At 37.0% G+C, this 55,625-nt stretch overlaps 4 protein-coding genes and 1 pseudogene across 4 annotated transcripts; 3 read left to right on the top strand and 2 right to left on the bottom strand.

Annotated features, from left to right (window-relative positions):
• Window positions 1-12,349: 12,349 nt before the first annotated feature.
• LOC106966121 (olfactory receptor 52D1-like) lies at window positions 12,350-14,499 on the top strand. Its single transcript, XM_027039657.2, has one exon. It carries the CDS (start codon window positions 12,589-12,591, stop codon window positions 13,531-13,533), a length of 945 nt encoding a protein of 314 aa, XP_026895458.2. The 5' UTR covers window positions 12,350-12,588; the 3' UTR covers window positions 13,534-14,499.
• A 6,313-nt stretch (window positions 14,500-20,812) lies between these two features.
• LOC106966122 (olfactory receptor 52D1-like) lies at window positions 20,813-21,877 on the top strand. The gene has a single exon (XM_015062196.3). The coding sequence runs from the start codon at window positions 20,813-20,815 to the stop codon at window positions 21,755-21,757; it is 945 nt and encodes a 314-aa protein (XP_014917682.1). The 3' UTR covers window positions 21,758-21,877.
• A 10,657-nt stretch (window positions 21,878-32,534) lies between these two features.
• On the bottom strand, window positions 32,535-33,497 carry LOC106966056 (olfactory receptor 52A1-like). Its single transcript, XM_015062135.3, has one exon. It carries the CDS (start codon window positions 33,483-33,485, stop codon window positions 32,535-32,537), a length of 951 nt encoding a protein of 316 aa, XP_014917621.1. The 5' UTR covers window positions 33,486-33,497.
• An 8,734-nt stretch (window positions 33,498-42,231) lies between these two features.
• On the bottom strand, window positions 42,232-43,195 carry LOC106966123 (olfactory receptor 52A1-like; annotated as a pseudogene).
• A 5,995-nt stretch (window positions 43,196-49,190) lies between these two features.
• On the top strand, window positions 49,191-50,330 carry LOC106966125 (olfactory receptor 52E4-like). Its single transcript, XM_015062197.3, has one exon. The coding sequence runs from the start codon at window positions 49,210-49,212 to the stop codon at window positions 50,152-50,154; it is 945 nt and encodes a 314-aa protein (XP_014917683.2). The 5' UTR covers window positions 49,191-49,209; the 3' UTR covers window positions 50,155-50,330.
• The last annotated feature ends 5,295 nt before the right edge of the window (window positions 50,331-55,625 follow it).

Below are 55,625 nucleotides of genomic sequence, written 5' to 3' on the forward strand. Positions count from 1 at the left end.
CCAATGACTTGTTACATTTTTAACAAATTTTAGACTGTTGTATTTGTAATGTATGAATTGATTTTTTGAGTGTAAAAATACAGTGAAATTGGCAGATCTTAAGTGGACAGTTAGATAAGTTTTAACAAATGTATGGCCCATGTAACCCACCCCACAATCATAGTAGAAGACATTTTCATCACCCCCCAAAAGTGCCACTTCTCTTCTATCTTGAAAGTGTACTGTTGGGAAAATGTATTGTTTATATAATAGAAGTACTTGTCCTACCTCTGTCAGTAGGAAATCAATGACTCAAGTTACAATTTTAAAGTTTTAGACTATTGCATTTAGTATGTTTATAGGCTGGAAAATCTTGTAGTGGGGGTTCTGAATATACTTTTTCCAATTATTATTGTCCATGTCCATAATTTCTGTATGTGCTTGTTATACATGTGGATGAAACTATTATTTTCATGAATCTGATGCTGAGAGATTCTCTCCATGTGATTCCCAAGCCCAAATCTTGGTTGTATCAGGTATTTTCCACGGCCAGGACACTAGACTAAGAGGATCAGAGGTCCCTGGAAGGGACCTGTCATTAGAAGTCATGTGCCGGTTGCCATGTATTCCATGAGATATTATCTATTCTACTGCCATCCTGTATCCCTCCCTCCCACAGGATAACAGGTGGGCAGGCAGCTGGCTATTCTTTCAGCTCTCTGACACCTGAGTGTACTCCAGGAAGAAGACACAACCAGGTGCATGGGCAGGAGCACAAGTTCCTGGCACTGTTATTTTATTTGCGTGTAGTAGTCACTCAGTGCTTCCAATAGAAAGACAGGGAAGATGATTTTTGTAGATGAGAGATCCTGTAAGGATGGTAGTCTCAGGAACTGCCCTGGAGGTTGGCCTAAGATATATATCAGCAGTGTACCTTACAGGAGAGCTGTTGTGATCCTTGGTGTGGGCTGCTGCTGCTGCCTTTTTTTTTTTTTTTTAAATATTTATTTTTGAGAAAGAGAGAAGCAGAGTGTGAGCAGGGGAGGGGTGGAGAGAGTGGAGACACAGAATGTGAAGCAGCTGGAGGCTCCCAGCTGTCAGCTATCAGCACAGAGCCCTACATGGGGCTCGAACTCACGAACTGTGAGATCATCACCTGAGCCGAAGTCAGACACTTAACTGACTGAACTACCCAGACGCCCCTGGCCTGGACTTCTTAAGATGGCAGCAAACTGAGCCTGTTATACCAGAAGTTCTGCTTCCACTTCCCTTAAAGTTGATCATAATTTCACAGAATTTTTAAAAATGTTTATTAATTTATTTTGAGAGAGAGAGAGCGTGAACAAGCAGGGGAGAGGGGCAGAGGGAGAGGGAGAGAGAGGGAGAGAGATTGAGATCCCTAAGCAGGCTTCGCGCTCAGCACAAAGACTGACATGGGGCTCGATCTCACAAACTGTGAAATCACGACCTGAGCCAAAATCAAGAGTCCCAGGCTTAACTGACTGAACCACCCAGATACCCTCAATTTCACAGGATTGATTTGACCCATTATACCAAAAGTCCTATGTCTACTTCCCTTAAAGTTGATCATAATTTCACAGATAACATTCCAAGTAAATTTAGGAGATATTTTTAATCTTAGATTCCTAAGTTTTACATTTATAATATATGTGTCAACCAATTGCTTTCCAGATAACACAGTGGTTAAGTTTCCTATTCAGGAAACATTTCTAATAATTAATGTGTTTTTGAATCAAAATTTGCCACTATGGGTATGAGATTTCACCATATCTGATTTCATCATGGAATCAACAGGAGAAAAAGATAACAGAAAAAGAGGCATTTGTGAACATCATGCGGTGAATTCAGAGAAGGGAGGAGAAAGAAATTCCATGGTGACTTTCCATTATAAAGAAATTGGGGACATGTTTGAGGCTTTACTTATTGCACAGTCTTTGGCGTTAATTTTTAAGAGAACTGATTTGTATCATTCATGTACAGGTTTTTTATGTCAGTTTGTGCCACAGAACTTAAGAAATGTTTTGCCTCCAGAATATCCTTTGGATATTCTTAGTTTGGAGACAAATTATAAAATGAAAGAAAAAAAAAGAGAAAGAAAATTATGGTGATGAACTAAAAATCTACAAACAGATTTTCCTTTCAGTTAGAATAGTCTTTTCAAAGTAACTAACAGTAGGGTCTTAATATTAAAGGAAGATGTTACATGTGGCATTATATTGACCTTATATGATATAGATTATTTTATTTTATTTTATTTTATTTTATTTTATTTTATTTATTTATTTTTTAATATATGAAATTTATTGTCAAATTGGTTTCCATACAACACTCAGTGCTCATCTCAAAAGATGCCCTCCTCAATACCCATCACCCACCCTCCCCTCCCTCCCACCCCCCATCAACCCTCAGTTTGTTCTCAGTTTTTAACAGTCTCTTATGCTTTGGCTCTCTCCCACTCTAACCTCTTTTTTTTTTTTTCCTTCCCCTCCCCCATGGGTTTCTGTTAAGTTTCTCAGGATCCACATAAGAGTGAAACCATATGGTATCTGTCTTTCTCTGTATGGCTTATTTCACTTAGCATCACACTCTCCAGTTCCATCCACGATATAGATTATTTTAATATTTTCACAATGATAATGACTATATTTTTGTGATTATATAATTGAAATATTTTTATATTAAAAAATTAAACAACAGAGGTGCCTGGGTGGCTCAGTAAGTTAAGCATCTGACTCTTGACTTAGGCTCAGGTCGTGATCTCACGGTTCTTGAGATTGAGCCCTGTGTTGGGCTCTGCGCTGATAGTGCAGAGCCTGCTTAAGATTCTCTCTCTCCCTCTCTCTCTGCCTCTCTCATTCTCAAATTTAAAAACAAATAAAAAAAAAGCAACCAAAGGAAAAAGGAAGAAAATCAAAATACTGTTCTCTCTCTCTCTCTCTCTCTCTCTCTCACACACACACACACACACACACACACAAAACCCCCCAAAACCCAAAAAACAACTCACAATGGGTATTTTGTGAGTCTTTATTTAAAGACTTTACAGATGTTTCTCTATATTGTAGTGTCATCCTAACCTCTGAGAAAAGACTCTAAATTATCCTTGTCTTATTTGAAGAATCTTTGTCTCCGCTATTGTATGTAAACTAGTCTGAAGCCTTTCCTCTGGAAAATGATTTCATGTGCTCATCAAACAAAATCAAGGAAATTCCAACTTTAGTAATACAAAAACCTAGGAGAAATTATTTTTTTGTGTGTGAATTACTTCTGAAGTCTGCAAATTCAAAATTGGCCATCAGTATGTTTTAATTTCCATGGAGACTAGTAACAAATATTAGAAAACATAATTACTAAATTAATAGAGGATAACCAGAATGATAAAAATAATAAATCTAGAAAATGTAAAAAGGAACAGAAAATTTACCTGACAACTTAAAATACAAAAAAAAAATAGCAAAGCAAAACCAATTATCTAAACAATTAATGTCAATGCAAAAGACTATAGTTAAAAATCAGTTTAAAAATAATCATATACTGTATAAAAGTAGTACAAAGAGCATACAGAGATGTTGAAGTAAAAGAATGGGGGAATCTAATACTATACAGATTTTTTTAAAGAAAGGAAAATATTTTTTTTCAGATCATAATTAACATTTAACTCAGTACAGATCTTCATTGATATTTGCTCAAATTTATTCAAAACAATTTTGGAAGCGTAAGTTCCAAAATGTTTCATTGGTCACAAATCTCAAATAGGCCCCATACATGAAACCTGCCATTTAAAAAATTTCACTTTTAATGTTTAACAATGTATATTTATTACTTAGACCATGTTTTAAATAATGTACCCTTTTTTGTTTTATATACTTAAAATGCACGCAACTTGGTTATTTTGTGTATGTGTATATTGTGAAGTAATTGCTACAAACTTATTAACATATCCATCACTTCACATAGTTTCCTCTCTTTTGTATGTGGTGAGAATACTTGGGATCTATCCTTTTAGCACATTTCAAGTTTACAGTACAGCTATCCATAGTCCTTACACTATACATTAGACTCAGAATGTATCTACTTTCCATAACTGAAATTTTGTACCCCTTGGCTGACATCTCTCCATTTTCCTTTCCCCTCAGCCCCTAGTAACCGCTGTTCTCTGCTTCCATTTTATTTTTTTAACTTTATTGAGGAATTATTGACAAATATAGTTGTATATATTTAAAAGTGTGTAACATGGTGATTTGGTATACACACATCCAACACATCACATAACTAATGTGTGTGTGTGTGTGTGTGTGTGTGTGTGTGTGTGTCTGTGGTCATCCTGAGTGTGTCTTAATATCTACTCTAAATAATTTTCAAGTCTACAATACCATGTTATTAGCTACAGTCACCTGCAGTACATCAGATCCTCCGAACTTATTTTTCCTAGCTGAAAATTTGTACCCTTTGACCTACAGCGCCCCATCCCCCCACTCTACTTCTGGAAGTCACCATCCTGTTCTCTGTTTCTATGAAGTCAGCTTTTTCTTTACTTAGATTCCACTTGTAAGTGAGATCATACAGTATTTGTCTTTCTGAAACCTTCCCTTTTGTTCTCATGAAAAGCATCCTGATACTCACTATAAATGGATTTCCTTATTTTCAGTGCAAATGAGTAAAAATGTTAATGTTGTAACATTCCTGTTCTAAACAGGAACTTACAATTCTTATTTGCATCAATCATTCAGAAGAGAGATGTGGCAACCTTTTTAGATTGCAATCAAATTTCTGAGAGAAGCATTGTTTTTCTAACAGATGACATTCTCATTACTATTTGATACATCAGCTGGTATCAGTCAACATGGCTCACCAATAAGCTGATGAGTACATTTCACAGTTATTCCAGAATCGTACAATACAGTATTTCACAGTATTTAACACATGAAATTGCTGTCTGAATCTCTGAAGACTTTTGTACAAAAAACAATTGCTTGTAAAAATGTCATTAGTAACAGAATTAGTATTTGGGTTGATCACATTACTAGATATGACAGTGGCTATTTGATAATGAAAGAAATTCAAGTAACCAAAATTCAGGAAGTTTTAAAACCTATATGCAACTAATAATTACTACAAAACATTAAAACATTCAAAAAACATTAAAACATTAATACAGTTGTGGAAATAAACAAATGAGAACAAGCAGATACTGTTTTTTGAGTTTGCTGTAGCAATAGTACTGGTCATCACTCTTTGCCTTTTGCAGAGATTCAAAGACTGTCAGAAGAGTGGGAAGTTTGAAGGTAATAACATGCAAGGCCTGAGGTATGTTCTGAGTGACGGTTGTCAATATGTGGAAATTGGTAGTGGGCTCACTAAAGGTGAGCTTCTTGATTGATTTAGTTAACACATTTGTAGTGGGTCCTGTGTTGGAAGTGGAGACAAAAAAAAATAAGCAGTTGGCAGTTGTTGACCAAGTCCTGACCATTTTGGATTAATTGCTGTAGAGGTTGTGGATGAGCTTTCTGGACTTCCCACATGGGTCAGAGTTCATTGTCACAGAAGTCCTAGCCAATTTCCAGTTGTTCACTCTCATAGGAGAAGAATTATAAGAAGATATAAGCAAATTTAATCATAATTTTGAGATTTTTAAATGATCTCTTTCATTAAATTATGAAACAATAAGAAAGATACAGATAAAGATTTAAACAACATGATTAACAACTAGACTTAATGGATATATAGATCATTATATATCATAACAAAGACTATATATATTATCTTTCCAAGTGCACAAGATATTTACAGAAATTAACTATATACTGTGTCATGCATTCAACAAATGTCAACCAATTGAAATCTTGCACGTATGCATGTATGCATGTATGTATGTATATATTGGTGGGAGAGGGAGGAGTATGTGTGACTGCCTTTTTCCCCTTTGTAAACAGAGAAAAGTTTTTCCCACATCCCTTGATCCCTTGCCTATGGGCTGTCCAGTAGTTTTTGTAGGACAATTGACCTGAATCTTACCACATCTTTCTAGATTAAATACTAAACAGAGGACAGAAGGTTGTTGCACTTATTATTTACTATGAGGTTATATGATAAGAAATTTATCTTGTTTAGGTCCCTGCTGCAGAACACCCTGTATGTATATTCAGGGTAAAATTGATGAAGGTGATCATATTCACCAGGATAAGATCACAAGAAAGGAAAGGGAGTTTAGACCCCATGTAAGAGTCCGATCCTGGATTTTACACTGGGTAAATCAGAAAGTGATGGTTTGAAGAAGATGAATATTATCAATGGATTGTTGAACATACAGTACTGGAGGGAACAAGCTGGGAAGTTATAAGGTTACAAGTGATGAACGGATGACTTGAGTTTGAGATTATGAATATGAGATTATGAAAGATTCAGGTTTATTGGTAATAAAACCTAGACTAGGAATGTGGGGTACTATGTGCAACAGGATAGAGAATAAGACCTTTAGAGGAGAAGAGATCAAGAAATTGAAAAACCAGGTTATTAGCAACTACAATCTCCAAGGAAGATGCGAAGTTCAATAATTCAGATATGGGGCACACATTATCAGGCATAAAATGCTGAAAATAATGGCACCTTCTTTATAAGGTTGTGAGTATGTTTGTGTGTGTGAGTGTGTACGTGCCTATAAAGAGAGATTATCACACTTATGAAGAATAGCAAAATTCCTGGTATATCATAAGCACTTGATGAATGTTTTAATTGCGATGATTACAATCACAATGATGATGTTGTAATTGTTTTCCGGAAAGGGTGTTAACCTAGAATTTTCCTAAGGCATTTTAAATTATTCATTTTCTCCTTTCATTCATTCATTCATTCATGGATTGACTCACTCATTCAACAACATTTTAATATATCAATGGCACACAACAAGACATAATTTCCTTTCCCTAAGTCCAGAGGCATCACTGTATGAGGTCAGTGTCCCCAGGGTTATATGACTGGCATCACTGCCTACTAAACCCCTAGACTGTCATAATATTGGTTTAATAAATATTTACTAATGTGATAAATGAGAGAGTAGAAGAATACAGGTGGAATAGAAATGTAACAAACATAACTTGATTTAAAAAAAAGTCCAATGTTACTCTATCTGTAACCTTAAATTAGCAGGAAATAAGAAGACATGATGTGAGAAATGGAGAGAATGTTAGAGGCAGAAGCAAAAACATGAAACAGAATCTTAAAGTAGACATTTTAAAAATGTCTAGGTTGGCTGAGACTTAAGAAAACTCAAAGATGAGCCCTTTAGCAGAAGGTAATGCCAAAGGGCTAGTAGGGACCAGATTATAAAGGCATTTGCTAGTTTATTGGATGTTATCAGTTGTAATCTAGGCCCCTTACTGCTTTGCATAAGAAAGAATATAAACCTTAATTCAAGCATACTTCATTTTCAAACCTTAGTGATAGAGTAGTTAAGTAAATAAAACGTGGAGCCAGAGATATCTGGATTCAGATCCTGATATTACTCCTTATTAGCTATAAATTTTTACAGAAATATTTAATCTGTCAGTCTCTCTGTTTCCTCATATAGTTTGTGATCATATTCTATTTCCAGAAGTTTTGGAAGTTCAGTGGGAGAAGGGATTTTAAGCACTAAGCCTAGGGTCTAGAAAATGATGATCTCTCAGTACATAAACATAATCCTTTCCCTTGATTCTATGGTTTTATAATATTTTTTCCTGATAAATTCTGCAAATATATTCCATGTCAAAGCACTCAGCAGACCTTTGGGAAATAATGATGTTTCTATTTCTTAAGGGATAGTAAATAATGGTTGTTATACCTATAAGGAATTTAGTTCTTGTAGTTGGGGAAAAGGCTCTGTGTCCCAGAGGACCACTGATTTCCCTGCCATCTACACTCTTTAATTCAGTGGAATTTAGAGGTGGATGTAATGATAGCTCATTTTCACTGAGCACACTTCTTAGCATGTACTCCCTGTAGAAACTGACTCTCTGGATGACTCCCAGCTTTTGATTTGGGTGAGTTAAGATAGAGATACAAGACAGAGAAGGAGAGGAGAGGGCTACATTCAAACATCTGCATTTATAGAATTATGAGATCGTCAAAAAGGTAATTTATTCATCTCTTCAAATACACTTAGTAAAGCTCAGAATAAAGATCATAGACATGTAATATACTTAGAAGGTAGAATGGACCTTTTTTCTCCATAACTGATAAAAATATAGGTTAATTAGCTCTGAAGTATAGGGAGTACAAGGTCATATATACCCCACATTAGAATTAATATAGCATTAAAGCTGCTTGACCAGATAGGCTTTGAGGTCTGAGACAGCTGTGAGCAAAGAACAGTTTCTTTCCGCTCAACATTAGATGTGATGAGTCATTGCAAATCTTATGGGAGGAAAAATATTTGGAATAAGGTGAAAAAACTGTGTCTGTTTATTGAGGTGATCAATTGATCAAGATCAAGCCATAGCCAACCTTTTCTCCCTATAGCCTTTATTTTCAAAACACTCCAGACTCCTACATTCTCTTAGTCACATTAACTATCATAATATTTGATGTAGTTCATCTTCAAACTAGTTAATCTGCACAGATAAGAGACAGTACAAAGTATAGAAATACTTCATTGTAAACCTTTGTGGGACATAAACATTTCACCTAAATGGATTTTCTAAAAGAAGGCAGTTGATATTTCTGTGTGCCGCCTCCACACCCACATGTTGATTTCCAGGCTGAAGTGTAGGAAGACTAATAATTCTAAGAAAAAATGCAGGGTATGTTTTAGTAGGTATAACAAAGTGCTTTGCTTGTGCTTTAAAATATAAGATTATTAATATATCCATGCATATTTGAATGTACTTTTGAGCATTAAAGTGGTGTGCTTTTGAAGGAGGCTTTATGTTGTATTCAAAAAGTTGAAGAGTCTTTGCATGCTTGGATCTCTGGATGTAGTGTAACATAATTTATGACAATACAAAAGAAAACTTCAGATGTACAAAATATCTGGTTGTTTGGGTCTCTAGGCATATGTGAGTACAGGTATCTAGATCTTCTCTGAATGAATTTATTAATTAAAAAATTATTTTAATGTTTATTTTTTGAGAGAGGGAGATTGAGAGCATGAGCAGGGAGTGGTAGAGAGAGAGAGAGAGACAGAGGATCTGAAGCAGGCCCAGTGCTGACGCAGAGAGCCCAGTGTGGGGCTCAAACTCATGAACCATGAGACCACAACCTGAGCTGAAGTTGGACGCTCAACCGACTGAGCCACCCAGGTACTCCTCAATTTGTTAATTAAAACGTGTTGGGAGCCAACAGAGAAATGTGAATAGCTTTGTGTTTCTCTGAAAGTGGAGATGTGAGTCATCAGGATCTTGAAGCCCTCAGATAAAGCAGTAATTATATTGAAATCCTCTTTCAATTAGTTGCTTTATCTCTCTGTCCCTGGAGTCCTGTCTCAGAATCATGGAAGAGCAAAGCAGTAATAAAGATCAAAGGCAGAAACTCTTTTATTTCACTATGGGCAGAGGTGGCAGGGATAGTTCTCTTATCTTACCTCTGATATCTAGGTATCTTGTGGAAATCTTGATAAATATCAGACATGGCATTGCATTTGTGAAAGTGTTGGGAAACACGATAGATTGTCAGTGAGAATAGGGATGTGGAGTTACACAGGCTGTGCAGCTACTTGTGTTACTGTGTTAATAGGCATCATCCAATGCCAGTCTCAGGGCTGGGTCATGGTAATATCTAGCTATGCTATCATTTCTATACTGAGGAGAATTTAATTCTATGAAAGTGATAATAATAATATATTTATGAATCTAATATTCCACAACTTGATAAGATCTGTCAAAAAGAAGTGTAAAAGACTTGTAAAGATGCAATAAGAGCAAAGAGAAATAATCTGCCAATTTCTGTCCGAGGTAATTCAGCAAAAAGTCAGAGAGGAGATTACTTTTGAGCTAGACACTGTAAGAAGAGCAGTAGTTTGCAAAGGGAAATGAATAAAAGGGAGGGGGAGGAAAGTTGCAATTAGAAAAGTATGTGAACAAAAGCACAATTTTACAAAGAAGCATGACATACTGGGGAATACTTAGAAAGTTGATGTTACCCCATGGAGGGTATAGAAAGAGTACCTGGTGAAAAGGCTGGAAAGAATGGTTTATTTTGTTATCTAAAATGCAGATCTTATTATGGATACTTAGAAACTTTACTGGAGCTCATTACCTATAGAATGATTACCAAATTCCATTAGAATGATTAGTTTCTTAAATTCTTGCTCTTTGTAAGATAGTGTTCTAATTTGTTAATGTATTAATTAACTTAATCCTCCCAGCAAGTTTTTGTTTCACCCACTTTCCAGAAGATAATACTGGGGAAAAAGATATAGTCAGTATGTATAAGACAACCTAAATCTTATTATGGAGATAAATGCATTTAATAAAAAGACATAAGAAGAGTCTATGATGAGAATGAAAATAATCAGATGGAAGGGAAAAAATGATAACATCACTAGTGATACTTGACCAATTTCAAGGTTTATTGAAATTTATTTCTTCTGAGCCAAATATTGTAATAATTGAAAGTATTATATAAATGATCATTTTATAAGGCCCAGGCCAAACTGAGAAAAATTCCCAATAACACTGAGAATATTTCTAATCAAATATATAATCAGTCTGATGTGTTCTACATTCTTCCCCAAATACTGGGTAATGTAAGTCATATTCCAGTTTAATAAGGCATTTGACCAGTGTTTATGAATTATAATGTAGGGGTGCCAGAGTGGTTTAGTCAGAGCTCATGAGTTTGGAGCCTGTTTCGGATTCTGTGTCTCCCTCTCTCTTGGCCCCTCCCCTGCTTGCACTCTGTCTCTTTCTCTCAAAAATAAACAGTAAAAAATTAAAAAAATTTTAAATTATAATGTAGTAAACAGGATTCAGTGTTTGTAATCTCATTATTATTATATTTAATAGGTCTCTTTCTAACTAATAAACAGTATACACACCATGTTAGAGGGATCAATACATATTCCAGGATCATAAAAAGAATCCTGTTATTGGAATCTACTTACATCAAAATTATATTACACTTGTTTTTATGTAGATGTATGTATGTGGATAAATGCTTAATAATAACAAAAGAAACACATGATAATGATTATTTTAAAATGTTACAGATTATAACGTTTAAATGAAAGAGCTAGTTTTTTAATCATTTGTTTAAAATCTCTTTGAGAGTCTTCCTTGGGGCACCTGGGTGGCTCAGTTGATTAAGCGACTGACTTGATTTTGGCTCAGGTCATGATCTCACAGTTTGTGAATTCAAGCCCTGCATCAGGCTGTGCACTAACAACACGGAACCTGCTTATGATTCTCTCTCTCCCTCTCTCTCTGCCCCTCCCCTGCTCGCTCTTTCTCTCTCACACTAAATAACCTTTAAAAAAAATTAAATGAAATCATCTTGAGAAATCTGACTTGAAGATTGTGAAAAATATCAATAGGTTATAGTTGACTAAGACTGACAACTGTGCCACGAAATATTGAGTATAGCATAATGAAAATATCATGAATTTGGCAGTCATGCAGAGTTTTGTGTTAAGAGTTCTGGTCTCTTGCCAGACTTCCTGTGCTGCCATTGCATTATCTGTAGCACTCTGGGCTTCTGTTTCCTAACTGGTAAAATTGGCAGAAAAATATTTGGTTTGCATTGGTTTTCTAGCTAAAATCAACAAATAGAAGGATTCCAGGACAATGCCTTTTTTCATGTTAGGATCAACTAAGTATTACTTTTCTTCCTTACTTCGTATGAGAAATAATTTGAACTGAAATCACACTAATAGTGTAGAAATCAAAAGAGATAACAAGTGCATGTATCTCTGTAGTGACTAGTATATTCAAATACAAGTAATAAAAGTTCAGAACTGGACACAGAATGTACAGAACAGAAGAGAACTTAGTGGAAGCATGAGTATTAAATGACTTTGTGAAGACTATGCAGAAGACAGGTGAGTCTGTAGTGCTCCATCAGAAAGGCCAGTAATGCCTTGCAGCTCCTGGGGCTTGGTTCTGTGACAGCACTAGAAAAAACAGGACTGTCTGAGAAATGAGTAACTATACTTGAGAAAGTGAGACATCGGCTAGAAAATTACATTTCAGGATGACATTGAGAAGGCTGCTGGACTAGATAAATTCTAAGATCCATTTTTCCTGTAACACCAGATATTTTAGCAAAAGCTAATCTGGCCTTATGACTGAATCGAATTGTGAATTCAAGGAGTGGCATTGAGTTTTATTGTACATGGATGTTACATAGTTGGGTTTTTCTGCTTTGTTTTGAACAAATTTGTGAAATTCATGACTTGATTTAGAATAAGGGCTTTGTGTTGGGTTGCATAGTTTTGCCTAGTGTTACTAAGTTTTTTTTCACTCTAAATTATAACCTGAATGTTTTCTAATGTGATATTTTGGGGTCTTCCAGTTTTGTTTTCCATTTGTTGCCAGATTTGATTGTGATGATCTTGCCAGAAAACTTTTGCCCTAAAAAGGAGGATTGCTTCCACAAAAGACAGAGAGCAGCAGTACTATGGGACCAGCCAATAAATCTCAAACATCTCCAGACACCTTCTTGCTGATGGGCATCCCAGGACTAGAGCACCTGCATATCTGGATTGGGATTCCCTTCTGCTCCATGTACATGGTGGCTGTGGTGGGGAATGTGACCATCCTGGCCGTGGTGAGGGCAGAGCGGAGTCTCCATGAGCCTATGTTCCTCTTTCTGTGCATGCTTTCTGTCACTGACCTGGTCCTCTCCACATCTACACTGCCTCGCATGCTCTGTCTCTTCTGGCTTGGAGCGCGTGACATTGCCTTTGATGCTTGCTTGGCTCAAATGTTCTTCATCCATAGCTTTACTGCTATGGAATCAGGTTTTTTCCTGGCCATGGCCTTTGACCGTTACGTGGCCATTTGTCATCCACTGCACCATACCACAATTCTCACCCATGCTCGCATTGCCAAAATGGGAGCTTCTGTGGTACTCCGGGGAGTGGCCTTCTTTTCCCCACATCCCATCCTGCTCAGGCAGCTGCCCTACTGCAGAACACGAGTTATTACACACACCTACTGTGAGTTCATGGCCGTGGTGAAGCTGGCATGTGTGGACACAGGAGCTACCAAACGTTACAGCCTCAGTGTAGCCTCTGTCATTGGTTCCTGCGATGGCTTCTTCATTGCTGTCTCTTATGCCCTAATCCTCCGTGCAGTCTTTCACCTTCCATCACAGGAAGCAAGTTTTAAAGCTCTAGGAACCTGTGGCTCTCATGTCTGTGTCATCCTTGTTTTCTACTCCACAGCTGTCTTTACCTTCCTCACTCACCGCTTTGGCCGCAATGTGGCCCCCCAAATTCATATCTTTATTGCCAATATGTACCTTCTGGTACCACCTTTCCTTAACCCCATTGTTTATGGTATTAGAACCAAAAAAATTCGAGACCATGTCCTTAGTTCTCTAAAGGTAAAAGTCACTTGATTATCCTGGAATTGTTTGCAGAGATGGTATCATAATCAGAAGGGAAGTAGGGAAATAATTGATCCCATTTTTATAAATGACATGGAATTTTCTCCCACTGAAATCAGACATTTTAACAGAGAAGAGTGACCACACATAATAGAAATTCCACAATTGTAGTGAAACTAGAGGGCATGAGACATTTTGTGCACACATGGATTTTAAGGAGCTTCCTTAAAGCTTTTTTAATTGGAAAGCAGTCCCCTTCTGCTCCTTGCTGCTACTGATCTGTGTTGTAACTGGGGGTGGTAGTTTATTTTCAAGTAGGCATGATTTAAAAAAAGTGAAGAAGCCCATGAGAACCTCAAATATTCCATGTGAAGTATTTACAATTGAAAATTTAATGATCACTATCAATATTCTACAGAAGAGGCAATATAATAGGATTGATGTCTTTTTAATACAGGACATAGTAATTGTGTATTTTAGTCACAAGAATGGACACACACAAGACAAGTTTTCTAGCAGAAATGTGGAAAAGTTCAATAGTGCAATAATCAAGCCCACAGAATTTTTAAACATATTGCTCATAGAATATTCTGTCTCCACAAAGCATAACTTGTGCCTCTTACTGTTTTGTTATCTAAACTAAGACTGGGTCTCTTAAAGCTATTCTCTTTACCTTCATCACAAATTATCCTGAAACCAGAAACAACTTTATGCTTGATGGTATCTACTTGGGAATTTGCCCAGAGCTTAGGCCCAAGCCCACTGAACTAGATACAGATATTACATGTGCTTGCTAAAGGAGGTATCTATTATTATAAATAACTCAATTAATACATTTTTAGTGATTATGCTCCTGGTGATAATTAAAAATAAAATTATTAAAAAAGATATAAGTATTTTACTGGTAAAAGTCTGAATATTTTCTCTTTAAAAAATATGATTCCTTCACTTCTTGGCTTGTACAAAATGGAAATTACTCCAGAGTCACTCAATAAACACATGCTGAATTTCCTTGAATTGATGTTCTCTTTTGTGGTTTTCTATTTGTAAAGTATTATTTGTACCTTCTTTCTTCTGTTTAGTATAGGAGCTTCTTAGAAGTAAATATCTGGGCCGCTTCTCTGTATTCCTTTTCCTTAGACTGTTGCAATGTTGTTCAAGCTTCTATAATTTTCAATTTGGGATATTTCAACAGTTGCCACTGATATGTTCAAAGCATTAGCTTTTAATTACTATGTCTAATACATCCTTTACATTGAGATCATAGTTATCCTCATAAAAATTTAGAAAACAAACAGAATTGATATGTCAGACCCATGTAAGCACCAGAATAGCAAAGCAAAACTTAATGAAATTCTTTTCTGCTCCTTCTCTTCTCATTCTTATATATCATTTGAACTGGTCCTGTTCATAAAGTCCCCCGCCTTCATTCAAACAATACATCTCTCCATATCTTCATGTTTTGCTTAGAATGTTTCTCTCCTACCTATTCTCTTTGTCACCTGGGAAGAACTTAATTATCCTTCAAGATCCAGCTCTTGTTTAAACTCCCCCACCTTATCAGAAAGATTACATTTCTTTCCTCAAATAAAATTAATTAAAAATTCCTCCCACCTCTATTGTAAAAAATGCCATGATAGATTTTAGTTAAATTCTTAATATGCCTTTTGCCAATTAAACTTTTGGTATGGTTTGGGGTTAAGTGCACTGGCTCTAGAAGCAGAGTGCTGAGTTCATTATTCATCTCTGTCACTTTCTATCTGTGTGCTCACAGGCAAGTTGTCCAAACTTTCTGGACCTTGTTGTCAAAATTAATAAAATGAGGATTGTAAGATTTCTTGCCCCGTAGAGTTTTAAGGATTAAATGAATGAAAGCATATAAGACACTTAACATAGTTAACATCGTGGATTATCATAACAAGTATAATTTTGTGTATTTATTATATGTCAGATTTGCAAGACATAGGTGTGCATTTATATGTATATATGTGTGTGGGTAAATGTTTACATTGATACGTATACATGCAATTTAAATTATATAATTATCACCATAATCGCTAGATTATTAGTCTTTATTTTACATATGAGTAATTTAGACTCAGAGAGATTAAATAATTTGCTCATAGTCACATATTGACTAAGTGGTATAGTCTGGATTTAAACAAAAATGACAGTAATTAATCCCACTTTAAAATCCATTTACTTTTATTTTTTTATTTTTTTAAATTTTATTTTAAATTCCAGCACAGTTAACACACAATGTTATATCTGTTTCAGGTGTACAATATAGTGATTCAGTAATTCTGTAGATTACCTAGTGATCATCATGACATGTGTCCTCTTTAATCCCATCACCTATTTAACCCATCCTTCCACCCATCTCCCCTCTGGTAACCATCAGTTTGTTCTCTATAGTTAAGAGTCTTGTTTCTTGGTTTTCCTCTCCTTTTTTTCCCCTTGTTTGTTGTTTCTTAAATTCCACATATGAGTGAAATCATATGGTATTTGCCTTTTTATGACTGACTTATTTCACTTGGCATCATATTCTCTAGCTCCATCTATGTCATTGCAAATGGCAAGATTCATTCCTTTTTATGGCTGAGTAATATTCCATTGTGTATATATACCTCATCTTCTTTATCCATTCATCAGTTGGTGGATATTTGGGCTCCTTCCATCATTTGGCTATTGTAAATAATGCTTCTATAAACATAGGGGTGTGTATATCCTTTTGAATTAGTGTTTTTGTATTTTTTGAAATCCCATTTACTTTTTATCTATAACACCTCCAAGTGTCCTGTGAACCTATGTGTTTAGTGAATGATTCTGAAGGAATGAATAAAGCAATAAGATGTTTGAATTCACATTTCCTGTATTTTAGAACTCCCGATCATGTGATAGTTGTAATTAAGGGACCTGCATTAAAGCCATAAGGATATCTTTCAATGATCTTTTTTTGTAAGATAATGGAGAGTAATGACAATGACAGTAGAGACAGATCTCTCCCAGTCTAAAGAGAAAAGACGTCTTAAGGAAACGTAAACTCTGAGACTATTGCCATTATGTTGGATGTTTCCTGAAGACAAATTATTAAGTCTGGACCTTCTTGCTATATTTTTGTTATTTGGAGTACCATGAACCATGGAATTTAATTATAATATATCCCCTGACAAGTATCAGCATTGCTTACATGTTAGGTTTGGAAATAAAAACTAAGGAGTTAGTACTCACAGATTATATACCAATGGATGGCAAATAAGAAATGTCCAACAATAACAAACACAAAACTAAATCTAAATCTTCAAAGATTCTGAATTGAATTCTAGTTAAAGGAAGGAAGATATACAACTTATTCATATATTCATGCATCAAAAAATGATGGAGTGGCTAAAATGGGCCAGATTGTGCTAGGTCCTGAGAAGAGGTGAGCAAAACACAAGTCCATGTCTCAGGGACTTTACATTCTGGGGAAATGTAATGTGAAGTAATTAAATGATGCTCAAATGCATAATTACACTGGATACTAAGGGCTGTCAAGTAGAAACAAAGATTTCTGTAAGTGCACATAACATGGGGTTTTGCTCTAGTCTAAGGGAGTCAAGGAAAGCTTCCTTAAAAATGATATTTGAGGGGCGCCTAGGTGGCTCCGTTGGTTGGGCTTCCGACTTTGGCTCAGGTCATGATCTCCCAGTCCGTGGGTTCGAGCCCCGCATCAGACTCTGTGCTGACAGCTCAGAGCCTGGAGCCTGCTTTGGATTCTGTGTCTCCCTCTCTCTGCTCTGCCCCTGCTTGCACTCTCTCTCACTCGCTCTCTTTCGCTCTCTCTCTCAAAAATAAACATTAAAAAGGAAATTAAAAAAAAACATATTTGAATGCCAAGTGGGAGTTAAGCAGCTGAGAAAAGAAAGATCATGAAATGGGACTGGTGATGTTACAGGGAAAGAGAACAGGATATGTGAACATGTGTGGGTGGATCTTTAGATAGGAAGTGGCACCATATGTTTGAAAACTTGGAGAGAGTCCATTTTGTGGGCTGAAGGACAGAGAGTGAAGTGAAGAGTGGATGTCTGGGGCTGAGGATTCTCAGTTTTATCCTAAAAATGAGAGGAAGACTGTGAACATTTTATGCATAGGAGTGACATCATGTTTGTGTTTTTAAAAGATCATTGTGGGGCACGTGGATAGCTTAGTCCATTAAGCATCCAACTTCGACTCAGGTAATGATCTCATGGTTTGTGAGTTCCACCCCACATGGGGATATCTGCTATCAGCACAGAGCCCATTTCAGATCCTCTGTCCCCTTCTCTCTCTTGCACATGCACACTCTCTCTCTTTCTCCCCCTCTCAAAAATAAGGAAACATACAGGGAAAATAAAAAGACCATTGTGACTACAGTGAGGAAAATGTTTTGCGACAAAGAATGGAAGAAAGGAATGCAAAAGGCCTCTTAGAACATTATAAAAGTTTTTGAGGACAATATGATAATAATTTGATCCAAGTTGGTAGCAATCATGATAGAAAGAATTAAATTTATTTGAGTACCCTGAGTATACTTTAGGCTAGGAGAAAATGGCTTAATGAAGACTTTGCTCACAGGTTGCAGGACTGTTGGTTACCCTTCAGGTGTTATTATAGGCCTAGAGTCTAGAGTGGAGACCTGTGGGGGCAGGGGAAGAGTGTGTGCATTTATTCATATGTAAACATTGGAAGACCTGCAATTCACCAGGCACTGGGGAAATAACAGTGAACAAACAAGATCCAGTCACTATCATTAGGATCTTTATATTTGACCACCAGCAAAACAGTTAACAGATTTTCCCTCTCTTTACCATTTACTCTCAGACTGAGCTTCTGACTTCTGCCAAAGGTCTTTCTGAACTCAGTCTCTCCTAAACCCAGTATTGTGCTTTTTTAAAAAAATTTTTATAGAGCTCCTCTCTTGTTCCTACTTTAATCTCACTCCTTTATGTTTCTTTTTATGTATCTTACTTACCTAACAAGGGCCTTATTTAGTCACTTAAGATGTATTTCAGTGGATACATTCTTTGAAGCGTAACTAACATATAGTTATATTAGTTTGTGGTGTACAGTATAATGATTCAGAAATTCTGGGAGCACCTGGGTGGCTCAGTCTGTTAAGCGTCCGACTTCAACTCAGGTCATGATCTCATAATTAGTGGGTTTGAGCCCCAAATCAGGCTCTCTGCTATAAGCAAAGAACCCACTTTGGATCCCCTGCCCTCCTCTGTCCCTACCCCTCCCCTGCTTGGGCTCTCTCTCTCTCTCTCTGTCTCTCTCAAAAATTAATAAATAAACTTAAAAAAAATTCTGTACACTTCTCAGGGCTCATCAAGACAAGTGTGCTCTTAATCCACCTTTTTTTTCCAACTTTTTGTGGATTTTAATTGCATCTAGGAAATCAAGACTCCTAATTTTAGTTTAAGTTTTGCTTATAGAGGTCCCAAAGTCACTGGAAATGAAAATGATTTCAACTATTGGTTTGGAAGCAAGCTGTAGCAATTTTAAAATGCTTATAGCTTCACACACATCTGCCTTCTGTTACTCCAGGTGTGCTTTAATTTCCATCCTAAATGATTCTCCAGCCCTTACTCTTTCTCTCTAGGGTTTCTAAACCTTATCAACAGTAGGTTTACAGTGCTCCTTAATATCTGCTCTTATTCGTACGTGGTATCCTTAGTGATTGGCTCTAGGATTTGTTTTCCAGAATATCCAGGCTAAATAAGGCACTTTGCCAACAGAGAGGCCAGTAGGGATCCCCAAGGACCAGAACAAACAGCATAAATCTGCCTTTTATTCTGGTCATCAGCAGATCTTCCCCATACCTTCAGTAAATGAATGCTTTGCTGCTCCCAGTCCCACTGTGACTAGACTCACAACCATCTACAGGTACTACTTACTCTAGGAAAAGAGAGGAAAAGGAGGGAAAAGAGTAGAAAATCCTGGGATGCAAGGTCATGGAGGGAAAAAGAGATTCTCTTTTAATCCACATACTACCATCACCAGCCCTTGTAAGGCCATGGTTGGAATCTACAATCTTTAGGATACCCAGTGACACTCTTTAGAAAATAAGTATATTTCTAATTTTTATGTCTAAATTGGTGGTGTCTTTACTTATGATTAATGTTGATATAGTTGTTCCTGGCAACTGTTCGTGATTGCTCAGACAGAACTTTACCATGTTGTTAAAACTCTGTAATGTCCTAATGTCCCCATCGCATGGAGAAATTTTATCTACATTATTCCTCATGGTTCATAATTCAATTTCTACCTGAAAACTCCAATTGATAGTGAGCTTCTGGTGTCACAGGACTGTCTTTTCTATTTGAATTTGTGATAGGATCATTCCCCCTATTGGACTAAAATGCACCTTTAAAAATTTTTTTAACATCCTTTATTTGGCCAGATATCTATTTCTGGTGACACTATTTTTTTTTTTTTTGCTCTTTAGTATTTTTTTGCTCTTTAGTATTTGAGGATAAAGTTATTTAGGGCCATCAAATATTCCTTTTTATGGTGTCAATTAAAGAGTATTCATTATCCTCGTTACAGTTCTTTCCAAGAAACAACCAAAAGAACATTACTTTTTCCATATCTCACTTAAAATTTGTACTTATAGAAAAAGAAGAAAATTTGCATGTATAGAATATCAATACATTCGGAAAATTATACCAGGATCATTGCATGTTTTATACAATATTGAAATTTAATCATGGATTTAATCCTCACTTCAAGCTTTGAAAGGTAAGCCTCATCCCAACTTTGAGATGAGGAAATGAGGCTTTGTCTTAAACAGCTTGATCAAGTCACTTAAGTGGCAGGACTGAGATTGTATCCCAGACATGTGTTTTCTCAAAGGCTTTGCTATTTTAACTATCCCAAGTTACCTTCGAGGAGGTCTGACTACCCTGTGGCTATCGTGTGCTTTTTGGCAAATGCAGTTGACACATGAAATACTTAGATCTCAATTTATAATGTATAAACATTACAGTGGTATGTTAGCAGATATGCCACTCTTATTGGGGGCTCTTCAAAATTTAAAATTTATACCTGAGACTGCTTCTCCCTTCCTCAGTGAGAGTAGCCTAGGATTATATCCCTCCACACCTTAAGTAACTGAAGCTTTTGATCATTAGTTTATGCAGTATAATTATGATTATCACCATAAGCTACTGGAATACCCAGCATTTTAGGTGCAAATGATGCTGTGATTTCAAAATGTCCCTTGTTTCTTTCTCCCTAGGAATCAGACTGTTAGGAGTTCAGATTAGGGATGTCCTCTTGCAACAACTCCATTCCTCAACCCTTGACATTTGTCCTGGCTGGAATTCCTGGCTTGGAATCTTCCCATGGCTGGTTCTCTGTGCCTTTTTTCTTGGTATTTGTCATTACAATGATTGGGAATGCCGCCATCTTATGCATCATCTGGGTGGAGAAGAGTCTTCATGAGCCCGTGTTTCTCCTCCTGGCCATGCTGTCTGTTGTTGACCTGTCCCTGGTCAGTGTCACTGTGCCCCGCATGCTAGGGATCTTCTGGATGAATGCCAAAGACATCAGCTTTAATGCCTGCCTCGCACAGATGTTTTTCATCCCTTCATTTTATGTCATGGAGTCTGGGATCCTCCTAGCCATGGCTTTTGACAGATTTGTGGCTATCTGGTACCCTCTGAGATATACAACCATCCTTGCTAACAACATACTTGTGAAGATGGCTCTGGCTGTCCTGACAAGGGCAGTGGCAGTGCTGACTCCAGCACCCATCCTGGCAAAAAGACTGGAAAGCTTCCAAACCCACATCATCTCTTACTCCTACTGTGCCTACATGGCTGTGGTACAGATAGCCTGTGGGGACATCTCCAACCACATTGTCTATGGCCTCATGGTTATTGTAACATCTGTGGGATTTGATTTGCTTTTTATCATTCTGTCCTATGGGCTGATCCTTCATGCTGTCTTTCGGATCCCCTCTAGGGAGGCAGGGGGCAAAGCTCTCAGTACATGTGGCTCCCATCTTTGTGTCATAGCTCTCTTTTATTCTCCTGTTGTCTTCTCTGTCCTGGCCCAGATTTTAGGCTACCATATGGCTCCCCATATCCAGATTATCATTGACAACCTCTACTTCCTAGTGCCTCCCATGGCCAATCCCTTGATTTATGGAGCCCGGACTAAGCAAATGCGCGAGCGGGTACTACGGATCTTCCGCTGTCATAGAAACTGAGGATGATATCTGAGGTGGACAGGATACCTGTGATATGGAGCTGGAAATCTTGTTAGGTTTAAGGTAGAGATAATGGTTGCCTGATTTGAGGCTTCCTGGGCAAAGGAATAGCAAAGGCAAGAGAAGGATTCAGTGAGTGTGGGCACATAATGGGGGGCATGTTCTCTCTGTCAGAATGTAGTTTTTATGAAACTCTCATGACCAGAACCTTCCCCAAATGTTTATGTAAGTTATAAAGTAGGAGATATTTTGTTGTTAATTCTATTATTTAATCCCATCAGAGAACATAAATTGTAAGCTCATTTTTTTTCAAATGATGTAAAAAATGAATTTAGTCATACATTCTCATGATCTATGGGCAAAAATAAGTATCCAAATTTTTTGTTGATTCCATGATTTTTCTTCCACACCTATGTTTTCAGATATTATACAAACATAAAATTATATATCATAAAAAACAATCCTAATGGGAATAAACATGTATAAATATCTATGATCATGTCTGAGTAATGAGCTCCTTTTTGGTCTGAATGGTTTTAATGCAGAAGAGTCATCTATAGAGAGTTACTATTGGTGTCTAATATGGAACCAATATACAGTGGGTTGGACTTGGTAGGTAAGTATTTTACAAAGCTGGGGGGGGGGTGCGGAGAAGGCCTTTAACAAAGTTATTTTTTCACTAGCTTCGTTTTCTCCCTTCCACCTACCTGACCTCATATACTTTCACATATTCAAGACACCTGAATCTGTATCTTAAACCATGAATTATGTCTGTGTTCCAGAAAAAAAAAACAAACACATTATAATAGCCTTGTGAACAACTCTTCATATATACCCTCAACTTAAATCTTCCCAAACTAAATTCGTAGTCTCCTTCCTAGCTTGATTGTCCCTCTGCATTCCCCATTTTTTTCTTTTGACTTCAGTTAAATTAAATAAAAAATTTGAAATTACTTAGTTGTCTTTATTTCTTTTCCTTCATCCAACCAGTGACCAAGACATGCCTGCACATTTCCACTCTCTACGTCTCTACCTCATACTTTCTTCAGTGTACTGCAGATTCTCCTAACTTTCCTATACCAAATCTCTCGCCTATCCAAAGTTGTTATTAACACTGCAACACGTCTTTCCCAAGCAAATATCTCATTTTGTCCGCTTAAATCTCCAGCAGCCTATTCCTCAAGACAAAGTCTAAACTCCCCAGCACTCAAGTTATTGCTTGAGTTGATGCCCATCTGCCTTGCCAGGTGCTTTCTTTTCACTAAATCATAATTAGGCATCAATTCAGCTAAAGCTGACTGCTTTATTTGAAAAGAAACAACACATTCCTTGCTACTTTAGCTCATTCTTAATGCTATTTTGGAGGCATTTTCACTTGGTCTTTCTTACTCAAAATTCTTCCCATCTCACACTTCAATTTGTTTGCCTTAATGCCTGCCTTCAGATGATATCACTCAGTCATTTTCTGTATTGCCAGACACTAGGTTTCCTTGACCTGGCCTATAATTCAGATGCTGGTCTGCATGCCTTCCCATTACCCTCACACTGACTTTTCTTTAAGGTCCATGCCCAGAAACTGAATTTTGCACTGCACATAAGCAGATTGTAATCCTCCTTGTCTTAGTTTTTCAGAAATAGTATTGAATATCAACTCATAAACCACGGGATAACCTATACATGTAAATCATACCCATCTTCTTATCTCTAATGTTCACAATTTAGATATCCCTAAGTCTAACTGGAACAAAATTACACAGATGACATTTATGTCGCACAAATGATACAAATATACATGCTTTTTGTTTCATATACATGCTTCCGATCATCTTATTTGTCTATAAACGTCTCTTTCTCTCAGTCTGTCTCTGAAACATGCTATCATATTCATATTTATACACGTTCGTACACCATACCTGAGAAACGCAAGCATTCACAAGCACATATATGTACACGTGTATCTGATGTACATATTAATTACATCCATAAATATGCAAAACCACTATTAAACTCCTTGCAGTTTGCCTGAACAAGTTTTCAGAGACCTAACTTTGCTCAGATAAATTAACGACTCCTCTCCGAATGCCCCTACCACATGCTGTTTATCATTTTCTGGGACTCATTTTATGCAATACTTTCTATGTAAGCCTTCCTTGACCTCCCCTCTCTTCTTTTTCTCTACTCTCTATTGGGTTCATTTTCAGTGGTCTCCAGTGTCACTCAATCCTTCCTTAATTGTAACACATGATTACTTCATATAATAATTGCCTCTTTACATGATCTTTTTCTACACTAAAATTAAATATATAATATTATAGTGAAACCTCTTCGACTCCATTTCTGAATATTATTTAGGGCATGCTCTTTCACCTTCAGTGTACCATTGGTGTTCCCTCAAATATAATTCCCCTTCTCAATTGTTATAATTAATTTAGCTAGGCTATAAACAACTCCCAAATTAAGAGTTTGGGATTGTTTGGGCTCAATACTCTCATTTCATTTTCTCTCATGGTTGCATGGCAAAAAGGGTTGCGTGGGGCTAGAATCTTGTGAAGAGTCGGTGAGAATGGACATCCAATGTGGCTTCTTCATGGACAAGCCTGGTGCCATAGTGCTCCTCCCCGTAGGCTCTCTCTCCATAAAATTAGCCTGGGTTTCTTACCTGGTGTTTCAGGGCTTCATGAGGTAAAGACCAGAAGCTGCTGGACCAGATATGGTCTATACCCAAGACTTAGACAGCATCACTTTTGTAGTATCTTATTGCTCAAAGCAGTCAAAGGATTTGACCAAATCAAGGGGTTGGAAAGTAGACTCACTATGGATGGTTAGATTGCAGAAAAACATTGAGTTTAGAAAATACTGTTATAGCCATCTTTGACAGGTCCGGTCTGGCATAGTTTCTTCTCTGTCTACAACAGTTCACATCCCTTTCATTAGCAGCATATACTTAACATCTCCTCTAAAATTCCAGGCCTCATCCTATTATGATATCTGTCCAGAATCTCATCATCTAAATCATATCCAGATGTAGGTGAGGCTTCAAAGGTTTGGTTCCTTAGATATAGTTCTTTGAGTACAATTTCCTTTTTCTATGAATATCTATTAACTGAAGAGATAAGTCTTCTGCCTCTTACACTGCCAACATAGAATGTTAGTACAGCAATAACAAAACTGTAAAAACATTCCCATTCCAAAAGAGGAAGAAAGATGGAGCATGGGAGTCGCTGGTCCCTAGCATGCTAAAATCTAAGGCACACATTCTCAGCTTCTTGATTAAGTTCTTACCCTGCTCCATGAGGATAATTCTGTTTCTTTGTGGTTCTTGGCTTTACCTTCTGAGACCTAGACCCCGTACTCTGTATCATCACTCATTTTCTAAAAGAAGTGGACCACATTTTCATTTTATCTTCCTAAGCCTATAGTTTGGGGACTCTAGTGGTTCTTTTCATTTTGAGATGCCTGTACTTTTCAATCTAACCAGGCAGTTCTTCTGACTAGTAAAGGATCTTGGAAGTGCATACTTTTATCCAGAAGCTAGCTCATGCTTTAAGAGTATATAATGTCTAGAGAAAAAGTGAATGAGAAACAATTTTGTGTTCAAACTCAGAAATACCTGAGGCTTCTGTGGCTGTTATGAGTAGTGTTTGAAAGTTAAACACTTACTTCTTTAACTCATTTTTCTCTATACATATTTTATTACAAGTGGCATTGTCAACATTATCTGGAAGTTTCCTTCCTTTTTTATTTTCTACCTTAAAAAAAGTTCCACCATCCACAGATACCTTTATTCTCTGGTACACAATGACAATTTTGTCATTCTATTTAATGCCTTCATTAACAGTCTTATTGGTACCCTTCAAGATTCTGTCCGTCCACTCAAAGCCAGTGCTTCGTATTCTAGGGGTTTCTGTTATTGCAGAATCTAGTTGTTAACATCATTTTTCATATGTATGTATGTATATATATGTGTGTGTGTGTGTGTGTGTGTGTTATTGTTTATTTATTTTTGAGGGGAGGAAGGGGCAGAGAGAGGGGAACAGAGAATCTGAAGTGGGCTCCACGCTGACAGCAGCAAGCCTGATGTGGGGCTCGAACTCATGAACCACAAGATCATGACCTGAGCCGAAGTCAGACACTCAACTGACTGAGCCACCCAGGCATCCCTTTATATTTTAACTGGTGATGTGCAATATAACACTGCAAAACTTAGTGGCTTTAAATGGTATTTTATGATTTTTTTTTCTCTCAAGGTACTGTTGATTGTCTGGACTCATCTGTGTAGTTCTCACTTGGGAGTCTCTCAAGCAGTTGCAGATAATGTTTAGGACAGGAATCTAAGACTGGGTACTCAAGCCTTCTTCATTCGTATGTTAGGCATTGCAGTCTACCTCCACACTGACTCCTGTTCCATCGGATTAGAATTAGGTGGGTTCTTACATGGTGGTATGAAAACAGAAAAGGTTGTGGTATTAGTTAAGGTCTCTACCAAGACCTGGCACAGATTGTTTTCTGTTGTATTCATGGCAGATGAAGGGCCTTAAATATATCAGGGTATAGGGAAGAGTCCATTCTTGACTGAGGAGTGGCAAGAGCACATAACAGAAAAGTGTGTGATGTGGAAGATACGGTTATTAGCCATTCTTGGAAGATAGAATTTGCCACACTCAACTTTTCTTTCACTTCCATCATAAATGATTTTTAAGTTTCTACCTCTTCTCAATGGTTCCATATTATGCTCCTAAACATTTCTATCATTGCTCACCAATGATGATTTTCCAGTGCTTCCCATATTAGGTCTCATACATATAATCAGTCTACTCTCGATTTTGTGAATTAGTTTTATTCTCTAGAGATTCCAAGGCAGCCAAGGTGTTTTGGATACAGAGATTTATAGGGATTCATGACAGCCAGGGCACACCAGCCACATCTATTCCTTTCCAAGACAACATGCCTAATTCTGTACAATAGCAATTTTCTTCCCATGACTCAAAAAATTAGCTTCCCTTCTGATTCCTGCTCTATTGAGAAAAGACTCTCAAGCAACTCTAGTTTCTATTCTAGAAAAAAAAAAGTTGGATTGGGTACAGTTATGGAATGTAAAGTCATATGGAAAAAAGAAATGCTCAAATATTCTCACTGATTAAATACACCAACAACCAGTTTTTAGTTCATATGCCTACCCACTGAAAACAATTATCATTCCTTACAGCTCTGACTCAATCCAACCAGTGGTATTTATAGCTGCTGTGATTTTCTTCTAATTCCATCTGCCGCATGAAGAATATTGATCCATAGAAAGGATTGCTCAATTGCTATTTGAAAATCTCTGATAGAGAGCTTCCTCCACGCGCACACCCAATGGCATTATGTGGCATAATTTACCTAATTCACACTATGGCATTGTGTTTCCCTCGAGTTCTTAGCAATAGTGAGCTCAAATTTACCTTCTTTTTATCATCCACTCCTGAAATATATAAGATCTGGTGGCCACAAAAGAAATATATTTTGTCTAGCATATGCTTGCAATTGAAGTGACAGTTACCAGAGACTTCAAATTCTACTTTAATAAAGGTAAAAATTCAAAGTTCCTTAATAACATTAGTCACTTTCAATTCAATTAGTCACAACAAATGTTTAGTTTGTAGATGACTTTCAAGGTTTTCCACCCCATAGGTAAGAAATAATATTTTTACTTTTTTAAAAAATGTATTTTAGAGAGAGACAGGGAGAGTGTGAGCCAGGGAGAGGGGCAAAGGAAAAGAGAGAATCTTTCTCCACTCAGTGTGGAGCCTGATGTGGGGCTTGATCCCATGAGCCTGGGATCATGACCTGAGCCAAAATCAAGAGTGAGACACTCAACCAACTGAGCCACCTGGGTGCCCCTATACTTTTTTAGTACAGATTAAGTGCAAGATTAAATTTTGCCATTTAACTATCTTATCACAATTGCAAACTTTATATTATTTTTTTCATCAAATTGGGACATTAAAGCATAAACTTAAAACAACCATGTCCAAGGTCACCTCCAATAAACTCTGAATGTATCTCAGATATGTAGTACTTCAAAGCCTTTGATCTTTGGGTTATACCAGCTTACCTTCCTGCATGCCATTATCATTTAGCTGTGTTTTCCCTTGTACCAAATACAGCTAGCATTTAAAGCTCCTTGATCTGACTAATGTCATCAATCAAGAACAATACTGTATTAATCTTTAAACATCTGGGGCACATAAAGTTTGACTCAAGCAGTTTGAAATCAACAAGAGAGAAGAAACATTTTTTTTTCCAAAATATGACACCATTTTTGTTATTTTTAAAATGAAAACAGGGACTGTTGGTGGGAATGTAAATTGGTATAGTCACTATGGAAGACAGTATGGAGGTTCCTCAAAAAACTAAAAATAGAACTACCATATAATTCAGTAATCATACTTCAGGGTATATACCCAAGGGAAATGAAAATAGAATATCAAAGAGATATTTCTACTCCCATGTTTATTACAGCAATATTAACAATAGCCATGATACGGAGACAATCTAAGTGTCAATCAGTGGATGAATGGACAAACACACACACACACACACACACACACACACACACACACACACTGGAAGATCATTCAGCTATGAGAAAGAAGGACATCCTATTGTTTGTCACAACATGGCTGGACCTTGAGGGCATTATGTTAAGTGAAATAAATCAGAAAAATGCAAATACTGTATGATATCATTTACATGTGGAATCTATAAAGGCCAAACTCATAGAAACAGAGTAGAATGGTGGTTACCAGGGGCTGAGGATGGAGGAAGGGGAGATGTTGGTCAAAGAGTACAAATTTCCAGTTATAAGATAAGTTCTGGGGGTCTAATGCATATTATAGGGATTATAGCTAGCAATACTGTATTATATACTTGAAAGTTGTTGAGAGATAACATCTTAAATGTTCTTACAACAGAAAAGAAATGGTTATTATGTGACATGATGCTGGTGTTAGCTAACACTGTGGTGGTATCATTTTGCACTATATGTGTTTTGAATCAACACATTGTACATCTTAAACCTGAACAGTGTTATATATCAATTATATCTCCACAATGCTGGAAAAGAAATAAATGCAATGTAGAATTTAACTCTGCTGTGGTTATGAAGTAGGAGCTTGAGTCAAATTACACATAGGAATTTTCTGTCTAACGGATCTCACTTGGGCATTGGTACGTGAACATCTATTAACACATAATATCCTATGATTGTAAAGGCATAGACATTTATTGGAGTTTTTATAGAATTTAACTTCAGGTTTTCCCTAAAATCAACTTCCATTAGAAGTCATAAACTGTCCATGTATCAAATATTTCCTTTAGGATGTTTCAAATTTGCACTACTTTTTAAAATAGGTATTCTTATTTCCATTCAGAGCAAGAAGCTGCATATCAAGAGGACTAGAAAGGAAATAGAAATTTTATTATAGTAAGATTTTCTTCAATATATTAAAATTTTATAGTGGAAGCAACAAAAAATACACCGCCAGTGTTTCCTTACTCCGTCTATTTTTCCTTATCTCAGGTCGCTGTCATAACAATGACTTCCTTGCATTTTATATTAAAGTTTTAATGCCTGTCTTCATTATTATTGTTAACAATTTTAATAATGATAATAACTATCTTTTAAGCACCTTATCATTATGTGCTATGCTTAAAACACATTTTAAACTGTTATGTCCATACAATCGTCCTTTAAGGGAATTATTATTATCCCAATTATAAAGATGAGGGAAACTAGGTTTAGACAATTAAAATATTTTTAAATTTTCTTTTTATAACACACAGCTATTAGATAGTAGAGTCAAAAGTCAGGCTTACATCTGTCTGATCAAAATATCCATGTTTTTAATATTTTTACAGTACTGTTTTCCTGGAGAGAATTTCTTGAGGGCAGGGACTGCATGAACATTATTTAGGCTCTTTCAGAGCCTTTCATACTATGTACACAATATAGATACTGAGTTTAAACAAAATGAATGAATTAATAAATGGATAAATAGATTAATAGCTCTCACACCTGTTCTGGGTTTTGATTCAGATAGTGGCAGGAGGATTGAAAGTTTCCTTCACTAGTATATTCCATATTTTTTTTGAAGACAGCTAGTTTATCTTATTTGGGAATCTCACTCTTTTGGTCTGCCTTTTGTATGTCTTTCTTTTAAAAGACTCTAGACGGGGGTGGGGGAATACCTGGGTGGCTTAGTTGGTTAAGCCTCTGACTTAGGCTCAGGTCATGATCTCATGGTTGGTGAGTTGGAGCCCTGCGTCAGGCTTTGTGCTGACAGCTCAGAGCCTGGAGCCTGCTTCAGATTCCGTGTCTCCCCCTCTCTCTGCCCCTCCCCTGCTCACACTCTGTCTCTCTCTCTCTCTCTCAAAAATAAATAAACATTAAACAAAATTTTTAAAGTAAAAAAACATAAAAGGCTCTAGATGGAATTCTAGTCCCACAAAATATATAAAAGAATCTTTCTTATTACAAAAATCACTTTAGGATAAGAATTTAATTCAATATGTCTCAATATTTCTTGTGAAGACACACAAGATAATACCAAAAAAAAAAAATCATCCAGTGAGCCTTATCTTGTCTGCCTGGGAAACAAAGGATGCCCCCTCCTTCCCAGTAGAAAGGCTATATAACCAAACTCAGTTTTCCATTGGCTCAGGTAACAGGGAAAGTCTCCACATATTGGAAAACTAGTGTTTCCATTTGTTCTTCTAAATAGTTCGTACTTCACAATTTTTTGCCATAAATATCTGACTGCTTGGTACCTGAGACCTATGTATTAATTCTCCTACAAATCTATTTCATGGGGATTCTTTCTCTGGAGTACATGACACATTTAGCATTGTTCCATACCTTGTCTAAGTCTATGAAATCATGAAGGAACTTACTGTCTTCTGTTTACTTGTTTTTTTCATGTTTACCCAGAAAAACATTTTCTTACCTACATTATAAAAGACTGTCTGTCCATTTACCCTCAACCTGCTCCATATATTGCCTGTAGATAGTCTCTTCATTTCAGTGGATTCCCATGACTCCCAAGAGCTTTCTCTGACCTGGGGAGCATGCTCTGTCCATAAATAGTACATGTGAGAAGTGTTGGGAAGGTGATATTTTAGGAGTTACCATCTAACAAGAGGTGGAGATTTCTAGATAAATATGCTGTTTCTAGCCCCTCACTGGTACAGTTTCAAGGTGTGACCCTTACCTTTTCCAAATACCCTCAACAGGAAAGAGCTCTGGTAATCCATAGCAGTAACCTGCTCAGTCATGCACACATGAATGGCTTACTTCCCTTCATTATCTTTCTTGCTCAGTCCCTTGCAATTTTTTTTCTTGAAGCAAGTCCCAAATATACTACATACCCTAAAATTATTGCTTTGATTTGTTTTTGGGGAAACCCTTGATAGACACTCTTATGCCATACTCACCTGTTTATATACTGAGATCATCATAGGGTAAACTTTAATCTTCTATTCCTACTATAAGACATAGTATAAGTCTTTAGCTTGACCATCAAGAGGAGGGAGACAAACCACTATGGTAAATAGAGAAACCAACTGAGTTAAGATTACTGGTGTCCGTATGGTGATAATAATGGTAGTGTATATGCTCTCAAGCCACAGAGATGCTGACATGAAAAGGGAACAAAAGAGATATAGATAAACTTCAAAGTCTTTGGATTTTCTTCACTAGCTCGTAAGCCCTTTGAGAAGTTTCATGCCCCTCATCAGAGAACTGCTCATGTTGATGGATTACATCTCAAAAATGTTGGAAGTATCTCCTAATAACATTTAGGGAAAATAAAATAAGTTCATAGCGAGTTACCAGACTATACAGAGAATGAACTCCTTCCAAGGCCATCACAAGCTAGTCAATGGCAACTCTGAAAAGTTGAGTTGTTCATTTATCCAATAAAAGGACTATATTTGTACAACTAAATAAAACCATGTGTCAGACATTGATATATTAATACATAATGCCCTACTTCAGAATTCTGTGTATTATTGATCACTAACAAAGGCACAGATGAGCCTGCTTTTTCCTGAATCACTGCTCAAGGAAGTTAGATGCACACACACCCGCACATACTTCTCCACATCTATATGAGTTATGATGATAGTGTTTTAAAAATGTGAAATCTTGGTTAATAACATTTTATCATTTTAAGTAAAATGCATTATTCAAATCTCACATTTGTCTTGACTTCCTATATGAGGTCTTCTCCGATTCTTTTTAAAATCTAAATTAGTTGCTTCTCACATGTGAAAGTAGATCTTTTCTTATTCTTTTACCATGCCTAAATAACATTAAATTATATTTGCTCAGTATTTTATATTGTAGCTATACTCTCATCTTTTGAAATCATGGAATCTGTCTTTGTCACTGTTACACATAAAGGATAAACTGCTTCTTGGTTTTGCAGAAAGATACAATAGATGTGCAAATGAGGAAGGAAGAAAAAAACAAGAAAGATTGATAGAAGGAAGGAAGGTAAAAAGAAAAGATAAAGGAAGAAAGGAATAGAGAGATGGGGGAGATTATAGGAATTAATGAGATGCTTATATACTTGTTACTCAAGTTTATCTCACCTTCTGATTCCTTTTGTTTGGGGAATATAGATTATTTAGGGGAGATCCTTATAATGTGAAACTCCCACCAACATAGACATAGTGCAAGGAGTTTCCATCATAAATGGGTAAGTATACATTTTTCCGGTGTCATTCTGTTCTTAGATCACTTCTGGATGTCAGGCTTCAGAATACAAATCTGAGCAACCCGCATGCGGATCTCCTTAGTCTTCACACCATAGACAATGGGGTTAAGGGCAGGGGGCACAAGCAGATAGATGGTAGACAAGAGGATATGAACATAGGGTGATACATGTCCAAAACGGTGGCTGAAGAAGGAAAAAAAGGCAAGGATATAAAACTCCAGGAAGACAACAATATGGGCAGTACAAGTATTGAATGCTTTGCATCGTGCCTCCTTCTGGGGAAGACGAAAAACAGCCTGAAATATCAGAATGTAGGAGATGAAGACAAAGATCATGTCAAAACCTAGAATTGCAAAGGCCACAAAGAGCCCATATGATTTATTAATATGGACATCTTCTGCAGCCAACTTGACCACAGCCATGTGCTCACAGTAGGAATGGACAATGACCACAGATTGGAAAAGTTGCAGGCGTTTAAGCAGAATGGGTAAAATTCCAACAAGCACCGTTGCCCGGACTACTACCACCAGTATGATTTGAACTAGAAAGAGAGGTGTGAGGATGGATGTGTGCCTCAAAGGATCACAGATGGCAACATAGCGGTCAAAGGCCATGGCCAACAGGATACCAGATTCCATGCCCTGCAAGGCATGGATAAAGAAGAGCTGAGTGAGGCAAGCATCAAAAGCCATGGAGCATAAGCCAAACCAGAAGATGGCCAACATCTTGGGAGCTATGGCTACACAAAGACCTAGGTCAGTGGCTGCCAAAACTGCTAGGAAGATGTACATGGGTTGGTGAAGACTGCGTTCTGTAGGGATGATGATTAACAAGAAGATGTTCCCCAGCACAGCCACCAGGCACACTCCAAGGAAGGGAAATCCGATCCAAAACTGCACATGCTCTAGTCCAGGGATCCCAATCAGGGTCACAGTCTTTGGGTTCAGATATGACATGTTGGTAGATCCCATCAGGGTGATAAATCCTTTTCTCTCCACTGACTCTGATACCTATTCAGAGAAAAATTATGGATGAAAAATAAGGGAATTCTCATCATGTCTTCTATAACATAAAAAAACATGGATGGAAATGTGGCCACTACTTTTAATTTTGGGGAATCAACAAGTCACTATTAGAACAGGATTCTTGAATATCTTTTCCCAAAGCCAGTGTGGGTGTCTGCATGAAGAAATTGTAGAAATGGAATTTATGATTCTAAGAGCATTAATCTTGCTAGGTTCTGAAGTGTTCTCAGATGGTGTCATAGAGGACAATATTAGCTCCTTTGTCTATATCTATCTCCAAACTCCAGACACCTTTCAGATTAAGAGAAATCCCTCTGTGGCACTTGAAGGCATAGGATAGATTCTCAATCCCATAGACCTGTCCATTGTTTTCAAAGCTCAGAATCTCCAGAAAATGGCAGCCTTTCCCAGTCTTCCCTTTGTTTTTTTTTTTTTTGTGGTTTAGGGAGTAAAATACTGTCCCCACAGATCTTAGGAATTGACTCTCAGAGTGGGGAATGAGGAGATTTGTTCTTTCTGCAAATACTGGTTGAGCTGACTATGTGCAGACCCATTATCCAGGTTCATGGAAATGATATGGAGGAGTTGTTCTTTTATCAGTAGAGGCAGAGTGTATTTGACTCACTGAGATAATTCTGTTTGGTTAGCTTTCAAAGTGGATATATAAGCAGAATGGGGTAGATGGTGATAGAAGTAGTCACAGATCCTAGAGAAGACAGAAGTTGTGAAGATTGATAGGAAGTCAATTGAATAAACAGGCACCATAAATTAGGATAGGATAGTAACCTACAGAAACGGATCAATTGGAAAACCAGTGTAGCTTAAATATTCTGACGATATTAATGTGTTTCAGATGCAAAACGGCAGGGTTGGCTGTGAGCCACTGTAATGTCCATAATGGAGCTCGACCTAACCTAGGTGCTTTCATTCATTTTACTGGTGTTATCTGGCCAAGAAAATAATTACTCTTTTGATTGTACTGTCCCATTTCACACCCACCTCAAACTTCTGGAATTTTTATAATTTGCTCTCTTTCCTTGTAAATTTATTCAGTAAACCTTATGTACTCTTTTTTACTTTTTCATTAGCCATTCTACAAGCTTAAAATCATCCAAAAGTTTCATTTTGTTTTCCTTATGATTTTGTCATAGCCAAATCATTGAATAGAGAATACCGCTCTGAATGAGATTTTACACATTTTTCTTTGAAGGGAAACTAGAAGGATTACTGCTATAACATCATAGGAAAAAACAGACTGGTTCACAGTCATAGGAATATAGATGTGGTTATAACTAAGAAGTCCCTAATGCAATAAAATCTAAAATACTTTACTGCTTGATTGAAAGTAGGAGATCATTATATGACCTTCTGTAGCTACATATACCAATGGACTACGACCAAGGCAATAAAAAGCTATATATTATAGAAATTTTGTGAAAGGAAATTCCCTGTGATGCCCAAATAACGAGGTTAGGTGAGGAAGTAGTGGATTCTCTAGAAGAGATTACTGATGAACATGAATATATCTTACTAAGGTGACATGAGTAGACAAAGGCAGAACCTAAAGGAACAGTAAAAGGCCACTAGATATATTTATAATGCTTGATGGTATAAGGATAAAATGCTAAATAGTATAGCATATGCTATATATAAATAATATAAATGTATATTATATAAATGCAAATATATATATGCATTATTTGTATATTTATAATACATAAAATAATTATAATAGTTATACAAGTAATATGAATACATATATAAAATAAATTTATATTAGACAAATACATATTTATATAAACATTTGTGTATATAACTTATATTATATAAATATATAAGAAAGTATAAAAATATAAAATGTATAAATGTAAACAAAATATACATAAAAATTAAATTTGTATATGATAAAATATACATTATATGTAAGGTTTTATATTATATATATAAATATATATGTATATGTAATTTTTTGTATATTATGATGTTTTGATATCTTACAAAACCTTTCTGGCTGGGAGAGACCCACCCCTCTCTGGCTGGGTTAGTTAATTCTTAAGGTAACAAAGGGCCCAGCCAGGATCATACCTTCGATATGCAAACTAACCAGTCCATACCTCCTTTATCTGCCAGGAAACAGTATCCCTCTGCCTTAATTATCTTGGGGCCAAGTACCAGGAAACTAGACACTCCACCTCTAACACAAAATCCACCAAACTTATTCCAACTAACCAATTCTAAACTGTTCACACTTCCCTTCCTTCCTTTCCTGTGGAAATACCAACAAAGGCCAGAGCTTAAGCACTTAAATGCTCTGCCTTTGCCACCCTCCCCACCTCCCCCTCCTTTCCTCTGCCTCCTGATCACCCTGGTGATTTTCTATTTGGCCCTGCAAGGCCTCTGTGTCTCCTGTCTCTAGGACCTATTGGTGTGATTACCTCTGTTTTCCTGAGCCTCTCCACCGTTTTTTCTTGAGCCTGCAGCAGACTGATAATCTGATAAAAAGATAACAAATAGTACGGAAAATCATGGGATAAGAATTTAGAAATATAGCATATCATCTATTGCTGGCACTACGATATGTATGTTACATGGAATCTTACCCAGTTCCTTAATTTTTCTCAACTGTAAATGGGAGTAATAATGGCACTTAACTCATTGAATTATTGTGAGAACTATGTTAGTTTATATGTGAAGAACTCAGGACAATGTATGAAAGAAAGTAAACACTCAATGTTTGGTAGTTAGTGCTTGTCAGAACCTGTATAGAACTTCTTAGAATACAGACACATCACTGCGTTCTTGAGAAAGACAAAACAAAAGGTAAAACAAAAATATGGAAATGAGGGAACCCGGGTGGTTCAGTCAGTTGGGGATCTAACTCTTGATTTGGCTCAGGTCAGGTCATGGTCTCACAGTTTATTAGATCGACCCCCACATCGGGCTCATGCTGACACCTCCTCCAATCCTGCACATGAGAAACTTCCTGAAAAAAGAGTTGATTAAAACTTCATGAGATGTTGAATTTTCTGGAGTGGAATACACTCCCTCAGTTTGATCTATGGGATTGGACATTCGTGTAAGCAGATAAAATGATCATTGTTACAACAACAAAAAAACGATTTCCCAATCATGTGCAGACTGTGGTGGAGTCAATATATTTCACTGATTTTAATTAATTTGACCACTTCACCTGATAAATAATCATGTCCTCCTTTAAAGTCTTAGTAGGTAGGGGCACCTGGGTGGCTCAGTCAGTTAAGCATTGGACTCTTGATTTCAGCTCAGGTCATGATCTCATGGTTTGTGAGTTTGAGTCCTGCATTGGGCTCCACACTGACAATGTGGAGTCTGCTTGGGACTCTCTCTCCCTCTCTCTGCACCCCCCAAAAAAAATTAAATTAAAAAAAAACCTTAAAAATAAATAAAGTCAGTAGGTAGATGGAAAACCCATAAATAGGAAAACTAATTTCTAGTAGCTTCTAAGGCCATAAAGGCATGCATCTTATGCAATCTTTCTGTATTAATCAGATCAGAAAAATGTTCATTCCTGGTCCCTGAGTAAAAGAGAAGGAGAGAAGAATAGGAAGATGTCTAGATGTCTTAAATGGAGGCAGGGTAAAGTATAAGAAACAAGAGACCAATATACTAGATTTTGATGCCCCAGATAAAGAGAAAACTATATTTCAGGAGATGAGTTATGATCTATGCTTATGGTGGCAACAAGCCCAGATAGTGAAACTATTAAAGGCAATAAATAGGACGTTCCCATTTTTGACTTTCTCTTCATATCTTACAAGCTTTCGTGCTCAAACTGCAAACACACGCACACACACAAACACACACCATTCAAAAACATGGATTATCTTCTTATTTTTTATAAACCAAGCAATGCTAGAACTACTTTGTAGTAAACACTAGAGAAGGAGCTTGAAAACCTTATTTTATTTTATTTTATTTTATTTTATTTTATTTTATTTTTTTATTTTTGCCCCGCCACTAATTAACTGGGATGGCAGTTCATAGTTTTCTTCACATGGGATTATGAAGATGGTACTGGATTACCTTCGCATCTCTTCCATCTCTAAATGACATGAATCTAGTCCATCTCTAATATTATTGACAAATCTACTTGGGTCAGAGAAAATGTGACATGTCAAAGGAAAGTATGCCACTGAAAGACGCAGGATTAGGATCATCTAATTCTCTATCCTTTTCAGTTCCTCTTAAAATTTGCTACTATTAGAAACACTGAGCCATACTCAGGTCCCAATTAGTGGAGAAGAAATTTACCCAGAGAAAGAGAGAGCTGGCTACAATGTAAGATCAATGGATGAAGCAGCTTTTTTTTTTTTTTTTTTTTTGCTAGGCTTTGATTTGGAAAGGTACTAATAGCTAAGTGTCTTTCATCATCTGTCTTTAGCTGTTGCTTTTCTTGGCCTTTGAATTTGAGGTGATCCCAGGGCAATTTTCAGACCTGGCCTAGAGAGCTCACCACCTGACTGAAACTCAGCCCCATTTTGGAGGAGAAAGGTATCTCTTGCTGGAGGGCACATAGCCAGAAAGCACTGTTACTCCATAAGAAGTTATTTTCAAAGAATGAAAATCAGGGAATCTCAAATTATGGGTCATGTTCAGATCATGGTGAATCTGAGATCATTAGAAATGGGGGGGGGGCATCTAGGAAATGGAAAATTTGTAGATGGAAAAGAGGGAAGACAATTTAGTTCACCCTCTGGCCTATGGCCAGACTTGTGGCTTAAGGGAACAGAAAAGATGCTTATCTTTATAAATACTACTCATAGCATGCAAAATTATGTTGGAAACTTAAAATTGAAACTAAAGGACCTCTATAAAACTATCTCCCCCCTTTTGCTAAAGCAAAGGTTTCATTTCCCAGTTACTCTTGTTTTCATCACAACATTGTATTGTTTACTTTGTCTCTATTAAATATTTGGACTCATTTTGTTGAGGACACTCATGCTTATAATTAGCAACCTGAGCAAGTGCTTCCTTGTCTCCATGAAAGTTATTACCATGTTCATAATTCTTTTACATGACTAACACCAACTTTGAAATTACTTACTATATTTATTTTATGCCAACATTGTCAAATGCCTCACATTTTCATTCTCTCACTATTCATTTCTTGGAGATTAATTTTAAAAATGGATATTCGGTTCCCCTAATGATGAGGGTTAAACTGTAGGAACAAGTCTTTTCGATCTCTCTCTTTCTGAATGTGTGTGTGTGGGTGTCTACAGACGTGTGTATAAGGGTATACACAAGGATTGGAGAGCAGGTGAATTGCAATAGTGTGTTCCAGTATAGGATATGTATGGGCCTCATGGATACTGGGGGAAGGGTGTTGCAGTCAAGGACAACAGAAAATGCAAAGACATTGAAGTTGAATATACAATGCATGCTTGGTAGCTGTAAGGAGGCATTAACTGGAAAGGAATAAGTAAGGGGAATTCACTTATAAAGGATAATTTCGAGGGGTGCCTGGGTGACTCAGTCAGTTAAGCGTTTCACTCTTGATGTTAGCTCAGGTCATGACCTCACGCTTCCTGATCTAGCTGCACATTGGGCTCTGCCCTGACACCATGGAGCCTGCTTGGAATTTCTCTTCTCCATCTCTCTCTGCCCCTCCCCCCCTCATGCTCTTTCTTTCTCTCTCAAAATAAACATTAAAACACTAAAATAAAAGATAATTTTGAGAGACAAGAGTGGTGCAATTGTAAGACCTAAGCTCTAATTCTTAAAAAAAAAAAAGGCGAGAAATTGAGTTTGGTTTTGTAGTAGAGAAGTGTTAATGTTCTCGACTGTATTTAAGTAAGCTGCCTGGCTATTCCTTTGGTAATTGATATAAGTGGAAAATAGTTGAGACAGGGAGCCATTTATAACCTGCATCAATCAACATAGACCAACTAATGTTGTAGTAAAATAAATTCCCTAAATCTCAGGAAATTGTAACAACAAAGATATACTTCTCACCTATGTGTCAGTTTTGCTGCTTTGATCCAGGGCTTAGGCTGAAGGCAGAGCCCTTTTATTAACCACTGCTATTGTTGTGTCACCAGAGAAAGAGACTATGAAAGTAAATGATGAATTTAATGTTTATTTATTTTTGAGAGAGAGAGAGAGAGAGAAAGAGAGAAACAGAGTGCTAGCAGGGTAGGGGCAGAGAAAGAGGGAGACACAGAATTCAAAGCAGGCTCCAGGCTCAGAGCTGTCAGCACAGAGCTTGACCCGGGGCTTGAACCCACAAGCGTTGAGATCATGACCTGAGCTGAAGTCAGACGCTTAACTGACTGAAACATCCAGACACCCCAGTAAATGATGAATTTTAAATTATTAGTTCATAAGTGACATAAGTCTCTCCATTTCTATTACATTGACAAGGAAGTCACATGATGTAATACTGATGCGATTAATATGGAAAAAAAATGTGATTAATATGGCACAGACTGATATGGGTGACATTATTAAGAAAGTTTCATAAATATTAGGGACTAATAATACAATCTACTACATTGTGACTGCAGTGTACAGAAAAAAATTAATGGTTTGTACCAGGTAGTTATTTAGTAAATGAGGTGGCCAGAAGCACTTGTTCTGGATATTTTAATAGGAACCCAACACAATAAGATTTAACCAGAAACAAAAGTTCATATCAATATGTGCAGAAAAAGAATTTTCAAAAGTTCTATATGCAATCTTCATTTAAAAAATAAATATCTACAGGTGCCTGGGTGGCTCAGTTGGTTAAATGTCCAACTTTGACTCAGGTCATGATCTCACAGATTGTGAATTCTAGCCCCACATCAGGCTCTGTTCTGACATTTCAGAACCTGGAGCCTGCTTCAGATTCTGTGTCTCCCTCTCCCTCTCTGCCTCTCCCCACCTCACTCATGCTCTATCTCTTTCTGTCTCTCAAAAATAAATAAAAACATTTTAAAAAGTATAAAAATAAATTAAAAATATAAATAAACAAACAAACAAACATATATCCAGGGGCACCTTGGTGGCTCAGTCAGTTGAGCGTCTGACTTCGGCTCAGGCCATGATCTCAGGGTTTGTGAGTTTGAACCCCACATCAAGCTCACTGCTGTCAGCCTGTCAGCTCAGAGCCCTCTTTGGATCCTCTATCCCCCTCTCATTGCCTCTCCCCCGCTTGCACTTGCCCTAAAATAAATAAATATTTTTTTCAAGCAAAAAATAAAAAATAAATATCTAGTCATGAGCAAAATAGGAATATCACTCACATAGCCAATTAGAAAACACAGCTGGCCAATAGCCCCTTCCAGCCTGGCTCTTAAAAATATCCTCACTTTTGATGTCAGGAGAGCTGAGTGTTTATGCTTAGTCTGTGCTTTCTTACTTTTTTTTTTCTTTAGCAGATGTCAAAGAGAATATTTGATTGTCAGCTGTATAGGTGATGGCTGCTGTGAGCACAACACTCACTAAAGATAAATGGCTGACTGGTCCTGCTTGCATATTGTGTTCCCAGTGCATGTACCAACAACTTTATTATTTGCCATGAAGTGCGTGCTGGTTAATGATTCATTGCCTCTCAGCTCCAGGTTCACTTTTTGCCTTCTCTGTGAAAATGTGCCTTGGCCCTCTGATTACTTTGTCTTCACAGCTGGTGCAATGCTACACTTTGTCCGTGGACGGCATGGGTAAGGAACTGAAGGAGAGGAGAGTTTTGCTTCCTGGTTCCTGCATGGTCACTCCACAGACTCAGTGCAGTTTGTTTGCCATCTGTAGTCGACAGTAGGCTCCTGAAGCTCTTGCAACTCCTCCAGGGCCCAAATTCTGCAATAAATGAAGCAGGCAGCACCCAGTGGCCAGCCGTTTCCTCATGAGCCCTGGCATCCTACAAGGTGGACTTGTGGCAAGTTCCACTGAAGCAGTATCACAGCCACTTTTCTGTCTCTCAGTGATCCAAGGCTCTTCCTTCTCTAATGAGGTCTGGTTAACAGACCGGAGCTTTATAGTTTTTTTTCATCAATGCTTAGGTCTATGATTCACCTTAAGTGAATTTTGCTGTCATATGAGGTAGATGTCAAAGTTCATTTTCTCAGACAATTATTTGCTCCAGCTCTCCATTTCAGGAAGACTATCTAATATCCATTACATCACTTATCTATCTTCTTCAAAACAAATGACCTTACATGTATGAGTATATTGCATATTTCACGGGTAACAGAAGCCACAATAAACATTAATTTTATTTGTAATTGAATAAATGAAAACACAGAATATCAAAATGTGTAGCATGTGAAAAAGCAATGGTTAAAATAAATCCCTACTTGAAAATGCATAAATTCCAAAAGGGAAAGTTTGAAAACCAATAATCAAAGCTTCTTTATGAATAAGTAAAAAGAACTGCAAATTAAACACAAAGAAAGTAAAAGGAAGGACATGATAAAGATTGGATTAGAAGTCAAGTGCATTACAGATAGAAAGTACCATTGTTAATCTGGATACTTTTTATGTCAACCTAGCTGTGGTTTTGGAGCTAAAAGCTTTTAAGATAGAGCCTAATGATGTGAATCCCCAACAGTGAATGCACGGAGTCCAAACTCTCTCCATCTCTAGGAAATAAAAGTATTCTCTACCTGACCACAAACATTTGATAGATCACTGGTGGGATCCATGACTCAGAAGAAAAATCCATGCCACACGCTTAACGAATTACCTTATTTTTTATACCATAGACAATAGGGTTGAGTGGCACAAGGAGATAGATGGTAGACAAGAGAATGTGGGTAGGGTGAGCTACATGTCCAAAACGGTGGCTGAAAAAGGAGAAGAAGGCAAGAATATAAAACTCAAGGAAAACAAAAATATGAGCTGTGCATGTGTTGAATGCTGTGAGCCGTGCCTCCTTTTGGTGTAGACGAAAAACAGCCTGGAAAATAAGGATATAGGAAATGAGGAAAAATCATGTCAAATCCCAGTATTGTAAAACCTACTGGGAGACCACATGTTTTATTGACTTGGATGTCTTCTGCAGCTAGCTTGACCATGGCCATGTGCTCACAGTAACAGTGGGGCAATCAGAATGGAATGAAAAACATGAAATCTTTTGATCAGAATGGGTGACAGACCAACCAGCACTGTAGCTCGGATAGCCACTGTTGCTATCATCCGATCCAGGATGGAAGGCATGAGGATGGATGGGTCTCAGTGGATCACAGATGGCAATGTAGCAGTCAAAAGCCATGGCCAACAGAATGCCAGACTCCATGCACTGCAAGGCATGAATGAAGAACAGCTGGGTCAGGCAGCTGTCAAAGGCCATGGAGCAAGATCTGAACCAGAAGATGGCTAACATCTTGGGAGCAATGGCTGCGCAGAGTCCTATGTCAGTGGCCGCCAGCACTGCCGGGAAGTTATACATGGGCTGATGCAGGCTGCGTTCTGTAGCAATGATGATTAGTAAAATAATATTTCCCAGAAGAGCCACTATGCACACAGCAAAGAAGGGAAACCCAATCCAAAACTGCACATGTTCTAGTCCAGGAATTCTGATCAAGATTACAGTTCTGGGGGTCAAATATGATGTATTGATGGATGCCATAGACATTGGTATTCTGTCTTCTTGCTGCTGATTCTGACACCTGCAGAAGGAAACTTGGATGAGAAATGAAGAGGCTTCATCCCTCACTATCATTCAACCATTATCTTTCAACCATTGAGCATTGAGCAAGTAAGTTCAGATCTATGGATGGCAGTATGGCCAGAATGTTCTGATGAAGTTCTATAATAATAATGTCAGAGTGGTAGAAGCAAACAATCCTGCAGACCTTAACCTGAGCTAAAAAATGGGAACATTTCAGTATTCCTGCCTTCGTTTTTGTGGAAATGGAAACCATGAGATGGAAAACACTGATTTTTGCCATCTGTCATCAGCTCTAGCCTAGTTTGCCTGAAAGCCACCATTAAGTGTTCCTTCTTTATCTACCTAGATGCCAACCCAGTTTCACTGCAGTTGGAAATTCTCCTGGCAGTCTTGATGTCCTAGAAGAAATCTTATTTCTGTCACTGTGTGTGCATTAATATATAATCCTATGAGAGCCTTCAATATTACTTCAATATTACTCCTGGTGCCAGAGAGGGAGTTATTTATCTCAGAGTCATTAACATTGGTTCCCAATGGGATTTGTTAGAAGAGTTTATCTTCCTTATATTAACTCATTCGTTTATCAAAATATTGAACAAACTACTGCTTTTCCAGGCACTCAACGTGGTCCTTAGAAGAAATTTGAAGAGGGTGTTCATCTTTCAGATACAGCCAGATGAAATTAATTCTCTAAAGTAATTAAGGCTCACTTATTTAGGGTAGATTTGTGGAATAGTGAAATAGTCTGTTTTTACTGGGGCTTAGGAAAAGGAAGGAGAAGAAGAAAGAGAAGGTAGGGGCGCCTGGGTGGCACAGTCGGTTAAGCGTCCGACTTCAGCCAGGTCACGATCTCGCGGTCCGTGAGTTCGAGCCCCGCGTCGGGCTCTGGGCTGATGGCTCAGAGCCTGGAGCCTGTTTCCGATTCTGTGTCTCCCTCTCTCTCTCTGCCCCTCCCCCGTTCATGCTCTGTCTCTCTCTGTCCCAAAAATAAAAAATAAAAACGTTGAAAAAAAATTAAAAAAAAAAAGAAAGAGAAGGGAAAAAAAGAAAAGGATGCACAGTTACCAAATTCAAGAAGAATGGACAATTTAAAATAGGATAGTGTATTAAAAAAAAAAAAAAGCAGGGGTGCCTGGGTGGCTCAGTCAGTTAAGCCTCCGACTTTGGCTCAGGTCATAAACTCATGGTTCATGAGTTAGAGCCCCAAGTCAAGCTCTCTACTGGCAGCACAGAGCCCAATGTGAATCCTCTGTCCCCCTCTCTCTCTGCACTTACTCTGCTACTCTCTCTCTCAAAAATAAATAAATAAATAAATAAATAATAAATAAAGAAAAGAAAAGAAAAGCAGAATCTGGCTACTTTAGACATACTCTGAAGCTAGGTTAGTGTAATTATGTTTTCTTCCCTGTTAAAGATCACTGGATCACTAGACTTCTTGAGCTCTGGGTAAGATTGCATATCCTGTTTTGCATGGTAGACTCTCTACTTTTGCTTTTTAATACCTTTACACTGTATTGTGAATGATTAGCTGTGGTTTAAATCCTGAAGCACCTCTGACTGCGATGTCTTACAATATGAGTAGTACCTGATATCAAATGTCACATCGAATGTCACAACTGAGCTAACGGTTCTTGAAGTAAAACTCAAAAAAGTGTAGGGACCCATCAATGACTGCGTTCGCCTGGAGTTTATCTCTCATGTTTTCCCAGACTAAGCCCCCAGCAACTTGTCAATTATACTTTGTATTTTCTTATCCTGGCACTGCTTCTCTTAGAGATGTCTGCTCTGGTAAATTATAATTTTTCTGTCTTCATTTATTGGTTTCTCCAGTTTGGGGGACAGCAGTTTGCCTTGTGACCTTACTTCTCTTATGAGTCTAGGAAGAGTTGCTGACTTCTCAGTTGGTTCAGCTTTTTACTTGTTCTTAGGGTAGAGTGTGAACTTCCAGATTCTCATATGCCAGACTGGAAAACTGAAGTCTGAATCCTGCTGTTTTCATCCATTCTACCACTCTTCATTTTGACTGGGGATTTTAAAACATTTACATTTATTTTTTATTTTTATTTTTTTAATTATTTTTTTAACGTTTATTCATTCTTGAGAGACAGAGTATGAGCAGGGAAGGGGCAGAGAGAGGGAGACACAGAATGCGAAACAGGCTCCAGGCTCCGAGCTGTCAGCACCGAGCCTGACGAGGGGCTCGAACCCACAAACTGCAAGATCCTGACCTGAGCAGAAGTCAGATGCTCAACCGACTGAGCCACCCAGGCTCCCCAAAACATTTACATTTAAAATAATTATTCCTAGGGAAGGATTTACCATTACTGTTTTGTTATTTGTTTTCTTTATGTCTTATAACTTTCTTGTCCCTCGTTTCCTCTTTTATTGCCTGTCTTTGTGTTTGCTTAATTTTTGTAATGACACTTTTTGGATTCCTTGACATTTCCTTTTGTGTATAGTTTACAAATATTTTCTTTGTGATTGCCACAGGAATTACATATAACATCCCAAAATTATAACAATATATTTTAAACTAAACTTCAGTCCCAGACAAAAGCTCTACTCCCTTCTTTAGAACTCTACCACCCACATAATGACATTATGTTATTAATGTTACAAAGTACATCCTTATATATTTCGTATGCATTAACTTGGATTTATAATTGTTTGTGCTTTTGTCTTTCATATCCTGTAGAAGAATAAAAAGTTGAGTTATGAACCAAAATTGGGATAATACTGATTTTTATACCTGTGTATGTATTTATCTTTGCTGAAGAACTTTATATTTTTGTATAGGTTTGAGTTACTCTCTAGCTTCCTTTCATTTCAACAGAAAGGACTCCCTTTAGCATTCCTTGTAAAGCAGGTTTAGAGATAATGAACTCTCTCAGCTTTTGCGTGTCTGGGAATATCCTATTGTCCTCATTTTGAAGGGCAGTTTTGCTAGATAAGGAATTCTTGAATACTTTTTTAATAATTTACATATAGCACCCCCCTCTGTTCTGGCCTGCAAAGTTTATGTCCCAAGTTGCAATGGAATGAAGCTGATGTGTTAAAGGAGTAAAGAATGTGTTCTCTATCTTTTCAGTTCCCTTCAAGTCCTGTTAAGTGGTTGACAGATTATATCAAAATACTAAGAGATGGCTATATCTGCAGCTGTAAACCCAAGGGAGTGTACAGATAAACTATGATTCCTGCAACTAGGAAGATTATCAAATATTTACCAACAATACAAATACCCCCCTCCCCTTTCTTAGTGATTCCATGAGGACCTGTTTGTGTCACTTGTTATTCTTGCTTATCCTCTGAGATTACCCTGTTGAAGCTACTATATATGGAAACTACATGTTTAGGTTGCTTCTTGGTTCTGAGTCCGTTTCCTTGTGAGATAGTTAAGGTTATGAAACTAAAAAAGGATGGAGAGAAAGATAGTCTGAGCAATCTAAGGAAAACTTTCAAAGACATAGGATTTTCTTAACATCTTTTTACTTTCCAAATGTCCTAGTTTCAAGAAAGAAGATATAATTCTTTGAAACAGAGGGAATACACATTTTTCATTCTTTATGGATGAAATGAAGAAAAAAATAGATTGTAGGAAACAAAGATCTTTTTTAAGGATCTCATAGAAGTGAAAGTTTTCTCTCATTTTGACCATATTTCATATTGTGTGAATCTATTGAAGGAACAAGAAGAAGGATACCTCATGATCTCCGTACTCAACCTCAGGTTGGCATTTTCAGGGAGATGATCTCACAGACACTATATCATGTGTTTTTGTACAGAAAAAAAAGTGTTTTAGAAACCAGTGTGTGTATCTTTGAGTGTGTGCACTTTCTACTTCTGTGCTTACAATGCTCTGCATTGTATCTGTAACTCCAGCAGTTACTAGTAAGCACCTGACAACCACTGCATTGGTCTAGATTATAAAATTTCCTGCTGGTTATGTGCTTACACATGAATGTGTAGGGACCTTTGTTTACCCACAGAATTTTATCTCACTTTAATTTCTTTGTAATCATTTTAAAAAAAAATTTTAATGTTTATTTTTGGGAGAGAGACAGAGAGAGAGAGAGAGAGAGAGAGAGAGAGAGAGAGAGGGCTTGAGCAGGGGAGAGGTAGAGAGGTAGGGAAATACAGAATCCAAAACAGGCTTCAGGCTCCAAGCTGTCAGCACAGAACACGACACAGGGCTTGAACCCACAAACCATGAGATCATGGCCTGAATTCAAGTGGGATGCTTAACGACTGAGCCACCCAGGCACCCCATAGCTTTGTAATCTTTGAGTCTCAATTACACTAGATTTAATTCATTACATCATGATTGTCCTTCCCAGTGGAACTTTGTTTATGCCCCTTTCCTTTCCTTTGTTTATGTGTGTGTGCATGTGGGTACAGATAAACGGATACATATTATCTTTATCTATACCTAAATATCTATATTCAGATTCCATGGGACCAAGTCATATAATCTTCACATTCCAACCTAAGTTCCATTTACTCAAGAAGACTTTTTTTTGACTCACGAAGCTTAATTTGATCCTTTGCTATCATTTCTGTATAACTCATCCTTCCCTTAGCTTTGGGATAAGTTTTGGCCATATAAATTATGTGTTGAAAGTTACACTACCATTATTTGTTTAAAGCTAAATCAGGAAAAAGACATTTTTGTTTTTCACTATAATAAAGCTAGGTTATAGTACATATAAAAGTCTGGAAAAAATTGTTTGGTTAATAATATATGGGGGATATAATACGTATTCTGGCATGATTCAGGAAAGCATATGTATCGGTAACTCTGTGTAAGTTCTTATTAGTACATATTATATTTAGAAGGATTTGTTTGGGACAGAAGGAGAGCATATTATCTTTAAAAACTGATGGAAGTTCTACATAAGTACTATGTACTGCCTTGATGGGAGCCAGGAGAAGCAGAAAACTAGTAACCAAGGGTTACTCTACAACTGAAACATTTGTGGTGACTTAGAAGTTAGTTTTTCTCTTTAACCTTCTCAACTCCTGCCTCATGCTCACCCACTTTATCCCAGGACTTCTCTGCTATGGGGATTTGACTATGGCTTGGAATTATAGGACGAAGTATAAAGAAATCTACTATAGCCCATAACTGATATCTCAAGCATCATCAGGTATAAATTTACCAATCCAATAAATAAACCATTGTGCATGTTTGAGAATTTGAGTTTCTAGATCAACAAATGAAGGAGCACAATTAGTATCCGTCTGTACTGTGAAATAATCTAAATCTGGAAAAAAAATGAGAATAAAAGGGTAGTGAGTGGGGTTAATGTTAAGAAATATCTTATCCTTACCAATATATATCTGTTGGTTCAAAAGAACATAATATGTTCCTACTTGAACAGTACATGATAGAAAGAAATAAACAATAGGAAAAAAGCAAGTTGTAATCTTGTCAGATTAGTCCCGTATGCACAGTGGTAGATGAAAGGCTAAAGATAAAGACTGAGTTGATTCTACTTCAAAAGCTGTGTCAAAGACTTCAATATCATGTCCAGAGAGGGACAAAGACCATTTATTTCTATTCCCCATGTGAATGCCAGATTGGACTATAAGGGTCCTTTCAGTAACTACTTGATGTTTTCATAGTGCCTCTGCTTGATCACTTCTAGTTAGGGGAAAGCCCACCGACATACGGGAAATAATGAATGGTAACTCAAGGAAGACATTCAGTAAATATTAGTTGACTTACGTTCAGGTATGACTACAGATGGAATCTTTTACTGGAAATGAAGAGACAAGGTAATTTATAAGTCCCTGGGATAATATGATATAAGTATTATCTTTCTGTACTTCTAAACACAGTCATTTGGTTAGTTATTACTAATTTTGGTATTATGGTCCTAGTGAATTTAAATACACCTGACTATGAATTTGAATTGTTTTTAGCAATAGATCATTAAGGGTCTTCCTGAACAGAATCTCCATGTTTTTAGCATCTGGTTGTGATCATCTGTCATAGCAACTTTATCTTTAGAAGTACTGATAAGCACCGGAAAAAGCATCATGCCTCCTTTCAACACCTCTCATCCTTCTCCTGTCACCTTCTTGCTGATGGGCATCCCAGGACTAGAGCACCTGCATGTCTGGATTGGGATTCCCTTCTGCTCCATGTACGTGGTGGCTGTGGTGGGGAATGTGAGCATCCTGGCTGTGGTGAAGGCAGAGTGGAGTCTCCATGAGCCTATGTTCTTCTTTTTGTGCATGCTGTCCGTCACTGACCTGGTCCTCTCCACATCTACACTGCCTCGGATGCTGTGTCTCTTCTGGCTTGGAGTCCATGACATTGCCTTTGATGTCTGTCTAGCCCAAATGTTCTTCATTCATAGTTTTACTGCTATGGAATCTGGCTTTTTTCTGGCCATGGCCTTTGACCGTTATGTGGCCATTTGTCATCCACTGCACCATACTACCATTCTCACCCATGCACGCATCACCATAATGAGTATTATTGTGGTGATTAGGGGTGTAGCGTTCTTTTCTCCACATCCCATCCTGCTCAAACAACTTCCCTACTGCAGATCACGAATTATTGCCCACACCTATTGTGAGTTCATGGCCGTGGTGAAGCTAGCATGTATGGACATAGGGGCCACCAAGAGTTATAGCCTCAGTATGGCTTCTATCATTGGCTCATGTGATGCAATTCTCATTGCTGTTTCCTATGCCTTCATCCTCTGGTCTGTATTCCGCCTGCCATCCCGAGAAGCTAGCTTTAAGGCTCTGGGCACATGTGGGTCACATGTCTGTGTTATTCTTGTCTTCTATTCCACAGCTGGTTTTTCCATTTTCACTCACCGTTTTGGGAAAAATGTGCCTGCACATGTCCATATTTTTATTGCAAATATGTACCTTTTGGTGCCCCCTTTTCTCAACCCTATTGTATATGGAGTAAGGACCAAGAAAATACGGGAACATGTTATTAGGACATTAATGGTCAAAGTTGCTTGATTGTAGCTGAATTGATAAAATAAATGGAAATAAAAGAAGTGATATAATTAAAATAACTAGCTGCTCTTACTCTCACAAGCAGAATTGCATTTACCATGTGAAAGTTCTTTTATTTACTATATGTCTGTGAATTCCAAAAATTCTAATCAAACAAGTTATTTCAGCTTTTTCATTTATTAAATATTCGAGGACAAATTGTCAATCTCCTTCTAACTGTATGTCTTATGGAGGATAATTACAAACAGAGAGTGAACAGTGGAAGGAGAAAAAGGATAAGTAAACAATATAGAAAAAAAAGATTTCTATAGAGAACTAAATGATGGACAGTTTCCCACTTGTATTTATGGAACAGCTCAGTGTACAACTGCAATAAGCTTCTCTTGATGTTTCTCTTTGTTAATATATATTTGTATGTTGGTAATAAAGAAAAGACCATGAAGATCAGTCTATCATCGATCTATATATCCATGTATCTATCCAATATCACCACTTATGCTTTTTGCATTAAGATAAGAATGTAACTAAAGGACATTTACTGGTGGCTTTTTTAGTATTGTGGTAAAATATACATAACATAATAGTTGTTATTTTAACCATTTTTAATTGTCCAGTTCAGTGTAATTCATGCATTCACATTGCTGTGCAGTCATCACCACCATTCTTCTTCAGAGATTTTTATCTTTCCCATCTGAAATCTATCCATTAACATTAACTTCCCATTCCCCACATTCCCTGGCAACTACCATTATACTGTCTTTGTGAATTTGGCTACTCTAGGTACTTCATATAAGTGGAATCATACAGTATTGGTCTTTTTGTGACTGGCTTATTTCACTCAACATAATTTCTTCAAGGTCCATTCATGTTGTAGAATGCGTCAGAATTTCCTTACCTTTTAATGTGGAATAATATTTCCAATAAATATTATAGTGGACTATAGATACATAGATAAAACAGACATATATCTAGATACAGATTCCTATCTATCTATCTATATTTCATTTATCCATTTATCTGTGGATGGACACTTGGGTTGCTTCCAACTTTTGCCTCCTATGAGTAATGCTATTGTGGATGTAATTATATAAATATCTGTTCTAGTCTCTGTTTTAATTTCTTTTGGATAAATACCCAGAAGTGGAATTGCTGTATTATATGGTAATTCTGTGTTTTCATTTTTGAGCAATAGCCATGTCTCTTTTTGCACAGCAGCTGCATCATATTACATTCTCACTAGCAATGCAAAAGGGTTCCAATTTTTCATATCCACGCCAACGATTTTTTTTTAATTTTTTAAAATGTTTATTTATTTTCAAGAGACAGAGAAACAGGAAGTGAGGAGGGGGTAGTGCAGAGAGAGGGAGACACAGAATTCAAGCAGGCTCCAGGCTCTGAGCTGTCAGCACAGAGCCTGATGTGGGGCTTGAATCCATGAACTGTGAGATCATGACCTGAGCTGAAGTCGTACGTTTAACCGACTGAGCCACCCAGGCACTCCTAATTTTTTTAATTTTTTAAAAATAGTAGCCATCCTAATATATGTGAAGTGGTGTCTCATTTTGGTTTTGATTTGCATTTCCCTAAAAATTAGTGATGTTGAACATCTTTTCATGTATATATTTGCCATTTGTACACATTCTTTGGAAAAAATTTTATTCAAGTTATTTGCTCATTTTCTAATCTATTGTGTTGTTGTTGTCATTGCTGTTGAGCTTTAAAAGTTCTTTATATATTCTGGCTATTAATTTATTATCAGATATATGGTTTACAAATATTTTCTCCCATTCTGTGGGTTGCCTTTCCCTCTCTTGATAGTGCCCTTTGATGCACAACAGTATTGTTTTCCTGCTCATTTTCCTGCTCATGTTTTTCCTGCTCATGTTAAATATAATTAACATATAATGCTATATTAGTTTCAGGTGTAGAATATAATGATTCAGCATTCTATACATTACTCAGTGCTCATCACAGTAAGTTGACTCTTAATCCCCTTCACTTATTTAACCCATTTCCTCACCCACCTCCCCTCTGGCAACAACCAGTTTGTTGTCTGTATTTAAGTACAAAAGTTTTAATTTTGGTGAAGTCCAGCTTATTTATTTTTATTTTTGTTGCCTATGTTTTTGTGTCTTATCCAAGAAATTGTCAAATACAATGTCATAAGGTTTTCTCTCTATTTTTTTTTTTCTAAGTATTTGATAGTTTTACCTCTCCTATTTAGGTCTTTGATCCATTTTCAGTAATTTTTTTTCTGTATGATATGAGTTCAATTTCATTCCATTGAATGTGGATATCTAGTTTTTTCACTGCCATTTGTTGAAAAAAAACCTGTTCTTTCCCCATTGAATGATCTGGGCTCTCTTGTAGAAATTACCTGACCATATATGTTAGAGTTTATTTGGGAGCTTTCTTTTCTCTTGTATAGGTCTATATGTCTGTCTTTAGGCCAGTACCATACTTATTTGATTACTATAGCTTTGTAGTAAGTTGTGAAATCAGGAAGTATGAGACCTCAACTTTGTTCTTATTTTCAAGATTTTTTTTGTGTGTGGCTATTTTGTGTGAGATTTTGTATGAATTTTAGATTGGATTTTTCTGTTTCTACAAAAATGTCATTGCAACTTTGGTAAGGATTGCACTGAATCTGTAGATGACTTTGGGTAGCATTGGCATATTAACATTATGTTTTCCAATCCATGAGCATGGAATATCTTTCTATTTATTTGTGTCTTCATTAATATCTTCCAACAGTGTTTTGTAGTTTTTAGTGTACAAGTATTTGTCTTTTTGCTTAAATTTTTTTTTAATTTTTTTTTTTTATTTTTGAGACAGAGAGAGACAGCATGAACGGGGGAGGGCCAGAGAGAGAGGGAGACACAGCATCTGAAACAGGCTCCAGGCTCTGAGCTGTCAGCACAGAGCCTTACCACGGACCTCGAGATCATGACCTGAGCCGAAGTCGGACGCTTAACCGACTGAGCCACCCAGGCGCCCCATGCTTAAATTTATTCCTATTTTATTCTTTTGGAATCTATTATAAATATAATTATTTATGTAATTTCCTTTTCAGATTGCTCATTGTTAGTGTATAGAAATGTAATTTTGGGGTTTTGCATGTTGATTTTGAATATTGCAATTTTGCTAATTTATTTATTGGTTATATTAGGTATGTTTGTGTGTGTGTGTGTGTGTGTGCATACAAGTGTGATATCTTTATGGTTTTCTTCTTACAAGATCAAATCATCTGCAAACATAGTTTTGTATCTTCCTTCCCAACTTGTATGCCTTTTATTTATTTTTCTTGTCTAATTGCTATAGCTAATACTTCCAGAACTATGTTGCATACAAGCAATAGAAATGGGCATATCTCTCTTGTTCCTGATCATAAAGAAAAAACTTTCAGTATTTCACCATTGAGTACAATGTTAGTACAAGGGCTTATCATATATGGCCTTTATTATGTTGATGTTGAGGTTGCTGGTCATTTTTTATTGTCCCCTTTCTAATATTTAATAAGAGTTAACTAGGAAATACTGTCATTCTTTCAAATCAACCAATTAGCAAAGCCCTATAGAATTATTAAAGGTATCTATATTAGTAAGAATCTAACCAGGACACACAAAAAAAATTTGAATATTTAGGACAGGACATCTTTAATACTGATAATTATTTATATAATTATATAGCTTCTGAGAAGTGAAATATTAAAAATAAAGACTCCCAGAAATTAAGAACTATAGGAAGCCATACCAGCTCTAGGTCAGTGAAACAGAGGGGGGAGCCAGCAGTTCCAGACTCAAAGATATGAGTCTCCCAGTGGAAGCTGAAACCATGGAAGTCCTCTCTGGCAGGATCTGGAGCCCTGGAGTAGATGCAGTTGAAGAGAGTGAGAAATAGGGAGAAATAACCTGACTTTCCTTTCCTCTTCCCTAATATTTTCCTGCCAGTACCTACACTGAACAAACCCAGCATAAATACAGATGATCTGTGATCCTGGGAAACATAGCCTGCAATGGTCAATGCTCCTGAAATACAGAAAAAGGAGAAGAAGTTGAGGAAGGACAAGTTTATAAGGAAGACATATTTAATATTTGCATAACATTGCAATGAAAATGCACATAATGATTCTTTTGTATATAGGGATAATGAATATCCTTTACTTGATTAAACAAGTAAAATTCAAAAGGATTCAGTAATAGAAACATGACTAGAAAGTATCCTGGTGCTTTAGTTGTTTTTCAGAACTAGATAAGATTCAAGTAAGTTACTTAATATCTGGAGACATATGGGGATATTAACATGGATACCCTAATTAATTAATAACCATGTGCTTCTCTGATATTCTCCATTCTGTCTAGCTCTCATCACATATGTTGTGAGAAGGCATTAATTCGCAGTGCCTACATGTGCTTAAGCCCTAGAAATGTAATAAATCAAGTATCTCAAAAGACTCGGAGTCCAGAGACCATCTCCTCTTGGTTTCTAAGTTCAGAGCTAGCTTGGGTGGCAATGACACTACAAGATTGATTCCCTTCAAGAGACCAAACTGTTCCTGAAGAGACTAGGAGAAATTATTGAAATTGCTTATAATCAGACAACATTCTTGAAGGAGGTGATAGGTAGGATATTCCTTGCAGGCATCTGGTCCCCCAGGATAAGAGATATAATGAAACTTGCTGTAGTATAGCATATATTAAGCTGACCTTCACGGTGAACAATGGGACCATCTCATTATAGAGGTAAGATAACCTGGTTACAGGCTGCAGAGTTGTAGTTGAGTTGGGATTGGAAAACTCAATGCTTCCATAAGAAGGGAATGATGGAACCTAGGATGGGGTTCTAGGTCCAGTCTTAAGTAGTGAAGACAGCACTTGTGGCTCTCTGAAAGATGGTTGAACTTCTTGACAAAAAATAAGGTAGAAGAAGATGAACTCAATATTTAAGCTGAAATGAACAGTTTGTTCATTCATAATTTTTGTTAGTCTACTTCTAGGATTTAGTCTTAAACTGAACTGGTCAAAACATTTTTTTAAAAATCATTCTTACTTTTATTCAGAGTGAAAGGATACTTCATGTTACAAAAGCTCACCATATACCAATATTTGAACCGAAATAATTATTTATCAATTCAAAATTTAGTATTGTTAGGATATCCTTCCAAAATAATTGCTCACAAACTCTAAGGAGTGATTTCTGGTAAGCCGATTTCTGGAAATCAAGAGTTGCATTTAAACGTTTGCTTAAGGAATCAGACCTCTAAACCCAGACAGCAAACTGATGGTTGCTAGAGGGAAAGGGGTGGGAGATGGAAGATAGAGCCTTCCAGTTATGGAATGAATAAGTTATAGGAATAAAAGGCACAGCATTGGGCATATAGGGAAAAAAATTTAGCTTTGGAAACAGAAGTCAGTGTGAAGTGTACTGTGTGATTGAAGAATGTATTATTCACCTTCTGGAAGAATTTGATTGAT

This window comes from Acinonyx jubatus, chromosome D1 (assembly GCF_027475565.1).
Source record: "Acinonyx jubatus isolate Ajub_Pintada_27869175 chromosome D1, VMU_Ajub_asm_v1.0, whole genome shotgun sequence".
NCBI lineage: Eukaryota > Metazoa > Chordata > Mammalia > Carnivora > Felidae > Acinonyx > Acinonyx jubatus.

Excerpts from the sequence above, each read along its gene's own strand:
- LOC106966121 (XM_027039657.2), top strand. The coding sequence starts at position 12,589 with ATGGGACCAGCCAATAAATCTCAAACATCTCCAGACACCTTCTTGCTG.
- LOC106966122 (XM_015062196.3), top strand. The coding sequence starts at position 20,813 with ATGTCCTCTTGCAACAACTCCATTCCTCAACCCTTGACATTTGTCCTG.
- LOC106966056 (XM_015062135.3), bottom strand. The coding sequence starts at position 33,485 with ATGGGATCTACCAACATGTCATATCTGAACCCAAAGACTGTGACCCTG.
- LOC106966125 (XM_015062197.3), top strand. The coding sequence starts at position 49,210 with ATGCCTCCTTTCAACACCTCTCATCCTTCTCCTGTCACCTTCTTGCTG.